Source organism: Anastrepha ludens, chromosome 3 (genome assembly GCF_028408465.1).
Source record: "Anastrepha ludens isolate Willacy chromosome 3, idAnaLude1.1, whole genome shotgun sequence".
Lineage (NCBI taxonomy): Eukaryota > Metazoa > Arthropoda > Insecta > Diptera > Tephritidae > Anastrepha > Anastrepha ludens.
The window spans coordinates 8902403-8974491 of NC_071499.1; the positions used below are offsets into that span (position 1 = coordinate 8902403).

Here is a 72089-nt window from a genome sequence, read left to right on the forward strand (position 1 = left end):
ATATCTCAACATGGTAGCAGAGCAAGGTTTTGGTTAGGTGGTTAAAAAGTTTTCAGTGGTACCGTTTTTTATAAAAATAAAGTAATCCCGTGTATGTCAGAAAGCACGAGTGATAATAGTTTTTCTATGGTACCGTATTAAAGTGAAAATTAAAAATAATAAGTTACAGTGTATGTCAGAAAGCACGTGTAATATTTTGTGAAGTATTGCCGTTAAAGTTAAAAGTTAAAAAGTGTTATCGTTTTAAAATAAAAGTCAAAATTGTATTCTCGTTTAAGTCAGAAAATTCGAGAAAGTTTTACAATACAAAATGGCTCACAATGGTGAAATCAAGATACCTATTTTTGATGGTGAAGATTACGCCATGTGGAAAAAACGATTAACAATGTCGCTCAAGTTGAAAAAGTGCGCAGTTAATATTGAACGAGCAAAGACGGACAAAGAAGGCGAAGAATGGGACGCAAAAGAAGTGAAAGCAATAAGTCTCATTTATAACGGTATTTCCAATAAGCAAATGGAATTCATTAATGACGAAGAAACGGCATATGACATGATTAAAAAATTTGATAGTTTATATCTGAAAGAATTAACGGCTTTACAAATTGTGTACAGAAATAAGTTAGAGAAAATTAAGTTAAAAAATTATAATGACGCTTCTACATTTTTTAGCGATTTTGAAAAGTGCATTAATGATTTAAAAAGTGCGGGTGCAAAAATTACAGAAAGAGAAAAACTGAATTATATATTGAATACTTTGCCGGAGTCCTATAGCTATATAGGCGATTTAATAGATGTATTAAAAGAAGAAGAACAAACGGCAGAATATGTAAAAAGCAAAATTTTGATGAAAGAAATAAAAATGCAAAAAGAGGAAAATTACAAGCCGAGGTCAAATGCATTCATGTCCGATAGAAGAAAGTGCTTCAAATGTGGAAAAGTTGGTCATATTCAGCGAGATTGTAAAAATGGCGACCAAAATGCAAGCGGCAGTTCAACATGGCCATCTACGCGAGGCAGAGGCACGCATCGAGGACGTGGCAACCATGGAAGAGGCAGAGGCCAAAGAGGAATGCGCGCGCACCAAGCCGAGCAAGAAGGAGAACAAAAAGAAGACAACAGAGCTTGGATTGCGAGAGTTGACTGTAATACAGCGCAAAAATGTAAGTTTAATAATAATAATAATGTATGCGAAATTAATTGGTTACTCGATAGTGGTTGTACGGACCATATTATTAACGATGATTCATATTTTGAAAATTTTGAAATTTTAACAAATCCTTTTTTTTAGACTATTAATTAATTAAATAAATAAATTAAATAAATAAATAAATAAATATTCATTTGGGCGATAATCGTGTTGTAAAAGCTACAAAAGTCGGAAATGTAGTTAGTATTTTTGATGTTTTCGGTAAAAAAGGTGAAATTAATATGAAAAATGTATTTTTTGCAAAAGATATGACTGCGAATTTAATTAGTGTGAGTAAAATTACGAATAATAATAAAATTATTTTAGAAAATAAACTGGCAAAAATTATTAATAAAGAAAACGAAATAACAGCTGTTGCTGTAAAAAGGAATGGTTTATATCATATGAGAAGTATTATCGTATTGAAAAAGAAAAATAAATTTGTAAATATCGCGAACAAAGGCTGCGGAAAAATGTACCAGACGCTGTTCCCAGTAACAAAGGAGGCCGGCCAAGGAAGATAAGCGACCGCGATGCCCGCCATCTGGCAAATTTGGTAACAAGCAGCAAGGCGGTCACTCCCAAAGAAGCACTAAAGATGCTGGATATTGATGCCAGTCAGTGGACAGCCAGGCGCAGCCTGTCAAAACTGGGGCTAAAGGCAGCGGAGAAGAAAACCAAGCCAATGCTGACAAAAAGACATGTGCGGTTGAGGCGGGATTTTGTTGCGGCTCACCAAAGCTGGACAGTTGAAGATTGGGATCAGGTACGTCTTTATAAATGGATTATAAAAGACCTTTTTTCATAAAATTTCAAAACGATTGCAGGTTATTTGGTCTGATGAAACCAAAATCAATCGATTTCAGTCAGATGGTCGGGCCTGGTATTGGGTTAAAGACCCAAATGCAGTCCAGCCACATCACATCAAGCAGACAGTAAAACATGGTGGTGGCTCCATTATGGTGTGGGGCTGCATTTCCAAAAATGGTGTGGGTCCTTTAGTACGAATAGACGGTATAATGCGGAAAGAGGAATACCTGGCCATATTGCAACAAAATCTGCCGGGTGTAGTGGAAAGTATGGGTCTTGCTGCTGAAAAAGTAATTTTTCGGCAAGACAATGACCCTAAGAACACCGCACATGTTGTACGAAATTGGATGCAACGCCAAAAATTTCGTAACTTGAAGTGGTCTCCACAATCACCGGACATGAACCCAATCGAAAATTTATGGAGTCATGTAAAATCGAAGCTTGCCGAATATTCAAGTCCGCCCAGTGGAGTTAATGAGCTGTGGGAGCGAACACGCGATGTATGGGATGCTATTCCGACTGACTTTGTCTTGAGGTATACACGAAGTATGCCCAATCGTATCCACGAGCTGAAAAAATCCAAAGGATATTGGACATCTTATTAATATTTATTTTATTTATTGTAAAAAATAAAAAATGGGTTGAGTGCAAAACTGTAACATTTGTCTTTATTTGCATTATTGCTTGCTACTAGTGTTGTTGTTGTTGCATTGACACCAAACCGGTTTGAGAGAGAGAGTACATACATGCCAATAAAGTTATGCAAAAAAAATATTTGATTTGTTAAAACATGTCTAAAAAAAATGTGTTGAAATAGAAAGTATTACATTTTGTTACAGTTTTGCTCTTCAGTGTACATTTATATTATACGGTATATATTATATATTATATTGATACATCATATGTTATACATACAAGTTGCGCAGTTGCGTTCTGCGCTTATCTATCTATATATGTATGAAGTGAGTAAGTGGGGATAGCGTCACTCTGCTTGTCCGCTTGTCGTTGCCGTTGAGACAGATTAGATTGGATCAAGCACCCGGCAAGTAAAGAGCAAGCGCCCACACGCGCTCTTTATTAATATTAATAAATAAATATAATTAATAGTTTATATTTATATGTTTATTTCACTACCTAACCACACCAATATCTCAACAATTTTCTTATTATTTTGCTTTGTACCGTTGAGCTAATAAACGAAATAATTTTCGGTCTCGGTCTTTTTGGATCGAGCCGTACAAGTAAACACATCGTTTTCGCTATTCACTAGCTCCCACATATATAATATATTTAGCTACAATAGCCTTTGCTTCTCAATCAAATTCTAAACGCAAATACATACATTTTCTATAATGTAATCATATCGTTGGTTGGATTCTTGTAAAGAACTCCAATCAGATCAATAAAATAAAAACTAATTTCCGTTACTGGGTAAACAATAGTGTCAACTACAGTTGTCAATCCTAGCATGGGGTGACGACCAAACGGGATGGAGAGCGAGTTAACGACGTTAGTCATATATACATTTATAATCAATGATTACTCATCATTGTCTATACCGACAAATAACAATACTCATATGCACTTTAACCTTGTGTGATAACGATGTACAAAACAACAAACTTATCTCAACATGATTCACTACCGAACTACAACGGACAAACAATAATAACCTTTACTAGTAAACAGATAACGACCTACGGACAAACAACATAACAATAGAAATACACTATCCCTAAGACAAACAATAATAACCTCGACTAGTAAACAGATAACGACCTATGTACGCATATCAATGGTATAACTAGTTCTAAGATTTATGTAAACGAGTCAGTCTAAGATTATAAATAAAGAATGCACATCTTAGTGCTCCAAAAATAGTCTTTTACTCAAATTATCGATACGAGATAATAACTAGCGCGAGTTACATATATGTATGTGCTATGACAAATATGATGACTTGATCAAAAGTATACAATCAGTAAAAGCAGTTTCGCAATAGCCATTATAAGCAGTTTAATACATTTATTGTATTAATAGTAAGCTAAGGCTCTTATTATGTATTGAAATTCTTTGTTAACCCTTAACTACAGACGGCCGGTATTTTTTACCGGTAAGCAGTTTAAATTCTTCAATTTAGTGGGATCTCTTTTAGTTACGCATTTATACGTTTATGTACCTTTTCGGGACTTAGTATAACTTTGCTTGCTGAAGTATCAGTTGTGTGCAGTGTCATTTGTTTAATTTATCACTTGAAAAGTACTTTACTATACTGGCAGGATCGCCATGTAAAGTGCTTTATCGGCAGGATCGCCATGTAAAGTGGCATTTTTTTATTTTAAATTACTTTAGCTTTTTGTTACTGTTGCTTTGAACTTCGCATGTAGCGCACTGCGTATTTATACAGCCTTGTAGACTCTGACGGACTTCACGTCGTTGAGGGTGAGAGTAGTCACTAGCTCGGAGTCAGTGAATTCACGAATAATGGTCGATGGTTTGGCACCCTTCTGTTCTTGCACCAATTTGTTGCCATCCAGAGTGAAGACGCTCTTCACTTTGCGACCATCAAATCAAGTGTCTCTTCATCGAACTCCTCGCCCAGCTTGAAGTTGATCGTAGTTGTCTTGAAGGTTGAGGTAGTGGTGAAAGAGTAATTATCACCATCCTTCTTCAGTTCAACGGTGGGGCTGACACTGTTACCCATTTTGCGTAGAATCATACCGACACCCAATTCCTTCATGTATTCGTCGAAGTTTTCACTCTTTTCTAATTTGTATTTCTTTCCTTCCCAGACAGCCATTTTTACTAATAATTTATTTAGCGTTTAGGATCGTCAGCTCAGTCTTAGCCTGATAGTTGGAAGGCAGTCATTTGCCCTAACTAAATAAAAATATTTTATTTGAAAAGGAATCTTTAGTCGGCAGGTTTGCTCTAAAGCTCTTCCAGGATAATAAAGACTTCTCAAAGGAATCTTTAGTCGGCAAGTTTGCTCTAAAGCTCTTCCCTGAAGAAAAACACTTTTCACACTATCTAAATTTTGTAACCGGTAAAAATTACCGGTGGCCTGTCTTGACGTTTGTATATTTTTATTTCGTGTTATAATTAAACTGGATAACAGTTAATTTTATGTATATTATAACTCTGTCATTTTATTTTAGAATAAAGTCATGGATGGACGAAGTAGTCCAGGCCCTTCAAAGAGGGTTAAAATAGGAAAAGAAAATTTTGAAGAAGCTGTGGAAAGATGGCTGGAAGAAATTAATTCTGATGTAAGTGATTTTGTTGAAAATGTACATACATATGTACTAGCAAAAGTCACATGTACTTATATGTATATTTTCGACATCAATATTGACAACGGGACTTTTCCCGTTAATGCTCGCCTGCTACTTTGTCGCTCGTGTGAGCGTCAGTAGAAGTTCGGTTAATCAGTTGAGTTTTGACTGCGAGTGCGTAAGGTGTTATTTTCAAAAGACTTGTGGTGTATTATTTTCAAAAGTATTATTTCAAAGAGTATTATTTTCAAAAGGTTATGGGCACAGTTAGCGCAAGATAAATCTCATTGTTCATATATGAATTGATAATGTTATAAACAATCATAATTAAAGTTTTATTTGTTTCAGCATTGTGAAATTTTATTGATGTACGTACATTATGTATGTATGTACATCAAGTGTTTATGTGTATATGTGTGTGTGCATTGAATCCCGTTTTTTAGTTTTCTCTTCTTTTGCCTAAATGCGTGTGTACGTCGCAATTTGCTTAAAAGTTTTTTTCCGTGATTGTGATATTCTTTATTCTTGCATCCATGCATACGTACATACATGCATAACGCAAACTTCAAATTATATGTGCATACATGTGTGAATAATAATTTTTTGGTGTATATAAATTTTCAGAGAAAAAATGGATAAAGGGAAGAGAAACATAAAACTGTTTGACGGCGAGAGGTATTCTATATGGAAATTAAGAGTAAGGGGACTATTAGAAGAACAAGATTTATTAAGAGTAGTTGATGAGGAACCAGAAGAGGTGACAGATGAAATAATAAAGGCACAGAGAAATGCAAAGAATATTGTAATAGAATATTTAAGCGATTCGTTTGTTGTTCTTGCGAGCAGAGAAAATACTGCCAGACAGATTTTTGCAAATTTAGATGCACTATATGAGAGGAAAAGTTTAGCTTCTCAGCTATCTTTGCGCAAACAGTTGTTTGCTTTAAAATTAAAGGGTGATACTCCACTTCTAAATCATTTTAAGATTTTTGATGACCTTATAACTGAACTCATTTCGTCAGGAGGCAGGTTGGATGAAATGGATAAAATTGCACAGTTACTTTTAAGCCTTCCACCAAGTTACGAAGGAGTAATCACAGCAATTGAAACCCTGTCAGAGGAAAACCTGATATTAGAATTTGTAAAAACACGACTTTTAGACCAGGAAATTAAATTAAAAAGTGTCAGCAAGGACACAAGTGCTAAGGTGTTGCAGGCCATTGGAAATAACGTTTTTAAATTCAATAAATACAAAAATAAACATAATAATAATCAATTTAAGAAGCCTTTTAAAAACAAGTTTAAATCACCTCTAAAATGTTTTCACTGTGGCAAATTGGGGCATTTAAAGAAAGATTGTTTCATTTTGAAAAGGCAGGCAGGGAATCAGACTAACGAAAATAATGGCAAAGAGAGACAGGCTCAAATAGCTACAACTACACAGTTAGATCGCGGATTTGCATTCATGATAAGAAATACACAAAATAATGCAATTGCAAGTGAGGTAGATTTTATTCTTGACTCTGGGGCTTCGGACCATCTAATCAAAGACATAGCGTTGTTTTCGGAGTATGAACACTTGGAGTCCAATATTGCAATTGAGATTGCAAAGCGTGGAGAATATATCAATGCTACCGCCAAAGGAGTGGTCAACCTAAGCAATGCTGGAAACAAAATCTCACTGAAAGATGTGCTATATAGCAAGGAAATTCCACACAATCTATTATCAGTAAAGAGGATGCAGGATGCTGGCCTAACAACTGAATTTAGTCCTGAAGGCATAAAAGTCACTAAAAACGGTAAATTAGTGCTTAAAGGGAAGAGTGAGTATAATATACCAATTATAACATTTCAATTAAATGCAAAGGTATACACGTCTAATAAATTAAAGAGTGCAGAGTATCTCTTGTGGCATAGAAGATTAGGTCATATAAGTTTAGGAAAATTTTCGGAAATAAAACGAAATAACTTGTTTGAAGATATCAATCTTTTAAGTCGTATTGAGTCAAACAGTGATATATGTGAGGCTTGTATTAGCGGCAAACAATCTAGATTAAAATTTGAAAAAAGTAAAAATAAAGAGCATATCCAGCGACCATTGTTTGTAGTCCATTCTGATGTCTGTGGTCCAATCACACCCACTACAATTGATAACAAAAACTATTATGTGGTTTTTATTGACCAGTTCACACATTATTGTGTTACATACCTAATAACTTATAAGTCGGATGTATTTTCTGTTTTTAAAGATTTCATTGCAAAAAGTGAAGCTCACTTTAATTTGAAAATAGTGAATCTATATATCGATAATGGCAGGGAATATCTATCTAATGAAATGCGTGAGTTTTGTGTCGAAAAAGGCATCAGTTATCATCTTACAGTTCCTCATACTCCACAATTGAATGGTGTTTCAGAACGGATGATTAGAACAATCACCGAGAAGGCTCGTTCCATGATTTGTTGTGCTAAACTTAGCAAACAATTTTGGGGTGAAGCTGTTCTAACAGCAACATATTTAATTAATAGGTCCCCAAGTAGAGCCTTGAAAGATATAAAGAAAACACCTTATGAGATTTGGCATAATAAAAAGTCTGTTTTAAAATATCTCAGGATATTTGGCTCGACAGTATATGCACTTAATAAAGTTCAAAAAAGGAAGTTTGACGATAAGTCAATTAAAACTATACTTGTCGGTTATGAGCCAAATGGGTATAAATTGTGGAACATGAACTCGAGGAAGTTTATGATAGCAAGGGATGTTGTGGTGGATGAAGTTAACATCATAGAAAATAGTGATGTTCATAAAGAAGTTTCTAATGTTAAACTAGATAAAGTTGATTCTAGTAATGATTCTGTAATTACAGAGTTGGAAGAGTTGGTTGTTCCATTGGTGGAAAATTATGAATCTGTTCATAAAGGATCAGATGTGCACCCTAAAGAAAATTCCACATGTCTCGAGAATGCCGATCCAGTTATTGAAACTGGTGATAAATTAAAAGAGGTTGCAATTGAAAAGAAAACTAGATGCAGTGAAAAAATTAAAGATAAACCCAAATTGTCATATCGATTTTTAGAAAAAGCATAAGTGACCAAGCCGGCATGCGGCAATCCGTCACTCCTGCCAAGGCCATGGCGAATAGCGTACGCATTAGAATGAAGGTGTCAGCACTAATCATTTCACACGGTTGTGAAATGATACTCATATTGTACCTGTGGGAAGTCAAGGCAAAGGTTGGTCTCAGACGTATCACACAACAACTGCATCGTCGCTGTTGTAATGATAGGTGTAAAGGAAGCGGCGGTCACCTCAAGCGGACAGTCGAGTTCGGGACGGGCTACTCATCATTACCTAATACTTAATTAAGAATATTATAAGCTAGTGAAATTACAATTTTATTAAATTGTTATTTATAAAAAATCAAGTGTTTCCTTACTGGGCAGCTGGCCCATTATTTTTTTCAGTGCTACGGACAAGAAGCCCGTTTCTTATATATACAATATATAAAAATGGCACTTTAAAAGGCACATTAAAATTAAAAATACAAATATTTTTTGGCACGTTGAAATAAAAATAAATACAATAAAAATAACTCTCTCAACCCATAAATTGGTGGATATTCTTTGAATATCGGGGTTCGACTCCTCATGGGAATGATCAAATGAATAGAGAGCATTTAAGAAAAAGAATGGCACTTTTAAGAAGAAAAAATTATAATTAATTTTTTTTAACTATTAAATGGAATGTTGAAAACGAAATAAGAATTAATACACAAAATTTTAAAGTAAAACTAAAATTTAAAAGAAAAATAGAACATATTAAAATTGCCTAGAAGTTTAAAGCACTACAATTGTTTTAGAACAAATTATTATAAGAATATCTTTAAACTTGAAATTTCATTGCAAGATAGATTAATGCTAATCCCCGCCTCAATCGGATTCAGCATTTTTCAATATGAATCCCCAATTGTTACGGTGGAGCACGGTAGCGGCTATGTCATCAGCGGCCATTTTAAATTAATCCACGCTATTGACCTAAAATACCACGACACCGTGTTGGCAGAATTAACAAACTGTCCAAGAAGAGAATCGGAAAAGAAGCAGCCAAATCACTCATCGACTTCCAATTAAACCAAACACGTCTGCGCCTCATTGAATTGACAGGAGAGAAAACAAGAAAAACACGATCCATCAATTGGATTGGATCCGCATGGAAATGGATTGCGGGATCCCCTGATGCCGCAGATTGGGATTATATCGTTAAAAACCAGAACGAATTGATGACGAATGACAATAACCAATACGTCATAAACAAAAAGTTATTTAATGCGACGCAAGAAGTAATCCAGATGACAAACGACATGGTAGAATACACGAACGCCCTTGGCAGAAATATTAATGCAGAAGGTTGGGGTGCAATTATATTCAATAAGGTCCTACTTCTAAAGGAGCAAGTATCAGAAATCGTACGTGCAGCTCAGATGGCGAAATCCGGAATTGTTGATACAAACCTATTGGATAGAGAGGAAATAGAACGAATACTTTTCGAAGAAAATGCCTTACCATATCACAACCTGGTTGAAGCCGCAGAATACGCAAGCCCGTACTTTTACTCCAACGGCACCCTTCTTCTCTATGTACTTTCGGTGCCAAAAGTCAAACCTGAACAATACCGGCTTCTGTTAGCTAGACCTACAACATTGGACGGGAGGCGCGTAGTTCTTGAGTACAGAAAAATCCTTATCAACCGAGAAGAAACTTATGGCATGACGACAAACTGTTTCTCCATTAACAGTTCCACTATCTGTGACAGAAGTTCAATAGAAAGACTACCAGAGAATAGTTGTTTGCCAAGGTTGATCAAAGGAGGCAATGCCCGTTGCCAGTTCAAGCCCGATAAGGGCACTACTATAGAACTCATGGAGGAAAATACAATATTCTTGACTAATTTTCAAGGAATAGTGTGGGGCAAAAACCAAACGGCAACGTTAAACGGCACCTTCCTCATTCGCATTAATAACGAGACGGTGCAAGTGGGCAATCAAACATTTTCGAGCACGATTGCTAGAACTTCACAAGTACTACCATCTGTTTTGTCAAATGTCACGAATGATGGCTTAAAGGTTAGCTTATCCTACATTCATGGACTCAGTCTGGACAACATAAATCAACTTATGAAGCTTTCCTGGAATTTTCACCTCTCTTGGGCAACGGACGGAATTGTCCTTATAATTTTAGCATCAGCCTGCTATATGATCTGGCGGAAAATCACCTCAGGAGTAGATATACCCAGAATTGTCAGTGTAGCTGAAATTCATCAACTTCCTGCTTCCTCCGCCACAACTGAAACCCCCCGGCTACAACGCTGTCATCTGCGGGTTTGGTTTTTTGATTTCAGATAATCCAATCCTGAGTTACGATGTACACCGTAAATCGTCTTTTTTTAAGGGAGGTTCCAGAAATCGCCTGCAGCGCGCTCTATAATCAACATTTTCATAAATAAAAACTTTTGTTACGTTCTTGAAGGATGCTTTTATAACCGCCAAAAATTTTCAAATTAAAATATTCTGAAGTTTCTTCAGGATAAATCCTTGACAACCCGTCTTTTATTTGCTTCATAACTGCGTATAACCCCTTAAGGTGCTGATAACATACATAGTATTGTTTATTGAAAAAAAATATATCGGCACCAATGTGTATTGTGTACCCACGTAGGGCGCGCATACATAAGTTACATTTTGTAGTCACTGGCGGGATGATCAAAACAAAGTTATTCCTTTTTTTTAAAGTAAATTAATCATAAGAAATGTCAATTTGTTTACTTTTCAGGCACACAGAATGACAGAGCTAACTACAAAGCCGTTTCTTTGCGAAGCAATAGAAAAATCATCGTTGCGTATTGAATGGGAAAAATGGCTTCGAGCGTTTCAAATTTATTTAGAATCTGAAGATATCGTTTCAGTAAGGCAAAAGAAAAACAAACTTTTACATTTGGCAGGTACACAAGTACAATCCGTAGCTTACTCTTATAGCATATAATGAGACAGCTAAGAACGATGTCTATCAAGTTTTAGTTGATAAACTAAATGCTTATTTTTCTCTAAAGCAAAATTCTATTTTCGAAAGACATTTGTTTAGAACTACATATAATATATGCCGCACCGGTTGCATTTCGCGGCAGATGTAAGTTTAAAATGTATATGCCTCTCAAAACCAGCCAAATACGGACTGAAGATAATGGCGCTTACCGATTCAAGGACGGGATACCTCTTTAATGCATATATTTACTGCGGAAAAAATTCGGATGGATATGATCTCAGTAAGGAAGAAAAGGCATATTCAAAGCCTACACAGGCAGTGCTAAAACTTGCGAGACCTATTTATAACACAAATCGTAATATAACTGCTAATTGGTTTTCGTCAATTGAATTAGTGAATGCGTTGAAAACTAAAAATCTAACCTATGTTGGGTTAATGTCAGCAATGTAAACACTTAATCGCTTTTGTTATATTCTATTTTCTGCTATATCCTTTGTTCTTACACATATGTACATACTTAGGTACATATTGCTGTTTAATTAGAGGTCTTTGAACTCAGATTTTATTTACTGCTTTTGTTATTCACCCCGCAATTACCGCATATTTTACCGCTTAACTACCGCTTTAGGGAATGCATATAAATGCAACCGCGCTAATTGTTAAAATATAATATAAGAATCTATTGAAACGAAACGGTTGTGTTTTTCTACAAGCAATCCGCGTCAACATTTTTGATCCTTCGAGCCGGATAAGTCAATCCCGCGAACATTTAAAGTTTAGCCAACAGATTTTGGCTAAGGTGCATACAAGTACTACATATCGCAATTAATTAGCATTTTTTGGGTCCTTCTACCAATCGATTTCGGCTAATGAAATGAAAGTGTCTTATCGCGATTAATTAGTATTAAATAACAATTAACTATCAGTAACCAGTGAACAAGGTAAAAACAAAACAAAGGGGCTCTAGTGCGTTGATTTGTGCGTGATAACAGTGCGAATATCGTCCTTCAAATCTACAAGGACAAGAAAAATGTCGAGCTCGGTAAAAACACGCGACTCTGCACTTAACGCCATTAAGCGGTATATGGCTAAGAGTACGGACGATGCTTTTACGAAGGATGCAGAAAGCATAAAAAGTTATATGCAACTGCTCAGTGAACAGTGGACTCGCTTCAATAGCGCTCAAGATGCGGTCGAAATTTCGTGTGGAAGTGACAATGTGGAAATTGAAGAAAGTGTGCGAATTCAAGCTGAGACGTGGTACTCTACGGCTTTAGCAAATTTCAATCGCGTACAGAAGTGTCGTGCCGAAGCGCAACCCGCGTCCGTGGCAACGCCTGTGTCTGCAGCAATACGGCTGTCAAAGATGGAGCTGCCTAAATTCTCTGGGGACTCCACTGAGTGGATCGGTTTTTTTGATGCATTTTCTGCCTTGGTCGACTGTAATGCCGCATTGTCAAATGGTCAAAAACTTCACTATCTTCGTAGTTGTTTAAGGGGTGACGCGTTAAAAATCATAAAAATTACCGGTGGTCTGTACTAACGTTCATATAACTTGACGTCTGTAGTTAGGGTTAACCCAATTTTTAAAAGTTAAAAAAAGTATTTTTTGTGAAAATGAGTACAACGGAGTTGTCGTTCGACGATTCATCGGACGATGAAAGATTAGTGGAACTAGCTAGAAGTAGAAAACAGTTGAGGGGCGCATCCAACCCCCTAGAAATGGTTTCCACTGAGTAAGTTTAGAATTTTCAAAATGTGTTACTTAGTATTACAGAAATTTCCTTACAGATTTTTAAATAACTTTAGATGATCTAAAGAGGCTTTATGAACCTACTGTCCAGTACAGAAAATCAGTTGCAGCAGTGCACCCGAGCCAAATCCATTCCAAATATTTTAAAGCTAGCAACAGTTCTGCGATTTTGTGCTCAGGGATCGTACCAATTGAGCATTGGTAATGAAGGTATGCTAGAACTTGTTCAACCTGCAGTGTCTGTTGTGCTATCGGAAGTAATAGATGTCCTGGAAAATTATATTTGCCAAAGATGGATACAATTTAGTAGTACAGGGGCTGATCTGCAACGAAGGTAAGGTCGAGATTGATGAACGCTTCAGGCAAGCGACCGACCGTTACCAGCAGCAGAGTCCACCCCCCAACAACAGCAGCGACAACAGCAACAACCCCCGGAACCGTAACCCGATAGGGGACCCCACCGGCGACGTCTAAAACACCGCCGAAGGATGAAATATTGTATATTGGATCGATTTCAGGTACAGAGCCGATGACAACCACTTCGAGTCACAACCTTGATTATTCTGGATTCATCAGCATACTCGAAGAATTTTGGAAAATGGCAGTAAGCGAAAATAATTTATTTGCACGTCAAGTGACGTACTGTATGTGGCAGCACGAAATGTTCGGAACACTGCAGATAAGAATTGCCCAACATCAGAATTTCGACAATGGCGACAGTCTTTACATCCATTTTGTTGATACTAAACTTTTTTTTTGGAGAGCACTTCAAAATCCCAAAAGCAATTTTAGACTATACTGATTCAATCGCCACAAATGTTACACCAAAAGGAGAACGTATCCGCGTGAACCAGCCGCGAGTATCTGTACCACAGGGACCAATTCAAGAGTCCAACAACAGGGGAGCTGCTTATTCAGGTGGCTTTGGCTACATCACCAGTACCAACCATAATGTATATGAGTGTTACCCCTCGCCTTTTATATCAAGGTGATTAATTGAACAAACGATCTCGGCTAACGAAACACGCAATTTTGGTGACTGGAATCCCTTTCCTTCTGGTTGGCTGCCTGAGCCTGTTTTAGTAACACGCAACCCCCTTGGATACGAAAAACGGACGGAGTAGGACAATTGCAACTCCTTGAGTTCATGGATGATAGAGGGCGAATTGCTTATTCTGCTCAAGCCGTAATTCAAGTATCATATTGCCTGCAGAAAATAGCTACTATCGAAGTGATACCCATAGACTTCACAGGAAAGGAATCAACTTCTATATTTGGATTCAAAGTTTATGAAGACACGAAACTTGACATGGATATGGCTATTGCTTCGGTAAGCACAAATATCAAGTCACCTTACGCTTTGGGTGCACCAATGGCTTTTAAATGCCTATATCAAGGATTAAAGCAACAACGAACTACGTTGAACACTGGACTTTCTGTCATCCAAGCTAATTTAACACCTATCCCCGGCTGGATTGACCATACTAATGATAATTTTACAATGACAGGTGATTTCGAAGCCCGCAACATGACAACGGATAAATTCAAGCAACATCATTTACTTCGTTTCTCTTGTTCCTCGTATCACTTATCTCTTAGAACGTTTCGTTTATCTGGATTATTTTCACGTTACGATCATTTCGTTCTACGTATAACGCTTACCAATCGTGGCATACATACATAGTAACACGAACAATAAAATAAAAGATAAAAATGGGAAATCTTCGTTCCTCAAACGTTGCTGAACTTAGACAAATGTATAAAGATGCAGGACTTCCAAGCAGTGGAAATAAAAATGTGCTTATAAAACGGTTAGAACGTTTTGACGAACATTATTTAAGTGCTAATTCAGAGTTATTGTGTAAGTCACTGTAACAAACATCGTGAAAGTGTGTTACTTTTTGTAATATCGAAAATAAATATCGTTGCCTGTAAAAGAAAAATCTTACATACATATATATATGAATTATAGCGGGACTTGTGTTTTTTGTTTTGTTTTTGATTTTGGCGGTTAAGATGAATTCAATTGGAAATTGTTTATTGCGGTGACGGGTCGCCATTTCAATAATTTAATAAAAGAGCATCATACAAATAAGCTGAATTTTCAAATTCTCAATCGTCATTTGAATATTTTAATAGTAAGATTGTACTAACGGCTATAAAGAAAGCGTCTGATTCGGGAGGTAAATTGGAGGACACAGACGTGGTTATGACGCAGGTAACCCCTGCCTGTCATGTCACCACAACCGAGAAAACCAAATTGGTTCCTCTCCTGGCATGAATTTCGGCAATTGTTGGGACTATGGTTAATCCGAATTCACACTCAGAAAGTACCAGTGCACCAATGGACACGAAACAGATGCCAGCTTCAGGAGCAAATCTTTCTAATAGGCAGAAGCAGCGGCAAAGGCAAAGGAACGCGAAGCAATAATAATCACCTTTGAGATCTGGATAAAACCCAAGTCAAAGGTCATCATTCAAGAAGTACCAACTGAACCGCTCACAATAGTCGATCTAAAGATCAACGCGTCAACGAATCTCCCAGCTGCACCAATCAACCCAATCAATAGCCAACTCGGAACCACTATTAATTATCAAATCTTCGGCTACATTTCGACTATTTTTAAATAAGACGATCGAGAACAATCTTTTTTACGAAGAGAGGAGCTAACACCGCTTACGCTGAAAGTTCATTCGCGGAACACGCTTCCGTTCTCAAACCATCTTGCTGACGCTATGTCTGCTACAAATCGTGTGAACGGCAATACACGAAATTCCGAGAACACGATCACGTGGCACGGCAGGTGAATGAGGCGACGTATAAGTTAAAGTAGCTTTAAGTAATTTTGTAACATTTAGTTCTAATTTTATTATTGAATAAATAACAAGGAGCTTGCTCTAACAAAAATAAATGTAATATTTTCACACTTAAGTTTTTGTATGGTGTGAACGCACCCTAATATTTTTTTGAGCAGAGTAGAGCACTTGGCAACCCTATTATAACAATGTTTTGTTTCTTTTTCCATATTGCTTTAGAATACGGTATTTTGTTAGTAAACTTGGGTATATAAGCCCAAGCCATAATATAACGCAGTTTTCTATATGCGTTTTCGCATTAAGGGGTTAGTCTACTTTGTCACTTTAAAATTTTTCATTTTTTTTTTTTTTTGCATAATTTGAAAGTATATATATCCAGAAATATTGTGTAAAAATTTTAAGAAAATCCGAGCACTCTAACTATTTTTTTTTTACCTGAACATCAGTACCTTATTTCGTCTACCTGCGCGTATAGCGTGCATCGATGAACCTTCAGCCTTTTAATCTCGTCTGTTGTTTTTGTTCGTGAAACAACTGCTTCGCATCCCAAATTGCATAAGCTCCTTATATTTTTGAGTGTATTTAGTCTTTCTTGAAATAGAAGTATAGTTTTAGGTAAGACTTTAGAGTAAAAACTAACGCTAAAAAAACTGTATCGTCATTTGAGCATTAGTATTCGTTTTAACTGCGTACGAGTAGCATCGGTGTGAATCATGGGTAAAAAGACAAAAGCTCATCCAGGTCGAAGCAAAAAGCGAAAGTTTACTGGTAATCAACACTCGGATAAAGTTGAAACTACCAAAGTAACCAGTAAATCAGCAGAAAAATTGAAAAATGCGACGGACCAGAGGTTCGATGTGCACACAGATCCAGCTAGCAGTTACTGCATTTTAAGTTTTCTTGTGTTTTCAACGTTAACGAATTATATACAGTGCAAAGTTTGCAACGGAGGAATTTCTTTTTCTAAATATGGAGAACGTGGCTTAGGTTTTAAGTTGTGTGTGAGTTGTGCGTGTGGCGAAAAATACATCGATTCGTGCCCGATGATCAATACTGGTCATGAAGTGAATCGTCGTCTCGTATTTGTGATGCGCTTAATGGGCATTGGTCTAGCTGGAATCAATATGTTTTGTGGACTGATGGACATAGGCAAAGGTTTGAACAAGAAGGTTTACTATGAAATCGTTGACAGCACTGCACTATGGGCTGGCATCAAGAAAGGTGGCCAAAAGTCGGTTTTGGAACTGGGACCAATGGAGTATATTTTTGATATCTATACACTTTAGAGCAGCTATGAGCAAAATTTCAGAGAATTTCGTTTAGTAGTTTTGCCATTAAAGGGCGATAACCATTCATACTTCGGCTTTTTTTGCACTTGGTCATATAGTTAAAAACAGTGCGAAATTCGAATATCGCTCAAAATATTTTTGGTAAATTTTACGTTTTTGTATTCAGTTAGAATATTCCAACACAGATTATACTGAAAAAGCTTTGAAATAAAGGAACTTGACGAAAAAAAATTAATTTTATTCTTAAAATGTTGTTTTTTACCAAAAAGTTTTAGCCGTCGAATGCTGGCAACTTTTGGCACTCCATGATATTAACAAAATTTCAATATGAAAATATTCTTTGAAGTATCTATTATTACCTATTAATGCGCAAATGTGCGCTTTTTAGTATTTTCAGAGATAACGGTAAAAACGTATGTGCGCTCTGAACAGCTTTTGTACTGTGTCTATGTTCAAATGCCCATAACGTTTTACTGAATTGACAGATTTGAGTCATTTTTGATATATTAAAAATATTTTTAAAAAATCGTTACACAGCCAATAGAAATGTTTTTTTTGTTTACAGTACAAAAGTAACAAAGTAGCCATGATAAATTAAAAAAATCGTTGGGAGAACGTAATTCTGATTGGGGGAAGGTTTTTTTAAATGTCTAGAATTTTGCTTCTAACAACATAGTAGGCATTAAATCAAAAATAAATTTCAGAAAATTCGAAACTTAGTTGGTCGGCTCATTGTTAAATGCAATTTAATCAAAGCTGTTTCATTATAATGGCGACATTCACGAAGAAGGAAATTTTAGATGCCAATGATGCTGAAAAAGGAAGCGGTGTAAAATATATTTTAAATAAATTACTAATTGAAGAAAATAAGGTACATTCTGAGGATCTTAAGCGTTTAGTTAAGATGGTTGCGTCTCTTATTTCTAAAAGAAAGGTTAAATACAAAAAAAACCAAAAAAAATAATAAATCATTTACAGAGAAAAATGTCGAATGGATTAATTCACAGTTTCTCATTCCAGAATTAAGAATAAAGTCTAGTTCCGATTCTTCTTCCTTGAAACGTGGTCGCCCATGTGTTGAATTTGAAAAAATGTCAGATCGATCGAAGCGGCGGGCAATTGCAAAAATAAGCCAGCAATGTGAAAACGATCCTCTAAAAATATTATTGGCGGCACGACAAGCTGCAATAAAGTCTCAGGAGTGCGAATTAAGTTCGGTTTTGAAGAAAATCATAGAAAACCCAGAGTATTGCGTGAAAATAAAGCAATCCAGTAAAGCCACGCTTTCACTTATTGTGAAATCTCCTGAAGAAGCTCTGGCTTTTTTGATCGATAATGGGCTTTCAAAATCAGTTTATACAAATATAAGGTTAGCAACAAAATTAAGCGGAGCTGATGTTTGGCCTCCTTACGATCGATTAAAGGAAGCTAAAGAGCAATGTAGACCTCTAAAAGAATTCATTCAAATAAATGAGAATGAAGCTAAGTGCGATCTTCAAGCGCTTTTAAATCATACTGCCAGAAGAATTGCCGAGTTGCAGCAAGAAGTAGTACTTTTATATGCACAGAAGTCTAATTTTTGCGACATTGAAGCTGTTTTTATTTTTTCTTGGGGGTTTGATGGAACCAGTGGATTTCCATCATTCAAACAACCTTATTCTGAATCAAGTGTAGAAAAAGTTGATACAAATTTACTTGCTTGTACATGCATTCCTTTAAGATTAGTAACGTCAAATGGGACCATTTTGTGGAACAACGCTATTTCTCAATCTGAAAAATTTTGTCGCCCAATTTCACTTAAATGGATAAAAGAAACTACTGAAATTATTAAATCACAAAAGCAAATAATGGACGAACAAATTAATAAGCTCGAGTGCTTAGAAATTGAGGTACAACATTTTCGTATACGTTTACATTTTTCTTTGCATATGACTCTAATAGATGGTAAAGTTTTAAATGCACTTACTGACACAACATCATCACAGTCATGTCCAATTTGCCACGCGACACCAAAACAATTCAATGATCTTTCCAATATTGCGACAGATGTTTTCTTACCAATTACTGGCTCCCTGCAGCATGGCATAAGTCCATTGCACGCTTGGATTAAAATTTTGGAATGCTGTTTAAATATTTCATACAGGAAAAATATAAGAAAGTGGAGAGTCTCAAACGAAGTTGATAAAAAAGAATATTCGCGCAGAAAAGCAGAAATACAAGATATTTTGTGGAAGAAATTGGGATTGAAAGTGGACATGCCCAAGGATAGAGGTTGCGGAAACAGTAATGATGGCAATTCAGCTCGTCGGGCTTTTCAAAATTCAGAAGTCTTTGCAAATTGTTTAGAGTTGAATACAGAATTAGTAACCAACTTTTCAATAATATTAATGGCTTTATCCTGCCATCTGCCGATAGATCCTAATAAATTCAATATACTGTGCCATCAGACTGCAAGAATTTATGTTGCGAACTACAATTGGTATTTTATGCCTGCGACGGTTCATAAAATATTAATTCACGGCTCTGCGATTATAGAAAATAGTATTTTACCTGTAGGAATGTTTGCAGAAGAAGCTTCTGAAGCCCGCAATAAAAATTATAAGTGTTACCGTGAGCGGCACAGTCGGAAATGTAGTCGAGAAGCTACAATGCAAGATATGTTCTTGCGTTCTATGGATTCCTCAGATCCACTAATAGCGTCTCATAGCTTGAGTTCACGACTACAAAAACGAAAAAAATTGCCTCTTCCATCTGCAGTAATTGCATTACTCGCATTACCAGAGGTTCCGCAAAGTGAAGAGTAACGGCCACTCCTCAAAAGAGATAAAAAAAAAGTAAATCATAAAAAAAATATAAAAATATAAAAAAATTAAAAAAAAAAAATCTTAAAAAAGCAAAAAAAAATATTTTCAGTTGAAATCAATTTTATTTTCCTAAAATATCTTTAATTTTCAAATTAAGAAAAATATAAAATAAAAAAATCGTTTTAATAAAAAAAAACCAAAAAACCGTAAAAAAAAATTTAAAAAATAAAGAAAAAATAAAAAAAAAATAAAAAAAAAATTAAAAAAAATAAAAAAAAAATAAAAGTGGAGTCTTCTAAACCTGTAACCTCCTCGTGGTAGGCTCTGGAAACTGCAAATGTTCACCAAACTTTGCAGGCTAATAACAGGCTTATGAAAGTGCTGGAATTTTCAACTTAGGCGCTTGGTATAAAAATTTTTCAAATTCTGAGTCCAGATTCGAAATCAGCGACCTCGAAAACCCCTTTATGCAAATATTTGTATAAAAAATTGATTTTTTTTAATTTCGGCCGCCATATTGGATCCGCCATATTGAATTTTTAAATTCTGAGTCCAGATTCGAAATCAGCGACCTCGAAAACCCCTGTATGCAAATATTTGTATAAAAAAATTGATTTTTTAAAATTTCGGTCGCCATATTGGATCCGCCATATTGAATTTTTAAATCCTGAGTCCAGATTCGAAATCAGCGACCTCGAAAACCCATGTATGCAAATATTTGTATAAAAATATGGATTTTTTAAATTTTCGGTCGCCATATTGGATCCGCCATATTGAATTTCTAAAATCTGATTTCAGATTCGACATCAGCGACCCCAAAAACATGTATATACCAAGTTTCACGAAAAAATGTTTTGATTTCGATTTATGGCCGCTTTTCCTTGATGCCAGCCCATAGTGCACTGTCATTGCAGTTAACGACATTTTCGATTTAGTGACGCGCAAAGCTATCAACGAAGAGAAAGAAATACAAAAGGAGAAAGGGCTGCCTGAGGACGTTTTAACAGTTTCTGGTGATGGATCATGGGAGAAAAGAGGTTTTTCTTCTCTAATTGGTATAATTTCCCTCATTCTCAAATTCACTGGAAAAGTCGCCGATGTTGAAATACGATCAATTTACTGTAAAGGGTGTGAACAATGGAAAGGTAAAGAAAATACATTAGATTTCCAAGCCTGGTCTGTGAAGCATAAAATTAATTGCACAGCAAATCACATCGGTAGTTCAGGGAAGATGGAGGTGGATGGCATAGTGGAAATGTTTTTAAGGTCCATAGAAAAATTTGCTGTGCGATATGGTTTCTACATAGGCGACGGTGATAGCAAAACCTTCAAAATGCTGTTGGATTGTGCTCCCTATGGTGAAGAATTCGTAGTGAAAAAATTAGAATGTGTTTTACACGTAGCTAAGCGTATTTTTAAACGTGCGAATGAAGCGAGAAAATCTTTGATACAGAAAAAAAAGGCCTTAAAGCAAGCAAAAGAAAAAAAAATCGCACCGAAGAAAACTGTAATTACGAAAAAAAAGACAATTATCGTAAAAAAAGTGCCAGAAGTGAAAACGCAATCTTTGACGATTAAATTGATGAAAGAGATGTCAGAAAATTACGGCTTAGCTGTCAGAAGAAATTTGAATAGTGTTGAAGGTATGCGAAGTGAGATATGGGCTGGGTACTTCCATAAAATTTCTACTGATACCAAGCCGCAACATCAAAAGTGCTCGATCGAGTGGTGCAAGTATCTCAAGGCGAAGGCACTCAAAACAGTATACAGACATCCTCCTGCTCTTTCTTCAGAAGTCCAAGAAGTGCTCAAGCCGATTTACGAGGATCTTACGAAAACCGATCTGCTGGAACGATGTTTAGGTGGCCATACTCAAAATAGCAACGAGTGCTACAACAACTGTGTGTGGAACATAGCGCCGAAACACAAGTTCAATGGCAAAAAAATAGTTGAAATTGCCTGCAAAGTTTCGGCGTGTATTTTTAATGAAGGATTTCGTCCCATTTTAAAAATAATGGAGACGATGGGCGTCAAAATCGGTCCGACCGCCATTATTTTCGCAGAAAATCGCGATGACGCGCGTATTAAAGTTGCGAACCGGCGCAGTTCTGATTGTTCAAAAGAGGCCAGAACAAAAAGAAAGCAAGCAAGACTTGAAGAAATTGATGATTTTGAGCAAGAAGAAGGCCTCCTTTACGGTGCAGGCATCGCAGACTAAGTTTAGGTAAAATTTTTCCATACTTTTTCACTTTTAAAAACTTTAAACGCGTTTTTCTGAAAACAACGTTTTCAAAATCTAGCTCCACTGTATCTCAAAAACTAATCAACCGATTTTCATAAAATTTGGATCACATATTCTAGACATAATTTGCACCAAATTGACGCTCGGGGGTTTTGAAATTTTAAATTTTTACTATATATTTTTTTTAAATATGCGAAAAAAAAACCGTTCTATCAAAAATTTTCCATTTTTATCAGCCATTTTTTTTGTCTTCATTAAAACCTAATATCCGAGGGTCATTTTGTAGCCAGTATCTTACTGAATCTGAAACATTTTGATTTTTTTGTTTCAGACAAGCCGTTCTTGAGTTCTGATGGAGCTGCCTCACCAACCCATGTTTGAGACGTTACGCTTCACTGCTATTTTTTTACTAAAAATACTATAAAATTGAATAAAAAAAAATTTATTTCTGAATTTTAAGACTTTATTTAATAAATCAAACAAATTTTATATTACTATCATTTATAGTTTTCTCAAAAAAAAAATCACGAATATAGCCTTTTTTTCGAGTCTCCAAAGTAGACTGACCCCTTAATCGGTGCATCGTATTTTATCTCATTTATAGATGATTACTCGCGACATACTGCAGTTTATTTTTTAAAAAGAAAATCCGAAGCATTTGATATGTTTAAACTTTTTGCTGCGACCGCGGAGAAGCAGACTGGCCGCCAAATAAAAACGATTCGTAGTGACAATGGGAGAGAATTGGTTACGTGAAAAAGGCATTCGGCATCAAACCACTGTGCCGTACCGCCCTCAGCAAAACGGTGTGGCTGAAAGAGCCGACAGAACTTTGGTGGAAATGGCGCGATGTTATATTTTTTGAAAAGTCATTTGAATTAAATTTAAGGGGCAGTGATGTCAACGAAGAACCATTTTTTATTGAACTTCAAGCAAAACCAAGTAGCGCGGAGGAAGCGTTAGTAAGCGAACACAGACGTGATGAGCATGAAGACGAAGGCAGCGAGTGAGTTAACGACAGGGCCTTACTTTCTTCTTTTCTAATCACTTCAGTCCATGGTCAATAGATATGCATTAGAGGTCTGCATGAGTCCACTCACAGCATACGTAAAATTGAATGTATTCGAATGAATTCAGCTGATTGATTACGAAGCACACAATGAATTGAATGTGTATGAGTGACACACCACACTGTGTCTCATAACTAACGGCATTCAACGAAATGAGCGAGAATAAATAAGTGTGTAAAACGGAATGAAAACTTTGGCGAAGCTGAAGACATTCGCATGTATTCGAAATGTGGCATAGATTTTGTGTGTATTCATTTCTTTAGCATCGCCCAAACGAAACACACGCGAAATGAACGGAGACAACGGAGCGAAAGCCGACACGGTATGTATTGTATTGTTGTTGTAGTTTAGTTTTTGTTTTGTTTTTACAAGTGTGTTATTTATGTGTATGCTATCTGTATTATGGTTAATAAATTGTTTTCTTTGTGATTATACTAATAACTGTGAACTTGTGATCTGTCCATAAATGTTTCCTATGTGTTTTTTCAGATTTAATTCAGTTTTTTTTGAAATATACATGTAGGTTTTAAAAGAAAATGATTCAGATGAAGTAAAGGAGAAACTTCAAAATGGCATGTATACGTTAATTGAAAAGAGAGGACGAAGCGAAGTTTGGCAGTTTTTTCTAAGATAAAAAAGGAAAATGGAGAGGAGTTGGTGGACGTAGTAGCCTGTAAGATGTGTTTTACAGTTTTGAAATTTACAGGTAGTACGTCTAATTTAGTAAAACACAAGTGCTATGTAGTCAACAGCAGCAAGGCGCAGAAAACTTCGACAACTGTTGAAGTGAATTCAGAAGTGAAGCAGGAGGGCGTAGTTGTCGTAACCGAATGGGTGGTTAAGAATTGTCGTCCGTTAAAAATTATTGACGATTCGGGGCTTAAAAACTTTGCGTCGTTCCTAATTAAGGTTGGGGCAACTTTTGGACCCAACGTCGATGTAGAAAAATTGCTACCACATCCAACTACAGTGTCCCGGAACATAGGAACTCTTTACGAGTCACACTTTGGCCCAATTAAAAACGAAATACAAAAATATAAGGCGTTTGGATATGCTATCACTAGCGATATATGGACGGATAATTTTTTAAGAGCTTCGTATTTATCGTGTACTATCCACTATATAATGGATAGAGTTTTGGTGGATCGTTTAATAGCTATGAAATCAATGAAGGAGGCGTCCTGCACAGGTATATTAAGTTAATCTACGAGTTTATAAAATAAATTCAATTAAGTTTTTTTTTATAACTAGGCTCAAATATTCGGACCAAAATAATGGAAACTTTGCAGAACTTCGGATGCGATCTCGAAGGGGACAAGCCTATTATTGTAACAGATCGAGGGTCAAACATGAAAGAGGCTTTTCGTGATTTGAATAAAATTCACTGCGTGAACCATCTGCTGAACAACGCTGTGGAAAAAACTATCGATGCTGTTCCTGACATGAGCTTCATTGTGTCCACTTGCACCAAGTTGGTGAAGTATTTCAAAAAATCAGGAATGAATTCCTCGTTGGGATTTTCGCTAAAAAGTTTTTGCCCCACTCGCTGGAATACAGTTTTCTACCTTTTAAAATCAGTAGAAATTAATTGGATCGAACTTGTAACAGTTCTAGAGGATAAAAACCAATTAGATAGAATAGAAGGCATACATTTTAATCATTTAGGTGCAATAGTTAAGGTATTGGAACCTTTTGAAAATGTTTCAAAAACACTGGAAGCAACTAAACGTCCAACCATACATCTAATTATTCCAAATATAAATAAGTTAAAGAAAAGTTGCCAGATCAATAACACTGACATTGAAATTATTCAGATACTCAAATCCGCATTAAATAGCCAAATCTCAACAACAATAATACCAAACTTAACCAAATTTCATAACATAGCTCTGTACCTTTTCCCACCAACAAACAAATTGCTACAATTTTCAACTGCAGAAAAAGAGGATGTAGTCAATGATTGCAAAAATATAATGCAACATTTCTTCATAGAAAATGTTTGTAGCCCAACTCAAGCACCAATAGATAACGATGAGTTTGCTGACTTCATAGAAGTTCAAGTCGATTCAAATTACGACCAAATAGATCAAGAAATAGCATCATATTCCAATATAAGTGTTCCTTATACTGTAGATTTTGATCCATTAGCTTGGTGGAATATGCACTAAAAATTTTTTCCGCTCCTTTATAAAACCAGTTGCAAAATATTCTGTATTCCAGCGAGCAGCGCGGCTTCTGAGAGGACATTTTCAGACGCAAGAAATCTCATTACCGAAAAACGATGTCTTATTGCAACTAATGCAGAAAACATTAACAAAATAATGTTTTTGCACTCAAATATGTAAACTAAATCTATATATATAAATGTGAAAATCTGTCCCTATATTCGCTTAAAACTCGCGAACTACTACATGGAATCGCATGAATTTTCATACACTTATTCATTTTTGCTCGAGGAACGTCTAGGGCACGGTTTTAATCGCAAATTTAAAAAATTTTAATTCCGGCTATTTCGTTGACATGAATACTTATTTAGAGTCTTTCATTAATATTTTTCAAAAAATGTAATAGGACTATGAATAAGTTCGTGCGGTTTTTTTCGAAATTTGAAACTTTATTGACGTAAAATGGTTACAAATTTAATATTCAAAATATTGTCCATCGCTTACTACTACTTTTTCCCATCTTTCTGGTAATTCACGGATTCCCTTTGTGAAAAATTCGGTCGGTTTTGCCGCAATCCACGAATCGATCCATTTTTTGACTTCATCGTAATTACGGAAGTGCTGGTCAGCCAGGCCATGTTGCATCGATCGGAAGAGATAGTAATCGGATGGCGCAAGGTCTGGACTATACGGCGGGTGGGGTAGGACATCCCATTTGAGCGTTTCTAAGTATGTTTTGACCACTTGTGCAACATGTGGCCGAGCATTGTCATGTTGCAAAATAACTTTGTCGTGTCTATCGGCGTATTGCGGCCGTTTTTCTCGTAGTGCTCGGCTCAAACGCATCAATTGTCGTCGGTAGACATCCCCCGTAATCGTTTCATTCGGTTTCAGTAGCTCATAATACACAACACCCAGCTGGTCCCACCAGATACACAGCATAACCTTCAGGCCATGAATATTCTGCGCCGACGTCGATGTTGAAGCATGGCCAGGGTATCCATACGTTGCCCGACGTTTTGGATTGTCGTAATGGACCCACTTTTCATCGCCAGTCACAATTCGATGCAAAAAACCCTTTCTTTTGTGCCGTTGAAGCAGTTGTTCGCATGCCATAAAACGGCGTTCAACGTCTCTTGGCTTCAATTCATACGGCACCCAATTGCCTACCTTTCGGATCATTCCCATGGCTTTTAAACGTTTGGAAATGGTTGATTGATCAACTCCCAAAGTTTTTGCAACCTCTTCTTGCGTTTGAGCCGGATCTTGATCGAGCAATTCCTCCAATTCGGTATCCATGAACTTTGGGGGCGCACCCTCGCGTTCTTCGTCTTCCAAGCCAAAATCACCACTTTTAAAGCGTGCAAACCACTTCTGGCACGTTCGCTCAGATAGAGCATGCTCACCATAAACTTCCACCAAGATACGATGACTTTCGGCTGCTTTTTTCTTCATATTAAAATAATGAAGAAGAATTCCCCGCAAAAACACATTATTTGGCACGAAATTCGACATTTTCAAGTGTGGTAAAAATATTGTTGTTTACGCTTCAAATAAAAAACTTATACTGATGTTTGTGCCTTACGACAGTAGCTCTCCAATGAATGTTTGGAAATGTGGATCGATGGAATATAGCACGAACTTATTCATAGTCCATTATCATTAATTATATTTATGAATTCGAAAAAAAATACATACATATATATAATGATATCATTGATGTGTTTTTGTTTTATAAATCGTTTGCTGTCAAATAAAACGTCACGGAAATTCGTGTTCGATAGTTTGAAAGGTAAATAATTAAAGGTAATCAAAATCAACTTTTTACGTAATTTTTTGTAGAATGCCTCGAAAAAGAAAACCTTCATTATCAAGAAAAACTCCTGCAGCAAAACGAATGGAGCGTTTAAGAGACGCTGAGACTGAAGAACATCGCGAAAATCGACTTTCAGACATGCGAGACAGGTGGATGGATTTGACAAGAAATGAAACAGAAGAAGAGCATGAAGATAGACTTTATCAGGATCGAGAGCGAAGAAGAGAATTTAGAAATAATGAAACTGAACAGCATCGCAATATTCGAATGGAAAATGACCGTGCAGCACAACTTGCATCGCGTAGAGGTTTGAATTTTGACTTGCACAATAAAGCATTTACTTACGATCATACTGTGGACTACAGTTTACATCCAAAAATTAACATTGGTTATATGGACGTGATTTGTTCTCATTGTCATGCTCGGAAATTTAAAAACGAAACAGCAGGTATGTGTTGCTGCAGTGGAAAAGTGTCTCTGCCATCACTCGAAAAACCACCGGAACCACTTTTGAGTTTGACGTCCGGAACGACTGACAAGTCTAAATTGTTTCTGCAGAACATTCGCAAGTACAACAGTTGCTTTCAAATGACATCTTTCGGGGCCACCAATGTAGTGACAGAAGCAGGGTTCATGCCAACATTCAAAATTCAGGGACAAGTTTATCATCAAGCAGGGTCATTGTTACCTGATCCTGATCAAGATCCTAAATTTTTGCAAATATATTTTACAGGCAACAACGACGTTCAGACTGATCAACGATGTGTTAATATTCCAGGTGTTGATCGAGAAATTGTTGGAGCATTACAAGCGATGCTACACGATAAAAACAATTTAGTACGAATGTTCAAAAACGCCCTAGAAATTATGCCGAGCGATGAATATAAAATGGTTATTAGAGCTGATAAAACGCCAGCAGGAGAGCATGAAAGACGCTTTAATGCTCCAACATCAAACGAAGTTGCAATAATTATGGTCGGTAATGAGTTTGACAAAAGAGATATTGTTCTCCACAAAAGAAGCAAAGTATTGCAGCGAATATCAGAAACACACCGATCATATGACGCTCTTCAATACCCATTGCTGTTTTGGGAAGGGGAAGACGGATATAATTTCAATGTACATCAAATCGACTCCGTGACACATGCGCCAACAAATAAGAAAGTCTCAGCAATGAATTTTTACGCGTACCGTATAATGATACGAGAGGGACATAATCATTTGTTACGTTGTGGACGACTGTTTCAACAGTTTTTGGTCGATATGTATGCCAAGATTGAAAGCGAGCGGCTTTTATTTCTCAGATTGAATCAGAAAAAACTACGAGCAGAGGAGTACGTCCACCTTCGGGATGCGATATCGAGAGATAGAAATGCAGAAGATATTGGTCAGATGGTAATATTACCTTCTTCTTTTACCGGCAGCCCCAGACATATGCACGAATATACCCAAGATGCTATGACATATGTTCGGAATTATGGACGCCCCGATTTATTTATCACCTTCACTTGCAATCCGAAATGGACTGAGATTGAATCCCTATTGCTCCCAGGATAAACTGCTTCAGACAGACACGATTTGACTGCTAGAATATTTAAACAGAAGCTTTCAAAGTTGATGGATGCGATAGTCAAATATAATATTTACGGTAAAGTTCGTTGCTTTATGTATTCAATAGAGTGGCAAAAAAGAGGTTTGCCTCATGCACATATACTCATATAGCTAAAAGAAAAAATCCATCCACAACAAATAGACAAGATCATTTCAACAGAAATACCAGATAAGGAAGAAGACGCTCTTTTGTTTCAAATAATCACCAAAAGTATGATTCACGGTCCATGCGGAATATATAACCCTACGTCACCGTGTATGAAAGATGGAAAATGCACAAAGACATATCCACGTGCTTTTTTGCTCGAAACCCAAACTGGACAAGATGGCTACCCAACGTATCGAAGAAAAAGACCAGAAGACGGGGGCCATGTTGCAGTCGTGAAGGTTAAACAAACAGAAGTAGAAATAGACAATAGATGGGTCGTACCATATACTCCTTTGCTTTCAAAAATGTTTCAAGCACACATAAACGTTGAATATTGTAACTCCGTTAAGTCAATCAAATACATTTGCAAGTACTTAAACAAAGGCAGCGATATGGCAATTTTCAGTGTCATTAATGAAAATGATGAAATCACACAATTTCAAATGGGCCGATATATTTCCAGCAACGAAGCGGTTTGGAGGATTTTAGGCTTTTCTATCCACGATCGTCATCCAACTGTTGTCCACCTCGCTGTGCACCTGGAAAACGGCCAGCGAGTTACATTCACAGCTCACAATGCGGCACAGCTAGCAGCTGATCCACCGAATACTACCCTCACAGCTTTCTTTAAATTATGCTCAGATGATCCGTTTGCTAAAACATTATTGTATCCCGAAGTTCCGCAATACTACACGTGGAATGCGTCGAGAAAACTATTTTTTCAAAGAAAACAAGGTGTTGCAGTCCAAGGAACAACGGCTCGGAAGAGTGATGCTTTAGGCCGAGTGTACACAGTACACCCCAACAATGCTGAATGTTTCTACTTGAGGATGCTTCTGCATGTTGTTAAAGGACCAACGTCGTTTGAAAACTTACGTACAGTCGAAGGTGAAGTTTGCCCTACATATCGACAAGCATGCCAAAAACTCGGTCTTCTGGAAGACGATCATCACTGGGATACAGCACTGTCAGAAGCGTCCATCATATCCATGCCCAACCAAATGCGTCTACTATTTGCAATCATTTTGACAACGTGTGCCCCATCAGATCCCACGGCTTTGTGGGATAAGCATCGTGATTCTCTTAGTGATTATTATCTACTTCAAATGCGCAGATCAGCTAACAATCCAGATTTACAGCCATCTGATATTATTTACAACAAAGCTCTCATAGACATTGAAGATACGTGTTTATCAATTATCAACAAACCGCTCAAACAATTAGGACTCACATCGCCCCCACGAGATGACGTAGATATTGCAGATACTGATATTGTACGTGAAACAAATTACGATCAGAACGAATTACTCCAATTCGTTGAGACGAATGAACCACTTTTAGTCAATGACCAACGAACAGCATTCAACAAAATAATTCAAAAGATGTCTGATGGAGAAGGAGGTATTTTTTTCCTTGACTCACCAGGAGGAACTGGCAAAACCTTCCTTATTAACCTCATACTTGCCGAAGTGAGGAAAACAGGTCACATTGCGCTCGCAGTCGCATCATCAGGAATTGCAGCTACTCTCTTGGCAGGAGGAAGAACGGCTCACTCTGCTTTGAAATTACCACTTAATCTTTCTGCGAGCGATACACCAATTTGCAACATCCGAAAAAATTCTGGACAAGCGAAAGTTTTAAAAACGTGCAAAATTATAATATGGGATGAATGCACAATGGCACACAAAAAAGCTTTGGAAGCTCTAGATAGGACTCTACAAGATCTGAGAGGAAAAGAGACGACAATGGGAGGAGCTCTTTTGTTGCTAGCCGGGGATTTTCGTCAAACTCTTCCTGTAATTCAAAGAGGAACGGCAGCGGACGAACTGAATGCGTGTTTGAAATCTTCATATTTGTGGAGGCGAGTCACAAAACTAACACTGTCAACTAACATGCGCGTTAGACTGCAAGGCGATGAAGCTTCACGTGAATTTTCGGACCAGCTTTTGCAAATTGGAGAAGGGAGATTTATGAATACACCAGGCAATTACTCAGTGACATTTCCGGACAATTTTTGCAATTTGGCTGAATCGGCAGCCGATGTCGTTAATAGCGTCTTCCACGACATTGGAGTGAATTACAAATCTCATCAGTGGCTTCGAGAAAGAGCGATCTTAGCGCCACGAAATGATCAAGTAACTAACCTCAATATAACGATTCAAAACAATTTACCAGGAGCTGTGACAACCTACAAGTCTATTGATACCGTCGTTGATCAAGACCAAGCTGTAAATTACCCGGTGGAATTTCTGAATTCGTTAGAACCATCGGGAATGCCGTCTCATCTATTATATTTAAAAATAGGATCGCCAATAATGATGCTCAGAAATTTGAGACCACCTAAGTTATGCAATGGAACTAGACTTATCGTTAAAAATTTACACCCAAACATTATTGAGGCGACGATTCTCTCTGGGCAATCGGCAGGAGAAGATGTTTTTATTCCTCGCATCCCATTAATTCCATCGGATATGCCTTTCGAGTTCAAACGACTACAGTTTCCAGTTCGTCTTGCTTTTGCGATGACGATAAATAAGGCGCAGGGGCAATCTTTAACCGTCGCAGGAATCCACTTGGATCCCTCATGCTTCTCACACGGTCAATTATATGTTGCCTGCTCGAGTCGGGAACCCTCGAAATCTGTATCTTTATGCACCGAATAATACAACAAACAACGTTGTTTACCAGAATGCATTGAAATAAGATAGAAAGTAGCCATTTTTGTGTTAAAAAAATACTAAGAGTATTATTTGCATGCTGTGAAATGACGTCAAAACTTTAATACTTTCATATTTTACATTTATAATTTCAAATATTTAAAATGTTAATAAAAAGTGCAAATTCCATCATTCGACATTTCTTGATTCCTACAAAATATGTTGTTCTACAACCATCTTCTTTCACGCGAGCGGAGCCGCGGGTTAAGGCTAGTACATGTATAAATATAGACTTACAAACATACATTTAATACATATATAAATATAGGCTTACATATGTAATACATATGTACATATTATTATACTATAATTAGATATAGGAAAAATAAATATAAGTATATATAAGTTATGTTGCCATACACCACCACACTTCCCAACGTCGCACCCTGTGATCACATTGCACTACACGTGAGTTCAATGCTCCAATTAAAGTTCACACAAGAACTTTCGCTGACGCGACACACGCGCAAGCGATCAATTGCAATATCCAATGCTTGGGAATTGCAAGGCCAGCATATTGGCCAACACGCGCAACCCAACGATTGCGAAATACCAGCAAGTGGTGGGAACTGCAACGTTGGCGAATTAGCTTAGGTTAAGAAGTTAGTTGGTAAGAATTATAATTTGTAAAGTTCAGTTAGAATGAGAACCGCAACTAGTGCGGAATAAAAATTATATGTGAACAATTGAAATCGCGTTTTTTATGTTATCGGTGAACAGTTGGTTCACCGCATCTTTAACTTTTTGGAAGCCCCTATCGGTCAGGGCTTAAGTTATATATAAGTATGTAAAATACATTGACTTGCGTTTTTCTTTTATTTTCTTTTTTTTCTATACGCTTTGTGTTCTACGCATTAATAAAAAAATCTGTCTTGCATTCGAATACATTCAAAACCAACCCTCTAATTTTTACGCGTTCTCACTCATTCAATTCATTGCTTTTCGTTTGAGTTGAATGAGACATTGTACGACGCTAGCGTACTCACTCACTCAAATAAATTGCGCGTCGCATTCGAATTCACTCAACTCTATTTGCGCATTGTTCATTCGAACGTCGATTTTCCGCCATTCATGCAGATGTTTACTTTATATACAACGTTCATAGCCTTCTTGTCATTAGACAATAGAAACATGTTTTCTCTAGAGGTTACTCTTGAAAGAGCGACATACCGTTGGCCATGTGAAAAACAGTCAACACTCAAATCTAAGCCTGCAACGTTGAAGGTTTGACCCTGAAATTTATTAATGGTCATTGCAAAAGATGTCTTTACCGGAAATTGTAAGCGTTTAAATTGGAATGGTAGATCCGATGGTATCAGAGGGATTCGGGGAATCAATACATCTTCTCCGGTACCACATCCTGTGAGTATTGTGCACTCTATTGTGAATAAATAAATGATAAAAAAATGTATCGTAAAAATATCAATAGCTTTTTTTTTTATTCATCGTCAAAAAATGCTCGAAATTCGGGCCTCTAGACTAGAATACCCCTTAACTGGCATAGTAATACCAAAAACTCCCTTCTCCTTACCTCAAAACCTCAACACATGAAGTTGGGAAGAAACAAGATATGTATAAAACCAAGTTGCGAAGCGTTTTATGCACGGCAAGAGACTAGGTTTAAAACTATACCAAATTATAAGATGAAGTAATCCCCATATTTAAGGAAGTACCACCCGAAGCTTTTATAATACGTACTGATGAGCTATTATCAGAGCTCTTTAAATAATAGATTATAAAATAATAAATAGGATGAATACATTCTAAACTAAAACTAGTAATAAATAGGATGAATACATTCTAGACTAAAATAAAGTAAGGAATAGCGGTTAAGCAGTGAGGTGTTTTCTCAAATTTGTTGGAAAGGGGGTGATGTAGTGAGTACCCTAACTACAAGTATAACAGGAGGTGGTTCTATAAATGTAATAAATTTACACACTTAAGTTTTTGTATGGTGTGAACACACCTTAATATTTTTTTTTAGCAGAGTAGAGCATTTTGCAACCCTATTATAACATTATTTTGTTTCTTTTTCCATATTGCTTTAGAATACGGTATTTTGTTAGTAAGCTTGGGTATATAAGCCCAAGCCATACTATAAACGGAGTTTTCTATATGCGTTTTCGCATTATTCAGAAGTGGGATAATAAGTTAACTTTAACAGTGTGAAATTCAAACTAGTGATTTAATTAAAATTATTGGCTGAGATCTCGCGACGCATAGAAGTTTTAATAAAAACACTGGTATATGTACGAATATAGTATATAAAAAAGAAATCATTGCTGTCGTATAACCAGTAAAACCGATCGAAGCATTAAAAGTGAAAAATCTAACCCATTTTTAATGCACTAAGCTAATTAGACTTTTGGTAACAATTCCCAATTGTGATATTTTACCAAAATTTTGTATTAACTAGACGAATTCTTTCGATAATTAAACTTACATACATTAATACATGGAAAGCGAATACGTCTCATATGTTTGATTATTCTGCCAGTTCTGCCAATGATCCTTCAGCAGCCTTTGCATTCCCATTTATGTTGTTGTGCACAATAATTTTTTCGGTGCACGTTCAAGTAGATAAATGTTTACTGCTACCTTGGTGCCACAGCATTTGTAGCCCCATTTGTAGTGGAGTGCATAGCGATGTTTTCTCTGGTTGAACAGAGTGATGGTATTCTATCACAGCAGTGTTTATAATGTAAATCGGTATGACTTAACGTAGGGACCACTTTGCCTGATTTTGGTATGATAATTTCAGCAAACATAGAATTTAAAACGATAATTTGTTTTAATGTTCGCCAGGAAGCCACAAATATTATTTTGTCACGTTTAATACTGGTCGCACTGAATTCGCTAAATTAACAGGATCTAAAAAAGTAATATGAAAGTTCATTAATAGGTAAAATGAATTCATTTTATTTTATATTCACCTTAAATGCACAGTTCCTTCGATTGGTGGATATCATTTTTCGACGACTTCGCCAGTCGCCCTTCAATGATAGGCAGAAGAAGACTACCAGTAAGATTTGAAGTGGCAATTGTAAGTGTCTGTAATAGACAAATTAAATGAATTGATAAAAGTATAACTAAAATAGATTACAATTTACTTACTCTAAAACACTGTAGAAGTCAAGAAAATACAAAAATAGATTTCGTATTTTTTTAGACTGAAAGGTGCATATTGATATGTTCAGAATCATTTGATCACAACTGAAAGTATAACAAAAAATCAATAAAAATCCATATAAAACTAAAAAATTGTTTTTCTTAATTTCTTTAAATTCAGTCTCGACCATGGAAAATATGGTATTGTTTAAATTAAGTAATTTTGGTCTATCAATAATTACTTAGTCGCGCCATAAGTTCTGTTACAAGTTTACAAGTTAACTCCATTATAGATATGAAATTATAAACTTTTTTTTTTTAATGAAGTCAGTTTTATTTAATCATGTAAATACTGAAAAAAAAATTTGTAATTGGTCATCATTTGCTTTTACACAAGCCTTCAAACGATTAGGCCATTCTCCAAATTTCTGTGAGGTTTTCGACAGGTCATGTTCTCCAATCCCTACCACAAACTGTAATCCAATGGATTCAGATCTGGACTTCCAGACGACCAATTTTCTTATTTTGTAACCACTGCTGGGTGGTTTAGCCTTATGGGTTGGAGTAGAATCTTACTGGAGGATCCAACTGTCTCCATTGAAGAGAGTACTGCTCAACTGCCTCACCACGCCTTGTAAGACATCCTCCTGGTACACTTTTGCCCCGGTCTTAACCTCTTTTTCGCAGAAATTAAGAGATGTAACGTCTTGACAAGACACCACCCACCAAGCCGTTACTGAGGCTGGATGCTGATTACGCTAAACCGTTGGAACAACATTTTTTGCGTCTTTAGAAGTTTTAGCACAGATTTTGTCGTTTTGATTATTAAAACCCTCTTCAACAGTGAACATTTTCTCATCTGTGAAATGAATATTTTCATGACCGTTGACCGGGTGCCATCGAAGAAGCTGCTTCCCTCTGCCGAGTCTAATTTTCTTCTAAAAGATGACCAGTTGAGCGACGGAAGGCTTTTATATGGAGATCATCTCCAATTAGTCTTGACATGGATCTGGTAGATACATTCATTTGCTTAAAGATAATTTTCTGCTTTCTAAGGATATTTCTGCGAATTCTTTTTCGAACGGCTTTTGTGGATGTACTGGTTCAAACAACGCGAGAACGACCACTTCTTTTCTGTTGACCACTTCAAACGTTTGGGAAAAACGATTGATCGTGCGGTAAACAAACATTCTCGAAATATTAAGTCTCTTCAAAAATTCGTAAATCTCATTTGCACTTTTCTAATGCGATTTTCCTTAGCCCCCCTCCCACTCCATTGTTAACAAGCGAAATTCATACGAACAAAAGCAAAAATAACGGAACTTTTTCTACGAATTTGTTCTCGCCGCCGTATGCATTGTAAAATTTGTCACAGAATTTATGGCAACACTAAGTACGAGTAAATATTGTGAATGAAAAATATTGAAACTTTTAAATAGAAGCACAAGAAAGACTGAAAACAATCATTGCAGCATGAAAATTTTGGAACAATATGTGCTCTTCATCACAGAAGTAAGTGTTTTATAAGATTTTCGTTTATCTTTAAGTTTAAAAGTGCGTTCTTTCAATTTCAGATGGCAAGCGGAAAGAAACAAAATGGCAGCTAATACCCGAATTGAGCTCTCATCCTTGGCTATTAGATTAGATGAGATATTCGTTGACTTTTTCTGCATTGTTGTTGTAATTAGCAATAAAAACAAAAAAATCCCTTTACGGTAACGGGTTTAAAATAAAGTTGAAAAAATGGTAAATTGCGAGTCCAAAAAAATTAAAAATGAAAGTCACACTTATTTTCATCTTAGATCCTTTGTTCGGCCTTACTACAAATGCCTGTGATGTCACAATGGATCGGCAAGGGTCTAAGTGAGTTGGTTTAAATACCGACTGCCAGTTCTACAAGCCTTCCTAGACTCTTAAAGTTCTTTATAACTTAAAACCGTCCCAAAATAAATTGGAAAATTCTAAGGACTGCAGAATTTTGTCATTCCTCAGTCAGTTATGTTGTGCATATTTATATTACATATGCACATGCGTTTGGCTTACGAGTTTGCATAAAAAAATTTTTACGTTTTTAAATCTAAAAAAAATTATTATTACTTACCAATTGAAACTTAACGGGGGGCAACCTCGTGCAAAAAAAATTAGTAAAAGTGATGCTAGTTAATTATTCGACGATTGGTGTTACTTATAAAACAGAACGCAATATCTAAACATTAACCTTGCATAAAATATGACTATCCATATATTCTTCGGTTGCATTGCGTCTTTAGTCGAGCGAGGCCCACGCGCTTCGTTCAATTATGCTTCTAGTAATTCGCATTACGCCATCTTTGTTCAGCAAAATAAGTTTGTGCGTTTGTAAAATGCACCCTTCACATTTTTATAAGAAGCCTTAGGATTACTTCAATGAAATTGTAAGGAAATATTGGTTTCACGTTTTGTCACTAAAATAACACTACCATTGTTCAGTTAATACGAGTTCTTAAGGTATTTGTTGGCAAAACTCGTCATCTAACTTCACCAAACTGGTATATGAATGCACGTGTCACAGTTCTCTTCATCATTATTATATCTTTTTAGCAACCAAGCTTGTATCAAACACTTTAGATTTATAAATTTATATGCACTATTAACCAAACATCTAAATTGCATTTAAAAATTGCAAAAGTTTCAGCGCGGCAGTTGCCTAGGTAATGCAGCTGCACTTAGAAAAGCCGTGAATAATAGCGGTAAAGTGACAGCAAGTGTGTGCTGCCAGACGCACATGAAACTTATCGAATTTGAGTGTAATCGGAAGTGTTCTGAAATCTCTTTCCAAAGAAATGGAATACGCATTAACCGATCGATCGTATTTGCACAATCGGGTTCTGTAACTCCCGATTTACATACTGAGACATTGGAAATTCTCTTCTCTTATTTCATTCACGGTCAACCGACTAAAATTGTTTTCGGCGACATTTTGACGTTAACTACTTTAGCATCTTCGGCATCGGATATATTCTACAACCCGCTAACATGTTAAGCGTAGAATGGTCGTTAACAGTTTGTTGAATATTTCAATGAATAATGCAAACTGATTATATACTCGTAATAAATAATTTGTTGTTTTTTCTATTTAAATAGTTATATATGTATATACATTTTTGTACTTGAATAAAAAAAATTATATTAAAAATACTTTATATCTATATATATAAAAATCTATATATATATAAAGAAGTTACATTTCCTTGGTAATCTTATAACTCAAGAACGGGCTCACCTATCCAAACCAAATTTTTAGGCTTTATTTGGACTATTCAGTAGATGGTTTGTGTTTTGAAATTTTAAGAATCGGATACCAGGGTCTCGAGAAATAGGCCAAAACGTGAACCCGGGTAACCCTAGGATGTGTTTGTACAATATGGGTAGCAAATGGGAGCTGTTGATGATTGCTATAGTATAGAGTATTTTTAATGCCCCTCCGTAACTAGGGTCTCAAGATATAGACCAAAACGTGGACCTGGATAACCCTAGGATGTGTTTGAACCACATGAGTATCCATTGTAAGTTGTTGATAAATGCTAATGAAAGAGGACTTTTCTTTTCGCTAGGTAACTAAGGACTCCAGATATAGACCAATTGGGAACTCGCCTTCAGGTTAACAGATTGCATTCTTATGTACTACAACCAGTTAAAATGTTTTTAAAAATTCAGATCCGTTATCTACATATATTTCTCGAACTTTACGGATTCAAGGTCAAATATACCATAGAGCTGGGTCTTTGCTACCATTCCCAGATGGTGACCATCAATTTTTGCAAATATATTTTATTGGTGATGAGAATCGTGAATTAGATCAGCGCTGTGCAATTTCGACGAATACGAGAAGATCAATCGTAAATGAATTGCAAACAATGTTCCATCAACACAATGAATTGGTGAAATTGTTCAAAGTGGCACTCGATCTGATGCCCACCGATGGCCACAAAATCATAATAAAAGCCGATAAAACACAAATTGGGAGCACGCCAGACGATTCAATGTACCAACGATTGATGAAGTAGCTATTGTTGTGGTTGGTGAACAGTTTCAGCCACGAGATATTGTTTTGTATCGTAGAAATGAGCAATTACAACGTATTTCAGAACTCCATCGCTGTTATGATGCATTGCAATACCCCATTTTGTTTTGGAGAGGGGACGATGGCTATCATATCAACATACCAATGATAAATCCAACAACTGGTACATACACATTTTATTTTTGTTTAAATATGATTTTTAAATAATTTTCATACGCTAATTAATTTTTGCATCGCAGGTCAAAAATCAACGAAAACCGTCAGTGCGATGAATTTTTATTCGTATCGATTAATGATTCGCCCTCAAGAAAACAATTTTATTTTGCGATGCAATCAACTTTCGCATAAATTTTTTATCGCATTGCAAGTCATTTTGGACGCAAATATAATAAAGAATTGAATGCTCCAGGAGGAACTGGAAAAACATTTTTATCTTTATTTATTTTAGCATAATTTATTTAGCGTAAAAAATTGAAATGGAAATTAAAGAATCAAAGTTTAATTACAAGTTTTTATCCGCTCTTTCACCTTACCTGTATATAGGTGACCACCACAATAAAATTCAAAAAAAGTACAGAAAAGGCTATGGTGACATCTTTAGAAAGTATGTTGAATGAAAAAAAATCATCTAACTCAACTGTTTAAACATTTTACGAGTTCTATAAAGAAAACTTAATATGAAAAATTTCTTGCGATATAAAAAAACATTTCATGTATGGTGGTGCGAAGCCCACTGGGGAATGCTAGTTATATATAAATAATTAACGTAAAAATAACTTGAGTATATAGAAATGGAGAAAAAAATTAGAATTCAACATAAACATGCCCCATAAGTTTTTTTAATTTATGCCTACTTTATGAGCAAATATAATCCTACATTTCCCAAGCAGCGTTCTCATGTTTGCCATCGTTGATTTCTTCCGTCTGATTGAAAGCCAACACAGAAGTCACAACTTTCTCCCACAGAAGAAGAAAACAAATGAACCAACTGTCAAAAATTGCTTTAAGATTGGAAATACGAGTACGAAGCACAAGGCGTGTCGCCAGTACGGGCGACAAATTCCCTTCTCTCCTCCGCGGCTGTCCTTCTCCAATGAACAAAATGTTTGCCTTCCAAATGTTTCCCTGTGTAAATGAGCACTAATCCTATCGATTTTGCTTTTTTGGGAAATATGATCGAATCCGATTGTTCGGCGTATTTAATGTTCTGTACGTCGATTTATTGGTTTAAATATATCCGAAGAGCGCAATTTGTACAAGATTTTGAAACCGTCATTGTATTACACATATCAAATCAGAAGATGTGATCTAAGGCATTTATTGCAATTATGCAATGCAACAATGCGCAGGAGCGCAAGTTTATAGGGAATGATTAGAAAGATGCAAAATTTTGCAAAGGGAAATATTCAGTAGAATTGAACACGGTTAAAAAAGAAGGGTGTAAGAAGAAACCCTTCGGAGGCTTACAGTTTCTAAAAGCTCGTTCACATATGCAATAATCACCTATAAATCTGCCAAATTAATCTACCAATTCACATATGGCAGATTACCTGCAAAATCGACGGCCTGTTAATACCGTTGTGAACGGTTTCTCTTCATAGAAATTATTTTGTTGGCATAGTTCAGTGTTTTTGGTTTCTTTAAATATTATTAACGATATGAAGAAAATACAAGGAGAAAAAACTAGGGTCTGTCAGACTCACGCACGGTAGAAGTGAAACTTCTAAGTTGGTTGTTCCATGCATGGGAGCCCCGGTTTAGATCTCTCCCCCCTCTCTCGTGTTAAATTCAGGTTTTCATATTTTTTTTTCTATATCACTCCGCATAAATTTGTACTATTTATTTTTGTCCTTATTAGCTTCAAATTTGACACTTGGGTGCAGTGTTGCACTTGACGCTGACATTTCTTTGCACTTCCAATGGTATTTTTTGCCTACTTTTGGCGCGTTAATCAATTTGCTTTGATCACCGAAACGGTTGAAATGTCATTTTACAACCTTCTACTTCAACTATCGTCACTCGTTTGGCAAACGCACTCATTGTATCGCTTCGTCTCCTCCATACCTGCCATCTATTTACTTCACAGCAGTTTCTTATTGCTTTCCCGCTTACACACATTCAATCGGCGCTTTATCTGATACTCACACACAGCACTCATTTGCACGGGCTATGGCTATCTATAATACCCGTTGTCGGTTGTCGATTGTCGGTTGCCTGCATGTCGCCAGTCTACTTCAATGCTTACTTGTGTGCTATATACATTTCAGTTCATATTATTTCTCGCGAGTGAGCGACAGAGAGAGCGAATAGGCGAGAGTGGGAAGGAGCAGCTGCTCCTTGACCCCGCCCATTTGGCGGATTTCGGTAACGCTCCGAACTTACCGTTTCACTCGCCTATTTTCAATCTGCCTTGGGGCCCCCGACGCGCCTAAAGAAGTTTCACTTCAATAAATGCTAATTAATTGCGCAATTAATTGACTGCTAATAATAAACAGTTGGAGAAAATCCGTAAACGACGATTACTGAGGTTTCAAAAATGATGACAACAATACGCATGCGAAATTCGATGTTAGATTTTATAATAAGTAATAAGAGGACAAAACATTTATGGGCAAACGCTTTTTTCTGTAAAATTAATCCATAATTAATAATATTTAACAAACATTTTATTAGAAAGTTGGTGTTGCCAGACACCTCAAATAAGAACGAAGTTCATATGTAGGGCCGTTCGTTGGAAGGATGTTTGTAAATCTGCTGTACTTTTTGCTTTAGTTTAGCAAGAAAAAATTCGAAAAAAAAACCGCGCGATTTTCTGGATTATTTTACGCATGCATATAACCCAGCGGCCGCTGTAGCCGAGTGGGTTGGTGCGTGATTACCATTCGGAATTCACAGAGAGATCGTTGGTTCGAATCTCGGTGAAAGCAAAATTAATAAAAACCTTTTTCTAATAGTGGTCGCCCCTCGGCAGTCAATGGGAAACCTCCGAGTGTATTTCAGCTCCTCATTAAAATATCTGCCGTTCGGAGTCGGCTTGATACTGTAGGTCCCTCCATTTGTGGAACAAAATCAACGCGCACACCACAAATAGGAGGAGGAGCTCGGCCAAGTACCTAACAGAAGTGTACGCGCCAATTATTATTATTATCTATACTAATATTATAAAGAGGAAAACTTTGTTTGTTTGGTTGTAATGAATAGGCTCAAAAACTACTGGACCGATTTTAAAAATTCTTTCACCATTCGAAAGCTACATCATCCACGAGTAACATGGATTATATTTTATTCTGGAAATAGGGCTCGAGATATAGGTCAAAACGTGGACCCGGGTAACCTTCGGATGTGTATGTACAATATGGGTATCAAATGGAAGCTGTTGGTGAATGCTTTAGTCCAGAGTATTTTTCATGCCGCTCCGTGACTAGGGTCTCGAGATAGAGACCAAAACGTGGACCCTAGAATGTGTTTGTACAATATGGATATCAAATTGAAGCTGTTGGTGAATGCTTTAGTACAGAGTATTTTTCATGCCGCTCCGTGACTGGGGTCTCGAGATATAGGTCAAAACGTGGACCCGGGTAACTTTTGGTTGTGTATGTACAATATGGGTATCAAAGTAAAGCTGTTGATAAGTGCTTTAATACGGGGTAATTTTCATACCTATTGATGACTAGGGTCTCGAAATATATGCCAAAACGTGGACCCGCCGTGTCTTTGAACCGAATTAAACCAAACTTAAACACATTGTTAAGTAGGTATTGAAGATGATTTCCGTATAGTTTGAATACCTATTAGGAGATAGGGTCTCGAGATATAGGTCAAAACGTGGACCCGGGTAACCTTCGGACGTGTATGTACAATATGGGTATCAAATGAAAGCTGTTGGTGAATGCTTTAGTACAGAGTATTTTTCATGCCGCTCCGTGACTGGGGTCTCGAGATATAGGTCAAAACGTGGACCCGGGTAACCTTTGGTTGTGTATGTACAATATGGGTATCAAATGAAAGCTGTTGATAAGTGCTTTAATACGGGGTAATTTTCATACCTATTGATGTCTAGGGTCTCGAAATATATGTCAAAACGTGGACCCGCCGTGTCTTTGCACCGAATTAAACCAAACTTACACACATTGTTAAGTAAGTATTGAAAAGTTTGGTTGTAATTCGAAGCACTGGCAACGGGTACAGCGTTCTTTTGAACCAGCCATAATGTCGTTTACCTTTTTAACGCTTGGGGCGGAACTGAACTGTCAAATTGACAGTGTGAGTTACAATGTGTCAATATTTCTTTCTGATTTGGATGCCATAAGGAAAAAACGTAAGTGCAACATGTAAAAATTGTTTGTGAATTGTTTTGGAGTGGATTTTGGAACAGTGAATAATTTCTTACGAAATTTGAGAATTTAATGTGAAATCCGAATGAAATTATGTGTTCGTGGAAAAAAATTTTTTTTTCGTTTTTTTTTCTGAAAAATATAAATGGATAATGGTTAAAAAAGCTCCAATGCTTAATAAAACATATAAATTGAAACGAAAAATTCATGGATGATCAGGAAAAAAGACGATTGTTTATTCATATGCGTTGATTTGAAATTTAAAAACAATCTTCTGTTTTCCTGATTTTCAATTTATATTTTATATTTACTCAAAAACAAATAGAAAAACAAAAAATATTGTTTATGCCAAAGCGCTTGAATAAAGAATAAAGAAATAAATAATATGAAAACCATATATTTTCTGTTCTAAACCATATCTATTCTATTTTAGTGTGCCCAGCGAAGGGGGCCGGGTTTGCTAGTTTATTATATAACCCATCGATACTAGAAAAAAATTATATGGAAAATATCACAAAAACTAATAAAGTATTTAAAAACCAAAAATAAGTGTATTTTATTGCTTCGATTAACATGTTGAATCAAACGAAGTGCCGTGTGTTAAATTGGGAAAACACAAATTAATATATAATGCAGTTTGTTTGCGTATTTATGCGGAAGACCCCGTGGCAAAAAAAGTATGTGGATGTGTGAGTATAATTCCTTGTAATTGGTTGTTATCGCCTACATTCTTCTTCATAAACAAGTAATTCCCTTTCGTTTTGCTTGTTTATTCATCAGCACTTACGACACGGCGAATTCGGAAGGCGTAATCTGCTTCTCTATCATTCTTGTGTAAATCCCGTAATATGATGTAATTGACCCTCTAACACCTTAGAAAAAATTGCACTTCTCGCTACATTTCAATAGAGTGGCATTACCAAGCATCAATCAGTGAACTTTTCGCGCGTCATGCAAACAATGTATACATTTCTATTAACGATCTATTTAAGTTAATATTAATATTTACCTTGTTTTTGTGGAAAATATTGTTTAAATATATTGTCCTGTGTTAAGAGAAGCGAAATTTGACCCCTAAGTGTATTAATTTTCGTGTATTTAGTGATTAAAAAGAGCGAAAATATAACAGTGTTTTTTGTTAATACCTAACCATGAGCTGCTAATAAATTAAGAAGGTAATAGAATAAACGAGCGACAAAAATATGCAACAGAAAATATTACTTACGCTGCGGATGGCAATACCGTAAATGCTTATTTTTGGTAGCAATACAGTTGGTAAATTTACATCCATTTCCAGTTGCTGATTATGGTGTCTGAAGAGTAATACAGGGTGGGCCATATAGCGTTTGCTTTTTGAACCACCTATTTTTTTGAGAATGGTAACACAAATGACATGTCAAATGTGTTCATAATTTACTTAAAGGTTTGACATTTACGAAATGGGACGCTATACGCTTGAACAAAATTGGGAAATATTGAAAACCTATTTCCGAAGTGGTGAGTCTTCTCCTCAAACTGTGAGAAATTAAAAAAAAAAAAATCCAAAAATAAAAGATTTGTCAACAAGACAGTTTGTGGATCAATTTGTTAATCGTGTTCGTGAAAGTGGATCGTTAATGGATAAAACAACACGTGAACGTGCTGCTACAGTGCGTACACCCGAAAACATTGCTGCTGTAGCCGAAATTGTGCGTGAACATCCAACAATCTCAACTCACCATCTTTGAGGAGAATTTTGCATAAAGACTTCGGTATGAAGGCCTACAAAGTTCAATTGGTGCAAGAACTGAAGCCTAATGACCATCCAATGCGTTTTCGGTTCGCTCAATGGGCAGAAAATCGTTTGATCAAAGATGAGCATTTTTACCGAAAAATCATCTTTTCTGATGAAGCTCATTTTTACATCGGTGACTACGTCAATAAGCAAAATTATCGGATTTGGGGCTCAGAAAATCCACACGTTACTGTAGAAAAGCAAATGCATCCACAACGAGGCTCTGTTTGGTGCGGTTTTTGGTCTGGCGACATCATCGGGCCATTTTTTTTCGAAAATGAGCGAGGAACCGCGGTTACAGTAAATGGCGAGCGTTACCGTGCCATGCTCAACGAGTTTTTGCTTCCAAAAATTGAAGAGGATGACATGGACGACATTTGGTTTCAACAGGTCGTTGCAACTTGTCACACTGCCAAAGTTACACTCGAACTTTTGGCTGCCGTTTTTGAAAACCGAATAATAAGTCGAAATTCCCATAACAATTGGCCGCCTCATAGCTGTGATTTAAGCCCGTTGGACTATTTTTTGTGGGGAGCCGTTAAAGACAAATGCTATGTGAACTATCCAGAGACGATTGATGCTTTAAAACACGAAATCGAAGTTGACATTCATGAAATTGGAGCTCAAACAATCGAAAGTGTGCTTAAAAATTTGAACGATATTATTTTTCATTCATAAATGACAATGTTCAATCTTCAAAATAAAAAAAAAGTTTGAAAAAATATTCATTACTTTTTTTTTATAGCCGATTCAAAAAGCAAATTGTACATGGCGCACCCTATATTGGCACTTTTGCTTCAAAAATATTGAAATTTTCGAATTAAACTGCATTTAATAAATCAATCAATAATTCATAAAAGGTGACTTCGCTAGAGCAATATGTGAGTATCTTGTTTTTGCAATTCGGTAGTTTTATTACCAAATTTTCAAATAAGGCAACAACAAAAAAACAGGACACTTTGACATTTCAACCTGCATTTCAGGGCGCATTCGTTAAAGCTGGTGGCACTGGGGCAACAACAATGTATAAATTGATTTGAACATAAAAATTTCGTTTCGGTTTCTTTAAATAAACAAAATGATCTGATTTTTATAACTTAAATTTTTTACTCCATACATCCATATATGGGATATTTTTTTACCTGTATTCGATTATTTTATTATTTTATCAGTATTCGATACTCAATTCCGATAACAGAAGCAAGTAAAAGCATCAATGCCAAGGTGCTACCAAATGATCACTAATTAGCACTTTATTATGTGAAATATGTACAAAAAATTTTTGGAAACACGAATGCTTGAAAAAATACACACAATAGCCCAACCGGCAAACACGAAAAACATTGTATAGCCTTGCTAAAATGAGTCCAACAATATTTTGTACCTTTGATTGTCACGGCAAAGTAGAAAAAAAAGAATGGATTCGCCGTATTTCATTTGTGGCTGACAGCCACAGAGACACGACGAAAGAAAAAAACAAAATCAGCTGATTTACCAATACCTCCTTTAACAGATTCGCCTTGAATGACAGTCGTACAACACGTTGAGAGATGCCACTATGAAATTATTGCCGTATACGAACAAATAAATTTTTCTGTATTATATGCTGCTTACGGCCATGTGCCGTGATGTCAGTACAGAAAATAAAAACAATAAGAGCAAGAATAAGCAAAAGTGAGCGGAAAGCCAAGAATATAAAATAAATCGGGCACGTATTTACACGTTTGCTCGTTTATTTTCTGTAATGACGTCACTCGATTGTCAAATTCGCCCGGCGTCACCAAGTTAAGTCATTGCTAGTTTGGCGGGCGACAATAAGCGGATGTAGTGTTGCCACTTATAAATCGAAAGTTGTTTAGTAAAAAACAAAAAAAAAATAAATAAAAAAAATAAAAAAGAATAATCAGTGCCTTTTAAAGGCCATAAGTTATAGCTAATGACAATCGATGATTTAAACAATGAAACAATGTAAATTAAATCAAATTATGTTTTTTTACGCGGGAAAAAATCGATTTGAACAAGCATTTGAAGATAAGGGTATTTTTGTGTCGTTATGTAATGCTTTCGCTTAAGACAGGTCTTTTGACGAATATAACTAAACTGATCTTTAGGATTCGCTACTTGAGTACAATGAGTTTTCTTTCTTTCCTGGCTGCAGATAATAGCTAGATTTTATACATTTTTTGTGTAGCGATTTCATGCGAAAGGCATCGTCTAGGCATCTGCCAAGATTCCCATTTACCATTACGCGCGGTTTTCACATCTGCTCTTTGTGAGATTTATTGTTGAAAGAGATAATGTTATAACAAATTTGGTGTGAAAAAGAAAAACAAATACAGCTGATAGCTGCAACCAACAGAAAATTAACAAAAATAAAAATATAGGGTACGGATGACGTCACAGCTGCTTTGTGCTCACAAATGACGGCTGCAGTATCGTGATCTTTAATAATTCGTTTATGCGTGTGACTGTATGCATGTGAAGCTGCCAATGCGACTGTGTGCATTTAACGACAGTGGTCATATAAAAATTATCCCTTTCGGTCATTGTGTAATTATTATCAGGTGCGGTTAGCCTAGGTTAGAGTGGTTGCCACTGGGGGTAAGGAATAGAGGCAAATTGTGATACTACTTGGCTGGACACAAGCTTCCCTATCTAATTCCCGGTCTCCAGATCTCCATAATTAAAAAAAAAATGTTATATTCATAATTTTTTATTGTTGCATGTTGTTTGTATGTTTTTATTTGCCTAACAAAAATCTTAGAAACCCAAATTTCAAACTTTATACAAAAATTCCAACCTTAACAACAATCTCACGGTTTTATTTAGAAATTTTTAATTAGAATTTCTAGAATATACATTTGTTTATTTATACTACTTAGTCTTGCCATAAATTCTGTGACAAATTTTACAATGCATACGGCGAGAACAAATTCTCATAAAAAAGTTACGTTATTTTTGCTTTTGGTCGCATGCTTTGTCTACTCATAAATTCGTAGAAATCCTTTTAGAAAGCAGGAAATCGTGTCCAGGGGAATGAATGTGTCAACCATCCATGCCAAATCTAATTAGTGATGATCTCCATATAAAAGCCTTCCGTCGCTCAACTGGTCATCTTTTAGAAATGCGCTTGAAGAAAATTAGACTCGACAGATGGAAGCAGCTTCTTCGATGGCACCCGGTTAACGGTCATGAAAATATTCATTTCACAGATGAGAAAATGTTCACTGTTGAAGAGGGTTTTAATAATCAAAACGACAAAATCTGTGCTAAAACTTCTAAAGACACAAAAAATGTTGTTCCAACGGTTTAGCGTAATCAGCATCCAGCCTCAGTAACGGCTTGGTGGGTGGTGTCTTGTCAAGACGTTACATCTCTAAATTTCTGCGAAAAAGAGGTTAAGAACGGGACAAAAGTGTACCAGGAGGATGTGCTGGAGCACGTGGTGCGGCAGTTGAGCAGTACTACCTTTAATGGAGATCGTTGGATCCCCACTCAGCAGTGGTTAAAAAATAAGAAAATTGACCGTCTGCAAGTCCAGATCTGAATCCATTGGATTACAGTTTGTGGCCTGTCGAAAACCTCACAGAAATTTGGACAGTCTCAAATAATCTGTGGTTCGAGCAGCGACGTCAATGTCCATAGAAACCGTGCGTGCTGCAACAGTTGAATGGCCTAATCGTTTGAAGGCTTGTGTAAAAGCAAATGGTGACCAATTACAAAATTGTTTTTAATATTTACATGATTAAATAAAACTAACTTCATTAAAAAAAAGTATTATAATTTCATATCTATAACGGACTTAACTTGTAACAGAACTTATGGCAGGCCAATTGGTGCTTACCTACCCTATATTGGGTATTTGAACGAGTTCCTTCTGTTATTTGTCGTGTGCGTATTGATATTTTTCCATAAATAGAAGGACCTACATTTTTATTCCTCCTCCGAAGGGCAGATGGTTTTTTGTGAGGAGCTTTTCCATGGGAGAAATACATTTGGAGTTCTACCATTGCCTGCCGCGGGGCGACCGCTATTAGAAAACTAAACTTTTCTATTACTTAGTGTTTCATGCCTAGGATTCGAATTCGGTCATTACCAAATGGTAGACACGCACGGTAGCCTCGGTAGTCTAACGTAAGCGCACTAGCCTGCCATCTCAGAGGTTGTGGGTTCGAATCGCACGTAAAGCACGGTTCTCGCACGGTTCTCGCACTTTTCCAAACTTACCTACTTTCCTAGTTTCTTATAAAAACACAAAAAAAAAATATAAGAATAATTTCATTCCTAACAACCTTATAATTCCAATCCTTACTCCCGCACAAAAGAAAAAAAGAAAAAGACACAGTTACACATTGCATCAGTGGCGTCAGCAAGGGGAAGCGGACAATCGCGCAGACACACCAAATTTAGCGAAGTCCTCAACCATCTGTGGGATCCTTCTGCCAGAAAAATGCGACACACAGATGGCGCTTCAAGCAGTTAGAAGGCGTTGTTCCTAAGCAACGACAGATGGGTATTCCCACTACCACTATTTAGGACTGGTAGCGGCAGGCTAATCACCCTGTCAGAAATCAATTAGATTAACGAAGCCAACGCAAGACTGAATCTTGTCGAGGCCCGAGGCTCCACTCCCGAGAGGAGTGAACAAAAAAAAAAACACAAAAAAAAAGGAACGGGACCGTTTGGCACCGCCATTTATTCGATGCCTCTCTTAAAATATTCCACAATCTTTTTCATAACCAAAGCACAAAAGACATCTTTGATGGCTCCCACTTAAGGCAGCAGCTGCGTCATTTGTGGTAATTTTCGAAATTTTAAGGAAAAATGTACAAGCTTCGAATTGAGGTTGAGAGAAAATATTTATGGGGTTAATTATGTGGTAAAGCTGCGCTACATAAATTTGAGAGGGAATACAAATTATGCTGGGCATCACAGCTGCTAGGGCTATCGGAATTTTTTTTTATCTTAAAATAAATATAAATTTGTTTGTTCGTAGCAGAGATTTACTATTTAGTTGGTGTGCATGCAAATTTTAGTGTCACTCGAGCTCTTCAACTTCGATATTAAAATTTTATACCGCACCAGCAGCTGGGGTTTTAATGGCTTTTATAAAGTGAAACTGTGAACAGAGTTTATTTTTTCCACATTCACGCAATTTAATGCTCAAGTTGAATGCTTTCATTTCACCTCCTTTTGCAGTTTACTTATATGGGCTCATTTTAACATCAACCCATTTTTGCCTCATTCACTTTACAGCATTCCTGCTGAACTCAGCTCCGCAATGGCAAATAAATTTCGGTGTTAAGTGTTACAAATAATTCAAAATGTTAATCGAAGCACTCAAAAGCCAAAAGCAACAGCTACATATATAGTACATACATAGACACACCTATACATATGCATGCATGCATGTATGTGTGTGTGTGTGTGTGTGTGTGTGTGTGTGTATGTATGCGCATATGAATGTTTGGAAAGTTATAAGTGTGCAAATCAGTAAAACCATTGACGAACTGACTGATTTGCTGCAATGTTGGTTGGGTTAAGTGTCGAATGGTTAATTCTAGTTGCTGTCAACAAGTTTCATTTAACGATGATTGGTGCTTGGCTAAGTGTACTTTACGCTTTCTGCTGATGCAGATGTTCGAGTTTTCCTGAATCCTTGGCGTATAATTTTCTCGCAACCAGCAGAGCAGCACTTTAATTAATGTGCGAGCCAGCCAGCTCGTCGTGCAAGGAAATGTGGCGTAATATTCATTTGTGTTTGAGTGTATGTGTTAGTGGTTACATGTACACTATTACATCCACATATACATATAAATCTTGTATATGCATTAGTTTTCTTCATTTGCTTGTGCACACGTCGCAATCATATTCGATCCCTTGCATCCTGTCAATTCCCTACCGTGTCTCGGTCGTGAGGATTTTCCCCAATGCTAAACTCATTGCGGTTGCTGTGTTTGCACGTGTATGTATGTAGATCTGTCTATGTATTCGGAACTTTGGTATGCTATTCCACATGCATATTTTAATTATACCGCTTGTTGCATAAACTGTTACAATACGCCTGTGTATTGGTGTGCTATTGAGGGACAATTATGTTGGTGGCTGATTCTTGTAAGTGATGCTACTTCTCGTGGTTTAATAGCAATACGCAAATCATTAAGAATCTAAATTTGTGAAATTTCTTCTCAATGATATGGGTGCTAGATTGAATTAGAGTATTTGGAGCTTGGGAAACACAATGGGAAGTAAAGCTTCATGTTGCTTCATCTATTTCTTGGAGGTTTTGCTTATAATCTTTTGTGCACTCTATGCATCACAGTAGTTCATCCAGACCCATTTCCCTTTTTTTTTGAAGTTGCGAGAATTCAAAGGTGGCTGAGCAACGCTAATCTAGAGCTGGCAGCGCAAAAAACTGAGCTGGTCCTTATCAGTAAATGTAGGTGGAGCGAGAGCCTCACTATATCGGTTTGAGGACATGCCATTGCATCTCAATGCATGGGTAAAATATCTTGGAGTACACATCGACGAGAAGCTCACATTCAAGGAGTATCTAAAACTTACCCGTAACAAGGCAATGAGAGTGAATAAGGCATCATGCATATGCTACCAAACGTTGGAGGACCCCCTGAAAGTAGAAGAAAGATTCTTTCTATGGTCTCTGACTCTATTCGTCGCTCTATACGTCGCCCCAGTATGGTCAGGAGGACGAACGAGGCGTTCAAAGGAGGTACTGCAAGCTAACAGACTTAGCGCGCACAGAGTAGCGCGTGCGTACAGAGCAGTATCTGATGATACCATCTGCGGTTTAGCGACTGTATCGCTCACGTGGGCATAAATCAATATCTGGAGATAAAATAACCGAGCGCGAACGTACGATAGCAAAGTGGCAGAATAGATGGGATCACTCCTCCAAAGGTCGACGGACGTATAAGTTGATCCCCAAACTAGATGAATAGATAAGCAGAAAGCACGGTGAAACGGATTACTATCTAACCCAAATCCTCAGCGAACATGGTGGCTTTCTTGCCATTTTAATCTAGCAGACAATTCGACCTACCCAGAGTGCCACAGCGCAGATGAGAGTGCAGAATACGTGACTTTTCACTGCGCCAGATTTTGGGAAGAGCGCTTCGAGCTGGCAAAAGTTCTCGGCGTCGTCCTCACACCAGATAACCTTGTAACGCAAATGTTGAACTCGAAAAAGAAATGGGAAGCAGTTAAACAGTTTGCAGCAAGGATATTAATAAAACTGAGAAACTTAGAATGGGAGCGCAAAGCGAAACCGATGTAGAATACCCAACAGATGCCTAGATGCGTCGCCCAAAGAAGCCATTTTGAAAAAGATCTCCTGTGAGAGTGACTATATTCACGAACAGACGACAATCACGAACGCGTGAGGTAAAGCCTAAAGACGAACCCAAACAGATCACAAGTCGATATCGAGTAACGATATTGCAATTTACCGATGCCCCATTGGTGACAAACCAATAGATGCTATCGATAGCGTATAACCCCTAGACGCAGGAACCTGGTGTGTCTAAAAGGCATAAACACGGCTCCACCTAGATGAAATTGCTTTTAGTAGTCCCAGGGAGAAATCAGGCGAGAAGGAATGTTATAGGGTTAGTGGGGGCATGCCTTACATACCACTGGTGAGACAGCACCTTTAATGATGTTTCTGATATTGAGAAAAAAAAATACCCAGTTTCCTTATTAAACTTTAGATAGAGCTGCGCTATAGCGTCACACTCAAGAAGAAGGTGTATTGGAGTCTCCTGGGATTGGGCACAGAAACAAGAAGAGTTCGTGGACCATATCTCGTGCATCTGCAGATGACTACGTAGTCTGCAGTGGCCTGTGAGAATGCCCGAGAGGTTTTTCACTTTATTCTTCTGGAGAATTATAAGATTTTTAAACTGCTTTTGGTTGGTTTACAACCCTGTGTTCTGGGACCCTAACAGATTCGGTTCCTCGATACACTGAAATACCTGTGAGGGCTTGAGTGCTGCCTGACTGTCGTTCAGAATGACAATTCACACATTCCGAAAATTTCTGTCTAAGTTTATCTCTGCACATAGACAGATGGCATACATATCCGCTTGGAAGATGCTTGGAAAACTATCCATCGGCGCAGAACGCTTGTTTTTGGGGCCATATATTCCAGTGCCTCTGCCTTCTTGGGTCTTCGCGCCATCTGTGTACTAGCGCAATGTACACTCGCGGAGTTTCCTTTCATGTTCATCATCCAGTTCAATTCTGAACTTCTTTTCGAATTTGATGACTTTAGTGCTATCATCTCTGTGTAAGTGGGAGCTGCATACTCAGGAATAACTGATGAAGTGGTGTCAGCTCATGTATCATCTCCATCTCAGCTGTAGGGCAGGTCTGCATCGCTGCGGTGATGCACACGCATGCAAAGCACTGAAGCTTATTTAGCGCTGCCTTCACTGTCAAGACAGCGGGTTTTGATGCCTAAGCAGTCGGTCCATATGTTATCACTGGCCTTTTAATTATGATGTTGGGGTTACAACCCAAAGATTTTCCTGCTAAACGTCATGAGAACTTTGTTGCTTTGGACAAGGTTGCGTCATAAACTACTAGGCTCCACAGGAGGGGTGTTTCTAGCTTGTATAGCACTGCTGCCTAAAATAAACCCCGCTAAAGTCCAGCGGGCGAGCCATTCCTTCAAAGAACGTATCTATTATAGCCTCCTGAAATACAGTAAGAGGTTTGTGGTTCTTACTTGCTGGAGATGCATCCCGATCTCACTGCTGGGGCACCTCCGATCGGTGACTAGTGCGACAGGTATTCGGTCTAGTGCAAAGCAGCAATGGCAACTGTGTTCGCTGGTGAGAACCGGTTAGCAGTTGTTTCTTTTCGAGGATCTCCTCGCTTTACTATCTTTGATGCTTGGTCTTTGGTGACTGACCCACTCGATCTCTCAGTATCTAGTGCTGGTTTGTGGTATACCCCATGTGGTTCTCGCGGGCGTGTTCTTCAAAGAGCGATACTTCTGCCTCTGAGAGCCCCCCGAGCTTTTTACCACTGCCCTTTTTGTTATTGTTATTGTTATTTTGTTTTGTTTATGTTCATCTTATTCTTAAGCTGCCTGCTCGACAAGGTAAGCTCGGCAGGCTTCAATTTTCTTGGAGATCTCAATAGGTCCGATGCGCCAGCTCCCCTTGTCGCGGTAAGGCCACAGTTACTCCACAACGATGGTGTTTTTCCTTTTTTTAAGGAGATTGAAATCAAAATGTCAGAAACATCTCAAAGGTGCCGTCACACCAATGGTATGTGGGGCACGCTCCCACTAATACTATAACAATCCTCCACCTCGGCTAATTCTACCCTGGAACCTCAAAAGTATAACTTCTGGATAGAGCCGCGTTTATGTCCGAAGGCTTAACAGGTACCTGCGTTCAGGATCCTCTCCTATAGGCGTATGAAGACTCTCTATATAGGCGTATGAAGACTATACACAATCAAAATGGCGAAGTCGCGTCATAATCTTACCTGCGAACGTTTGCGCTGCCTCCCACTTACCGCTGGTTGCGCACATATCTCGTATGAGGGTGCTGGAGGACGGTTGATGACTCAGGGCTTGCTGCTCGTTCCTCTCTAAAGCGGTCGCAATAAAACATGACGTGTTCTGAGTTTTCGTCAGTATTCGGGCAGTTTGGACAGAAAGGGCTGTCTGCCAGCTTAAAACGGTGTAGGTATTCCTGAGCGCAGCCATGTCCGCTGAGCAACTGCGAAAGTTGATAGTCGGTGTCTCCATGTTTTCTCATTAACCACTCATCAACACGTGGTATGAGTTCGTAGGCCCACCTCCGCTTTGTGACTCATCCCACCGCTGCTGCCACCGGCTTATTGTCAGCAGTCGCTCCGCTGCTTTTTCTCTTGGTGTTGGCCGCGCTCCTTGCCTGTTATAGAGCCGAAACATTTCATCTGCCAAGAGGCTTAGAGGTATCTTTCTAGCTATTACGCAGATTGCATCATCACACACCGTCAACGATGGTGATGAGTATACCAAATACATTGATTTTATAAGTTTTTCTCCAGCTAAATGTATGGCAATAATTCTCGTCGAAGGCGACGATTGCCAATGCTTTAGCTACTAAGTACAATAATTATTTTATTTCTTATTTATAATAGTTTTAAATTATTTTACTTCTAAAAAAATAAATAAAATTTATAAATTCCAATAATTTACCGATTGAAAGAAATTTATGCTCTATAAACCGAACTCTTTGACTGCTATAACTCAAATTGACAGTAATTTCCTTCTATGTGCTTATATTATTAGAATCTGCGCGTATGTACGAAGCACATCTGGAAGTGGTCAGACACATCCATTTATGTGAATATGCACGCTTTTCACCATTCAATTGTGAGTCTTCATCATCAGTATTCATTGGGTTTCGCCCTGTCAATTATCCAGCTCATTTTCATGTTCATTCAATACGTAGTCATGCGCATCCTGCCATCAGTCGGCGTATGCGAAGCAATCGGGCAAATGACACTTGCACTACCAATTAATTTCACTCATTGCCCTGTCACATTGCGCACGGACAAAGGATGTGCTATGCATAGTTAGCGGAAGATGGTAAAGTACAGGGAACATGGGATTGCCAGACAATCACAAGCTTCGTTCGTGCATGAGTTAGCAGTAATGTGCGGGGCGTATGAGTAATTTATGTAAATTCTAAGTAAATGCAATTCACACCTTAAGCACAAAATTTTCGAAAATATGCAAAACTACAAAAAAAAAATATTCTATGTCAATAAGAAAACTAAATTTCTCACTGTATGCTATGCACTTTTTTGGTCTCAAGTCAGTTATCAAAGCATGGAATGTGGATAAGGATTTAAAGAGGCTACAATCAACGTGAAGAGTCTTAGGTAGCACAAGCGCTATATGGAAGGAGCACTTTTCAATAGTATTGGATCGCGCAAACTTAGTTGCCAACTAGCTAATAAGTTTTAGATCAAGGAGCAAGTTATCACTCACTGTAGCCAGAATTGGTCTATTGCTCTATCTAAGGTTCTACGACGTGATGCTATTGTAACTGAGGGATTTATTATTTTTTAACAAAAATAAAAGTTTTTATTTTGAGGAACAATCCCATGGTTAAACATTATCGATGGCTGCATTCACAGGCTTGGTAAACAGTAGATCTCTCTTGAGGTATAAATGCCCACATAATCTGCAATTTAATACGGCGCTGAAAAATGCATAATGAGCATTTTGGAGAAGTGTCACGTGAATGATAACAAATCCTTCAAAATACAGCAAATGCACCAGATGAATATGAAACTAGAAACGAGATGAGTATAGTGAGCGAAAATATTATAAAAGATCATACAATAGTTAGAAAAGCTAAAATAACTGGAATGCCTCTCAATCATCAAGCCAATAAGTACTTCATTATTGGGACGTGGGAATGTCTTAAACTTCATTACTGGCAGCAATAGCCGTACTGTAACATCGAATATCTGGGGGTTCATAAAGTGGGAACAAATAGCAAAGAGGTTTTTGGGGAAAGCCCCAGAATCCTAGAACCTCTTTGGAGTTTTCGTGCAGGCGCGATCTAGCTGATACAGGGTATGTGACGTGTATTTCTTGGAGCACCAAAAAACTAACCAAAAACTGAGTTGTGTGTTATAAATTTATTACTTTTTCAAACAGCTGCACGTTGATCGATTGCTTCGCGTCGTGGTGGAAGAGTGCGTTCAAGATCAGCGTGTATTCTCTCCGTAAAAAGGTGAAGTATCATTTTAAAGGAAAAAGTTCCAAAACAAGTCGTTTCGAATACGAAAAAAATTAAAAATTAAAAAAAAAAATCGGGGAAACGTTCAAGATCATGTCAGGTCATAAAATCTTCATTAAAAGTCAAATGTAATTCCAAAATTCTTTAATCATAATTAAGCATTATAAAAATAAATCAAATTTAAAACAAAATTGAAGTTTAAAAAAAAAAGTTAAAAATGAAAACTTTTAAAATCAAAATTCAGTCATGACATGCTTTCTTTCCATGAAAAAGTTAAATATTAATTAAAAGGGAAAAACTGCAAACATTTTTTCATCATTACTGAAAAAACAAAAATTTCGAAATTTGGAAAAAACTTAAAAAATTCAGAAATAAAAACTTCTAGTCATGAAGTTCTTTATCTCCATAAAAAATTATGGTAAATAAAAAAAAAATGTGTGTCGAAATTTAAAAAAATTAAAAAACCGAAATCGAAAGAACGTTCAGGATCAAAATCCGGTCATGATCAGACAGATCCATAAAAAAGTTAAATAGAATTTTAAAGAACTTTTTATTGAGCTTTACGAAAAAAAAATTATAAATGGAAAAATTTGAAAAAACTTAAAAAAATTCAAAACAACTTTGAAGATCAAAAATCTTAAATGTTTTCTTTCCAAAAAAGTTAAATATAAAGGATAAAATTTCAAACATTTTTTTTTTTAATTATTAGAAAAACTTAAAAATGTCGAAATTTGAAAAAAAGTGAAGGAATTCGAAAAAACGTTAAATCGTTATGAATAATTTCCCTCCCCTTAAAAAAGGTAAAAATAATTTTAAAATAATATTCAGAAATAATTAAAATTAAAAATAACTAACTCTTTTATTGAGCATAATTAAAAAAAAGAAATAAATAAAAACAATCGAAATTTGAAAGATTTAAGGAAAACACGTAAAAACCTGGATATTAAAAAAAAATTTTGCAAAAACTTAAAAAAATTCGAAAAATTTCAAAATTAAAATTCAGCCATGAAATTCTTTATCCCCATAAAAAGTTAAATTTCATTTTAAACGATAAAATTTCAATTAAAAAAAAAAATCTAATATATCGGAGTTTGAAAGATTTAAGAAAAACTCGTAAAAATCTGATTATTAAAAAAAATTTTCCAAAAAACTGTAAAAAAATTATAAAAAAATTCCCAAATCAAAATTCAGTCGTGAAATTTTTTATCTCCATAAAAAGTTAAATATCATTTTAGAGGAAAAAATGTCACACCCCTTTTGAGCATAATTAAAAGAAAATCAAAAATGTCGCAATTTGAAACAAAAAATTAAAAAAAAAAAAAAAAAAAACAGTTAAGACCAAATTCAATCCTGAAATGAAACATTTCTTCGCCTTAAAAAAGTTAGGAAGCATTCTAAAGTAAAAAATCCACGCGTTTTTGTTGAGCATAATTAAAAAAAAAAAGCAACCTCAGAAATGTCGACATTTGAAAGATTTAAAGAAAATCCGTAAAAACTTGATTACAAGAAAAAAATTTTCCTAAAAACTTGAAAAAATATCAAAAGAAAAGTTCCAAATCAAAATTCAGCCGTGACTTGTTAGTCTCCATAAAAAGTTAAATATCATTTTAGAGGAAAAATATCACACCCCTTTTGAGCATAATTAAAAAAAAAAATCAAAAATGTCGCAATTTGAAAAAAATATTAAAAAAAAAAATAAAAAAAAAAATATTTAAGATCAAAATTCAATCCTGAAATGAAATATTTCTTCTCCTTAAAGAAGTTAGGAAGCATTCTAAAGTAAAAAATCCACGCGTTTTTGTTGAGCATAATTAAAAAAAAACAAGCTCAGAAATCTCGACATGTGAAAGATTTAAAGAAAATCCGTAAAAACTTGATTACAAGAAAAAAATTTTCCTAAAAACTTGAAAAAATATAAAAACGAAGTTCCAAATCAAAATTCAGCCGTGACTTGTTTGTCTCCATAAAAGGTTAGATATCATTTTAGAGGAAAAAATGTCACACCTTTTTTGAGCACAGATACAATAAAAAAAAAAAAAAAAAAAAAAAAAATTCAATCAATCCTGAAATTGTTTCTCTCCATAAGAAAGTTAGGTACAATTTTTAAGTAAAAATTTATATTTTTAGAGCCTTGTTAAAAAAAAAATTGAAATATGAAAAATTTAAGGAAACCCGTCGAACCTGATTACTAAAGAAATTTTCCTATTCCTGTCTTATATTTTTCAGTATGGAAAGGCACCTATAGAAAATATTTGTTTCGTTTGTTTTAATACCGACAACTATTCGACTAACAATTCAAAGAAGAAAGAATAGCACAAAACAAAAACATCTAAATTTTGACCCGCTAAATCTCGTTACTCTATAGTAGAGCCGTGGAATCATTGAGGACCCAATTTGTCTGTCTTGCTCAGAGGAGGCGGATAGCACTGAGTATTTTCTCAGTGAGGGTCTTGCATTTGCTAGAGCAAGACTGCGAATTTTGGGTTCCGGTGTTATGAGAACAAGTAAAATTCGTTCTTTCAAACTGACTACCTTTATGCCTCTATTCTATCCTATCTTTTTGCTTCTGTTACTTCTTTCGTTTCCCTCTTGACTATCTATTATTTCACTTTCCAGAGCTTTAAATACAATAGGCTTTTTAGCTTGAGTGTTTTAGGAGTTATCAAATCTCTTGGTGCATCTTGGCTCGACTTTTCAAATTTCAATTTCAATAGTAGATCCATAGCCGAATAGATTTAGGCGTGACTACCATTCGATAGCGCCTGGGTTCGAAATGTACAGCGGTACGAAACCCTTTTTTCCTTGTTTACTCTACTCGGGAGCACAGGGCCACGACAATACTCTTCCATCGTACACTGTTCTGTGCTGTTGCTTTTGCACCGTTCCATGAGATGTCGGCATCTGCTAGTTCTCGCAACATCAACCTTCTTTTTTGGTCGACCGCGCCCACTGCTCCCTTGCGGGTTCCAGTCCAGTGCCATTCTCGTGATGCTATCTGGTGATTTCCTTAATGTGCGACCTATCCATCGCCATTTTCTGCATTTCATTTGCTTACGGATGGGTTCCTCGTTCGTTAATCTGCACAGTGCGTCATTACTGATAGTGTTTGGCCAGAATATTCTGCAGATGATGCGGACGCATTTGTTGATAAAAGATTGTAGCCTCTGTGTGATGGTGTTAGGGATTAGATATGTCTCGCTTCCATACAACAATACGGACTTCACGCATGAGCCGAATATTCGTAGTTTAGTTCGCCTGGCGATTTGCGAACTCCCCCTGCATGCATTCGCCCGATTGACGTCCTTTCTTTGTTTAGCCTGCCGTTGACATCTTTATCTGCTCCACCATCTGCCGTGATGATGCAGCCGAGGTAACAGAAGCTTTCGACAAATTCCACCGGGCATCCGTCTGCCTTGCGTTATCTCATAGCCTTGTTCTTGGCGATGTTGACCTCCAGTCTGGCAGTGCGTGCCATCGCGACTAGTCTGTCCGTCTTCGCTTGCATGCCAGAGAGTTTGTGAGAGAGGAGGCAGATGTCATCGGCGAAGTCCAGGTCCTCAAGATGTCTGGGGGAACGAAACGCTAAATAACGGAAAAGGTTTTTTTTCTAATAAAGGTAGCCTCTCGGCAGTCAATGGCAAACCTTCGAGTGTACTTCTGACATGAAAAAACCATCCTCATGCTCAAAAAACCAACAAAATGACTTTTCAGAGGCGCCATAAAAACTATAGGTTCTCTCATTTGTGAAACAACTTATAGACGCACAGCCCAAATCGGAGGGGGAACTTGCCAATAAAACCAGCAAAGAATGGACGCTATTAGATAATCAAGGATGTCGTGTTTCAAATATAATATTTAGGAGGATCTCGCTAGCTTTAATCCGTCTCCACAATTTAGCTCATTGGAGGGTATTATGCTTTATATTTTAGATGGAGACAATATGCGCTCTTCAAGGTGAAGCAACCTATGAATTATATTATTTTTTAATTTCGTGCTTCCTCCATTAACGCTCAAAACCGGTAATCTAATTGATTTCCTCGGCAGGTCTCATTGCGAGAATGGTATATAACCCAGTTAGAATTTTCAAAAAATCGTTTTTTTTTAATTTTTTTTTAATCTACATATATTTCAGAATACACACATAAAACTTAATATCGTTCCGGTTAATATTTTCGAAGTTACACGCAAATTTGAAAAGGCGTTTCAGAGAGCTTGAAATTGCTTTTAAAACTATAAACGCGTTTTTCTCAAAATGTTGTTTTCAAAGTCTCTGACCAACATTACTCAAAAACGGTTTAACCGATTAGTCTCAAATTTTAACACGCGCTTCTTAAATATATTTTTTAGTAATAAATCGAAGATTTTTTCTCACCGATAAATATTGTTTTTTTTTTATAAACAATTTAAGGCCGAAATTTTAGTTAAAAATCGATTCTTTTTTTTTCGAAAAGCCGCCATTTTGTCCAAAAAATTTATTTTGCTTATTCCTTCTATTAATTACTAGATTTTACATTACTTTAACCAAAGCTGTTTGGTTTTTTATTTCAGAGGATACAGTTCAGAGATATAATGGTAACCGCAAAACGACTTTTTTGAGAGGAGCTCCTGGGGTCAGCTGTAAAATACAGTTAAAAGATAATATAATATGTGTACAAATTTTTAGATCAATAAATTTTTCGGCCTCTTCGCCTTTAAATGAGAGCTAAAAGATGTTGGTTGGTTGGTTAGAGTGGTGATTCATCCAGAATCCAACTAGCGCTTCCGCACCATTTTGTTGCCACATCCTCGTTACCAACTTGTTTAACAGTTACTTACAGCAAGACTATATCCAATCTGTGTGGTTTAGGAACCTTATTAGGCTGTTGACGTCTATGCCAGATAGTTGCTCGAGACTCTCGAACAGCGGTTTGCCCAGAGTAAGCATTCTATCCTTCTATAGGGCAGGGCATTCACAGAGGAAATGGAAGATTGTTTACTTTTTCTCCAGTTGTTTACAACTGTGGCAGTGTGTGTTGTGAGGGATGCCTATTTTGGCGGCTTGTTCTCCGATAGACCAGAAGCCAGTTATGACTGCCGTTAGTCTCCAGGCGTCCCGTCGCACAGTGCGGCCGATTCCCGAAAAGCTGGCCAAAACTCAAAAAATTAAGTAATTGATTCAAAATTTCTTACTCGGGGGGTTGTCGGGGTCGCTGATTACGAATTTGATCTTAAAATTTTGAAAATCCACCCCCTTCCACCCCTATTGGCCCCCCTTCACGTGAAATAGCGTATATTCTAGAACATAATCAAGATGCATGTTAATTTACGTTTTCAGGGTCGCTGATTACGAATTTGATCTTAAAATTTTGAAAATCCACCCCCTTCCACCCCTATTGGCCCCCCTTCACGTGAAATAGCGTATATTCAAGAACATAATCAAGATGCATGTAAATTTATATGTTTTCGGGGTCGCAAGGTAGCAAGTGGTAGCAGCTGAATCTTGTTTTATTCAGTAACCATTACTTTTTTGAGTAACCTTTAATAGGTTTCAAAGCAGCATATGACGGCGTTGTATTACTATACAGTTTGAAAACTCAAATTTTATAAACAAAATTGCAAAAAATGTATCTACGTATTGCTGCAGCTAAAAATTTTGTGTCGAGGTATTGATATGTACTAAAGATTTCTCGTATTTTACTAACCTTCCGAAGATGATCCCATTTGGTTTTGTTCAATTTACTCCATTACAAAATCTTTCAAATGTGTACAACTTTCACTATTCATCGACAGTAATACGATGCTCAAACGAAGGCCACGTTGCGACTGAAAATACAGAGGATACTTAGGGTACAGGACGTTGCTATGAACGGTTTTCACTATTCAAGGCATTACTGTAGCCAACCCAAAGACAAAAAAACTCTATCTAGAAACTTTTTTTTCGACTTTTGGCCAGCTTTTTGGGAATCGGCCGCACTGTGCGTCGTTTCATTCTTATGAATGCCGACGATTGCTTGAGGTTGTAGGTGGGCCATAACGTTCCTCTAATTTTGCATTTCGTCTGGACTTTCCACCTACAGTCCGCGATTCGGAGGTTTTGCCCCACCTCTATTAAGTTTTATCAAGATTTTGCTGATCACACATAGCCAAAGAAGTGGAGAAAATACTCCCCCCTGTGGAGTGCCCCTGTGGACCTTCTTAGTTAAAAGATGTACCGCATTATGAATTTTCTGTTGATTGTCAATGCTTTCGCTTTTCGTCATACTCGAATTATCGCCAGCAAGTTATGTTATTCTTTTACCGACTCAAGTTAGCAGTGCAATTTTGACGAGGCTGTTGTTACAGGTACGCTTTTTCTGCATATTTCCAACCAGTCTCTCGGCAAAGTAGCTTCACCTTTTTTATAACACGAATAATAACAGCTTCAAAAGTGCCTTTCTGCGTGAGCAGGAACAACGAGGCCTAATCGATTACTATAGAGCCTAATCGGGCACGCGGTAATCGAAAATACTTATAGATCCAGAACGGATACAAGCAGAAGTAATCCTTAACCTAAGCAGAAAAGGACATAACACGGAACTACTAACAGGACACTGTAAACTTAATTATCACATGAAAAAAATTCGTATGACAGAAAATGATTCTTGTAAACTCTGCAAAGAGGCACAAGAAACAGCAGAATATGTTCAATGGGACTGCTTAGCAGCGTCACACCGCAGACTAAATTAGCTCAGAAGTGGGGCTATAGATCCAAACCTCCTGGTAGAAATTAAGCCTACAGCAGTTTTAGGATTTATTAACAGCCTAAAACTGTTTGAGTAGGCTACATGGCTGCACAATAGATCTCTTCAGGTCGCAGTGCACAAACAGCCCATCAATAATAAAATAACACGAAAGTGCCATCAGTATCAAATTGATGAGTCTACACAGCCGGTATACAAAAAAAAAAAAAAAGTGATCTGCAAAATTTTGCAACAATATTCACAATTTATGTATTGTGCTTAGCTGCACTTAAGTACAAAGAAAATTTTATCACTTATAAGCAATCATTGTTTTGTCAAGTCGAACGCACACAAACAAAGGGATCTAATGTCTGAAAGTCCTGCATTGCCTTTTCTATTGTGCCAAACATAAACTCCATTTCTCGTTGTTTGCTAAGTTCATTTATTTAAAGTCGCATTATCCCCACTTCTTTAACCAAATGGCAAGGCAATCATTTGCATGTGTCTTCTCTTCCACAAAAGGTGCATAAAGACGTTGTTACCTACAAGTTTATGTGTATAAATATGTACGTAGTGGGTGCTTACGTACTCACATTGATATTAGTGCAGTTCACTGAATGGAATCTTTCCACCTACTCTGTCTCGCTCCCCTACTCGTTCCTTCATTATTATTTGTTATGTAACTTAGACGTGCAATGTAATTTATTAAATTTTCACTGCCTGTAATAATGTATGTGGTCTGCAATTACCAACACATGTGCATTTGCAGGCGTCGTCAGTGTAAGTAGCGAGACTGTTCGTTGTTTGGTAGCCTTGAATGCAGCAAACAGGATATAACTTTGCTTATGCTCATACTTATATTTGCATGCGCAGATCTCTATTGCATCGATGTATGTATGTATGCACAGTCCGGTTCACTTGAATAGAGGTGCTCAGCTTGCCTACATCATTTGCGCATTAAAGCTGTGAAAAGGGATCGTTTTTTCGAGCATTCATTGTATTGGGTCGAAAACTTATTAATTCTAATAAAATGGGAAAGCAGAAAGGTTTAACAGATCGTGGAGAGGGACAAATCGATATCGTGACCTCAGAGAGACTTTGAACTCATCAAATTGCCAAAAAGATTGATTGAAGTCTATACGCCCTGGAATTTTACGTGCCTCCAAGGTGCCTCCTATGGTAAGAACTACAAAGGCGGAACTGCGTTGGCTTTGACGCCGAAGAAAACCAGCAATATTCTTAGGATTGCATGAAATTTCACCCTTCTACCAGCAACAATTAAAGAAATGGCAAATATTGCAGCCAGCAAAACCACTGTTCGAATGGCGATTCTAAAAGCATAAAAAAGTGCGTGTAGCTTAGTAGACACAATAGACGTGAGACTTTCAAGGCAGACAAAGAAAGAGGGAGAGACCCGAGAGAGAATGAGGGAAATTTTACGCTCCATTCTCGCTTGTCCATCGACACCTAAGAAGTTTCACTTCAAAAATTATTGGGTTGGGAAATAAGTTCATAGAGTTTTTATATTTTGTTTTATTTTACAACGGCGTGTTTGCTGTTTGGCAAAGGGTAAATATTGATTCGTTAGAACTCTTTCTGCTCTACAAAACTATATTATGTTAATTGTTTTTTTGAGTTATTGAAATTTTTATTAGTTTCGAGGCTTAGAAATGGAATATCCATGAGGCAAAAACAACACTTTCGACACCTGCTCTTCTTGCTTTTCATCGAGGTCAAAAAGCCGCCGAAGCAGCCATCCATTGATACGTGTATGGAGAAGGTTTCAAGGTGAGTCTATGGTTTGCAAAGTTCAAAAATGGCGACTTTGACGTCGATGACAAGCCCCACAGTGGAAGGCCTTCTGAATTCGATGAAGAACGTCTCAAATCATCTTTGAAGGAGAACGTTCGCCAGACCAGTAAAAAAATCGCATTCAAATTGCTTCGTAGCATCTCACGCGTCATCAAGTAACACGCGGTCGTAAACAGCACTTTTTGTACCGGTCGTAACGGGAGATGAGAAATGGTGCTCATGCATCAATATGAAGGCAAGGAAGGAGTGGGTGGCTACAGGAGATACGTCAAAGCCTAGAGGCAAGCCGGATCTTCATTCAAAGAAGACTCATAGTGTGTGTGTCTTTGGTCTGACTGAGAGGGCATGGTGCACTGGGAATTGCACGAAAAGAATGCCTCGGTCAACAAGAAGCTCACTACTGCCCAGCAACGCTGCATGAGTGAGGTTATTCGACTGAAAATACCTGATCGACTTGGTCAAACGATTCTCCTCCACGACAAAACCAGGCCTCATGTTGCACAATTCGTCAAAGCCGCATTTCAAGAGCTCGAATGGGAGGTCCTTCAGCAACCGCCGTATTCTTCGGTTCTTGCACCGGGCGATTACCATCTTTTCCGCTCCCTGTCAAACCATATGAAGGGCGTTGCCAACGGAAACAAAGTGGTCCTTAAAAACAGGCTCAACAACTTCTTTGACTCCAGATCAGGCGATTTTTGGCGAAACGGCATCAACAAATTGTTCAAGAGGTGGCAAGAGGTTGCAAACAGCAACGGCGAATATATAATTGATTAACTTATTCATATAATTATTGATTTTTGTTTAAATAGAAGTATTCAGCAAAAACGCTACGAACTTATTCCCTAACGAAATACCAAAAACCCTCTTTGGAATAAATTTCGCCATGAACGCCGCTTCGATTTCGCAAGAGACCACATGGCTTGAAGCTCTGTTACAACGATAACGATCCCGGTGCACTGAAAAAAGCAGTATTTAGTGCCGAAAATAAGTTCAATCTGGATGGACCGAATACATGTAATTACAATTTCCATGACTTAGGAAAGGAGGAAAGGTCGACATCATTTGATGAGGAGCAATATCGGACTATGACGCATTGGAATTGAAAATTGTAGACTACAAAATGCCGGGGAAAACAGCTATTAAGCTCTGTTGGAATCATTTTCGTAAAACATCCAAGATTCCTGAAACATTTGGACCTATTAATTCGATCTTTAAACCTGTATACACTTCAACTTCACTTCACTTGGATTGCATTGAATACGGCGACAATCCAAAATGTTGAAACTTTAGGATGGTCACCGTATTGCCCTGATCTGAACATTATTGAAAATCGCTGGGGATGGCTGGCTCATAAGGTTTATGAGAATCAGCAACAATTTGAAGGCAAAAATGCTTTTATTCGAATCATTAAAATGGCCTGGTCTGAAATTGCATTAGGCTTTAAATAATAAACGTAAAAGAACATAATTTCCTATATTTGCTATTATTTTTTCTTATTTGGTTTAGTTATTTGGCTTCTATGGCAAGTGAACCTAATAAATTAAGCACCATATTGCAACTGCTGAAGTTTTACCGCTGCGAAATACAGTTAGATAGGATAATATTTTGATGCATGTTTATTTTCGTGCAAATCACAGTCTTCATTTGAATTACAGGGTCCGGCAATCAAAGTGGAACCAATCAAAACGGCCACAAATTTGGAATAGAAAATAACTTTTATTCAATTCTAAGTAAAAAATGTGTGCAATTAATACAAAATTAAAAATCGATTTACTTTTGCTCGGTGTGACCATCTTTTGTCTTGAGTATGGGCTGGAAACGGTCCAGAAATGAATCGCAAGCTGCCCGAATGTGACTTGCAGGTATTTTGGCCTACTCGCGGACAATGGCTTTTTCAGCACCTCGAGACTGGCGAATCTTTTAGTTCGGACTTGGCTCTCCGAAATTGCTCAAACTGAATAATCTATCGGATTCGCGTTTGGTGAATTTGAAAGCCATTTTTAGCCATTCTTGGTTCATTCGAGCTTTATGAAACGTTGCCAAGTCTGGTGAATGGTATGCCACCGAAATGTTTGTCCGTCCAAGGCTTCAAATCAACCTTCAGAATACTTTCCTGATAATATTTCGCATTTACCTTGACGCCAGGCTCGATTAAAACGAATGCTGAGCACACATCTGCGGTTACAGCGGCCTAAACCTTAACATGTGGCGGGTGCTGCCTCCTGGTGGCCAATCGATGACTCAAATTCTCGTATGAACGATCGGGCAAATAACCCTATCGTTTTGGGAGTTTACGAATTGCTCAATTTGAAAATTTTTTCTCGAAAACACAATGTCGGAAATTGACCGCTTTCGGCCAAGCGAAGCACTTCCTTCGCTCCTTCTAGTCTGACTTGTTGCTGCTTTGGTGTGAGATCATGCGCCTTTTGGATCTTGTAAGACTTGTCTTTGAGACCATTTTTCCGTATGCTACTGATGCTATTTCCAGATATTTTCAGTTCTTTCGCCATTTGATTGGCACTTCGTCGGTGATTTCGCTCAACCTCAACTTTTTGAACCATTTCAAGTGAAGTTGCAGTCTTTTGATGACCACCTTGGTAGTTGGTTACACTTCGAGTGCCGGACGCCTGCTTTAATAACAAATATCTTCCATAAAAATGATTGCTTCTACTCAAATGAACCGGGCTGTATGCACGCTAAGCTGCGACAGGTGTGTGTGTTTCTTTATTGGCTAAGCAACACATTGTTGTGCCGAAATTTTAGTATTCTGCTATGGTGAAGCGACATACAAACATAATCGCTTTATCATGATGAAGAGCTTACTTAAAATCAGCATAAATAACAGAGCTTCATTATTACGTAGTTTATTAAGTTTAGTTTTAAAGCCGATGCTAAGGGAATCAAACAAAAAAAGTTTATCGCCATTCAGGAAATGCGATGAATTGGAGAAGGTACAAATAAAATGGCAAGCTGTGATATCCACAACAGCTGCCGCGGAGAAGTATTTAGGGAACGGCTGGCCGTAATATGCGCTAAAACCAAGTTCTCAGAAGAATGAATCGATTAAAGACGACTTCTACGCGCTACTCGAGAAAACCTATGACCGTTACCCAAAACACGCCGTTAAAATTGTTCTCGGGGATTTCAACGCAAAAATTGGGCAAGAGGAAGCCTCTCGATCATCCAACAACACAACACCACACTTTGTTAGGCTCCCAGCCACACTGGAGTGGAGGGAAATGAAAGATAAGTGTGCAAGGATAGGCTCTGAGCTGGATCTTCAGCGAGTGGTAGGGGACATAAGCCTTCCTCTAAACGAGTTATACGCTGCAATTGGCTTGAGCATAATCGCGCAAACCAATAGAAGGTGGTCTTTGTCTACTAACTGCAGGGTATTCAAAGCACTCTAGCCAAAACTGAATCTTAAAAGGACAAACAGATCAACTACGTCTCATCCTCACAGGTGTTATCACGGGCAACCGCACTATTGCACCTTAGTCAGAAGAATGGGTGTAGCTTACAATGACTGCTGAAAAAGTGAATGAAGAAATTGAGTTCGTACAACACCTCCTCTGTGAATGTCCTGCAATGCACGCTGCAGTATGGAGCAATTCGTGCTGTGCGAAAACAGTACAGGGCATTGAGAAGTGCATCAGATGCAAATAACGAGAAGAAAAAAGGCGCGAGCGAGAGAAAATCGAGTAGAGCGCCGATACTACTCCCAAGTCTTGCAGAAGGGAGAGTGAGAGTTGTATGGCAGCGACTACAAAACAACAAAGCTGCCGGAGCTGATGGCCTGCCTGGCGAGCTTTTTAAACGTGGAGGAGATGAGCTGGCAGGGAGTAGGGAGAGAGGTAGGGACTTATCGGCTTGATGTGGCAAGCAGAAAGCATGCCCGACTATAGGAGGCTCAATACTCTTTGTCCTATGCTAAAGAAAGGGAACCCAACGAATTGCGCCATTTATTAAGGGATCAACCTTACCTCCATTGCATCTAAAATTCTATCATTCCTGCTATGAGACAAATTGAAATCTTACGGCCAATCCCTAATTGGGCCGTACCAGTGCAGTTTCAGACCTGGTCGCTCCTCCGTCAACCAAATATTCACACTGCGGCAGATCCTGGAGAAGACCCATGATGACCAAGACAGCACGCACCACCCTTTGATAGCTCGATTCGCGACCAACTATATCGCATAATGTCTGAGTTCGGTATCCCTGCTAAGCTGATACGTCTGTGAAGAATGAAGTTGAGCAGCACACAAAGCCCCGTCAAGATAGGAAGGGACCTTTCCGACCGTTTTGATGCCGTTCGAGGTTTCAGACAAGGTGACCCATTGTCATGCGATCTCTTCAACTTGATTATGGAGAGAGTGGTTCGCAGGGCGGGGGTAGAATGAATCGAAACTTTTTTCTATAAAAGAGTCCAGCTCCTTGCGTATGCTAATGGCATCGGCATCATCGGCCATACCAAGCGGGATGTCACTGTCGTTTTTGCGACTATTGAAAAGAAGTCCGCAGGATTGGGTCTGAGAGTAAACCAAGGGTAAATAGGGTATATGCTGGTGTCCTGCAGTGAGTCGTGGCGTCCTGAACCACAGATCAAAGTTAACACCTTTAAATTCGTTGTGGTCAAGGAATTCATTTATTTTGGTTCCGCTATTACCAGCGACAACGATGTCAATAGGTGATACTTTGGGCTAAGAGCGCGATTAAGTAGTAAAATTTTCTCTAGACGTACGAAACAACACTCTACAAGACGCTCATCATCCCGGTGGTTTTCTATGGCGCTGAAGCCTGGACAGTCAAATAATCAGATGCAGCCGCTGTTGGAGTTTTCGAGAGGAGTTTTGCAAGTTTGTTTTCGTCCGTATGGAAGGAACTGCGATGAAGGTGCTTGAAACGTACTTGAAGACGTACTTGTGTCCGCTGGAACGCCTATGGATTCTCTTGGTTTGAGAAACTGGAAAAGGTGAGTTGTTGACAGAGCACTTGGCGAGACATTACTCGGCTCGTGTTGTTGCACAGGTAGCTATGGCCAAATAAGTAAATAAGTATTTGAAGTAGCCTGTGAATTATGTCACAGAAAAATTCTCTGGTGAAGCTTATCGATACTTGTTTAATAAATTCGTTAATCATATGTACCTTACTTCTGCAAATCGTGCAGAAAAAATAATAAATTATATTTGTAATATGCGACAAATGTTAATTTACTACTAAGAAGGAACAACCTGCGAATTATTGATATATTTTCAACATAACTGGGTACTAATGAGATAAAATGTTAGAAGGAGTAAAACTTGCATCAAGTTTAAAATACGTGACTTTTATTCAAAAAATAGCAGAATAATAGAGTACAATTTTGAGTGTGCCACAAGCTGTTGATGTTCTGTTGCTTTTGCTGCTTATCGCTCTTCTACATGCTTGCCACATTTTATTTATTTCATTGTGACACGCAACCATAATCATGACAAATAATTTATATCCCAGCGCACAAATGCAATCACACACACACACACACACACACACACACACACACGTATGTAGTACTTTACTTAAGCAAAATACCAAAATTTGAATAAGCAGATATGAGCATCAGCATATGCGTGTCGACAATTTAACTGTTGCTCCAACAACTGCAGTTATTGCAACTCCCACCCCTTTGCGTCGTGTCTCGCTGGTTTATTGCAACGTATCTACATAAATGTGTGTATAAACAAGAGGGACCTTGTAACGCTACTTGCAACAGAAGTCATGTAGCTGTTGTTTTTCGCAAAAATCGTGCCTCGCTGTAGCAGACGAGCGCTTGAATGTCTGCATATACGCGTGAGTAGCGAGCGAGCGCTGCTATAAATTTGTTGCACCAACAAATTTGCAATTCAAGTTAGCGCTGAAATGATGAACTTAACTACAGGAGAATAAAGTTCACACTTTTATATCAAAAAAAAAAAAAAAGGCAGCGCGCAAATGCACACATCGAAAAGAATCGATGTTCAGCTCTACCAGGCGTATACGCAACATATTGTGTTTAATATACAATGGCAATATTGATTGCCCCTTTATCGCGAAATTCTTTTGTGAAACTGCGTTTAACCGTCTTTGTTTGTTTTATTAATGCCCCTTTGCTGCTTTATCGCAATCGCATGGTCATATTGTTGGTCCAGCGCCCGCATATGTCAGCAACACCGAATCAGTTATCATTGTGTTTGCTCGCTGATAAAGCTGCTCGGCTGGCATTCATTGTTGCCACAGACCAGTGTTTGTGTATTCAGTGAAGTGTCTGCTGGTATTCAGCGCTGGGTTTTTTCTTGTTTGATTCTTAATTTTCGTAGCTCATACGTTTTTTAGCGTCTGCTTTAATTTCTATAAAAAAGGGTTAATGTGGAACTAAAGCTAAGCGAAGGCAGTTTATGAAAATGTTATGTACAGAGTTTGATTGAGAAGTAATGAGCCTTAGTTTTTTAAGCAGTTTGATTAAATCTTTTGGCTTATACAACTAATATTCTTCAAAATAGGACTCTTGAGCGTCAATACACCGCTGGTAGCGCTCCTTCCACTGCAGGAAACATTTTTAAACTCCTCCGCCGGAATCGCGTTCAATTCGGCTGTCACAGTTTTTTGGATCGCCTCGATGAAGTCGAAACGCCTCCCTTCAGCTTTCTTTTAAGGCGCGGGAACAAGAAGAAGTCCGGAGGGGACGGGTCTGGGCTGTAGGGAGAGTGGGGAAGCACCGGAACCCCTATCTTGGCCAACGCAGAGGTGCAGAGGAAGGCGGTGTGCGCCAGCG

General features: G+C 37.4%; 1 protein-coding gene, 1 long non-coding RNA gene and 1 pseudogene across 2 annotated transcripts; 1 reads left to right on the forward strand and 2 right to left on the reverse strand.

The window, feature by feature from the left end:
- Positions 1–3923: 3923 nt before the first annotated feature.
- LOC128856987 (probable fatty acid-binding protein) lies at positions 3924–5864 on the reverse strand (annotated as a pseudogene).
- Positions 5865–12337: 6473 nt separating this feature from the next.
- On the forward strand, positions 12338–12850 carry LOC128856501 (uncharacterized). Its single transcript, XM_054091802.1, has one exon. The coding sequence runs from the start codon at positions 12338–12340 to the stop codon at positions 12848–12850; it is 513 nt and encodes a 170-aa protein (XP_053947777.1).
- A 20175-nt stretch (positions 12851–33025) lies between these two features.
- Positions 33026–37597, reverse strand: LOC128856988 (uncharacterized). The gene is made up of 4 exons (XR_008453883.1): positions 36949–37597; positions 34854–34952; positions 34673–34790; positions 33026–34610 (listed from the first exon to the last, which is right to left on the reverse strand). It is a non-coding gene; the product is annotated as an uncharacterized LOC128856988 (long non-coding RNA).
- Between the last annotated feature and the right edge of the window lie 34492 nt (positions 37598–72089).

Coding starts and splice junctions, on each gene's coding strand:
- LOC128856501 (XM_054091802.1), top strand. CDS start 12,338: ATGTCGAGCTCGGTAAAAACACGCGACTCTGCACTTAACGCCATTAAG.